At 35.9% G+C, this 56354-nt stretch overlaps 5 protein-coding genes across 15 annotated transcripts in view; 3 read left to right on the top strand and 2 right to left on the bottom strand.

Annotated features, from left to right (window-relative positions):
- Positions 1–1213, bottom strand: part of LOC308700397 (cationic amino acid transporter 2) — a 9135-nt gene extending 7922 nt beyond the window's left edge. Inside the window, 2 exon segments of the mRNA XM_081382016.1 lie at positions 197–263; positions 1147–1213. The gene's annotated coding sequence lies outside the window, so the exon portion shown is untranslated.
- A 3898-nt stretch (positions 1214–5111) lies between these two features.
- anxa6 (annexin A6) lies at positions 5112–18445 on the top strand. 2 transcript variants are annotated; one of them, XM_081382007.1, is made up of 25 exons: positions 5112–5685; positions 6844–6895; positions 8574–8658; positions 8762–8856; positions 8941–9054; positions 9916–10006; positions 10109–10188; positions 10883–10939; positions 11257–11350; positions 11667–11762; positions 11858–11916; positions 12010–12132; positions 12385–12443; positions 13286–13364; positions 13727–13808; positions 13905–13999; positions 14112–14225; positions 14584–14674; positions 14842–14921; positions 15010–15063; positions 15171–15264; positions 15355–15450; positions 16436–16494; positions 17066–17188; positions 18078–18445. In XM_081382007.1, the coding sequence occupies exons 2-25, from the start codon at positions 6887–6889 to the stop codon at positions 18135–18137; spliced, it is 1989 nt and encodes a 662-aa protein (XP_081238133.1). In that variant the 5' UTR covers positions 5112–5685; positions 6844–6886; the 3' UTR covers positions 18138–18445. The 2 variants fall into 2 exon arrangements, with proteins under 2 accessions (XP_081238133.1, XP_081238132.1); XM_081382006.1 differs by having other exon boundaries at positions 17066–17203.
- A 2991-nt stretch (positions 18446–21436) lies between these two features.
- On the top strand, positions 21437–39629 carry tnip1 (TNFAIP3 interacting protein 1). 7 transcript variants are annotated; one of them, XM_081382014.1, is made up of 18 exons: positions 21437–21486; positions 25416–25597; positions 26027–26176; positions 26280–26368; positions 27180–27242; positions 27811–28005; positions 28110–28204; positions 28473–28608; positions 29706–29798; positions 29908–29973; positions 30808–30939; positions 33063–33191; positions 34012–34137; positions 35119–35244; positions 35379–35459; positions 35585–35770; positions 37146–37230; positions 38533–39629. In XM_081382014.1, exons 2-18 carry the CDS (start codon positions 25453–25455, stop codon positions 38592–38594), a joined length of 1959 nt encoding a protein of 652 aa, XP_081238140.1. In that variant the 5' UTR covers positions 21437–21486; positions 25416–25452; the 3' UTR covers positions 38595–39629. The 7 variants fall into 7 exon arrangements, with proteins under 7 accessions (XP_081238140.1, XP_081238139.1, XP_081238137.1 ...); XM_081382013.1 differs by lacking the exon at positions 21437–21486 and adding an exon at positions 23461–23522; XM_081382011.1 differs by lacking the exon at positions 21437–21486 and adding an exon at positions 24279–24398.
- Positions 39630–39768: 139 nt separating this feature from the next.
- On the bottom strand, positions 39769–46319 carry gpx3 (glutathione peroxidase 3). Its single transcript, XM_081382015.1, has 7 exons — positions 46142–46319; positions 45496–45748; positions 44490–44636; positions 43091–43244; positions 42790–42907; positions 41838–41937; positions 39769–40908 (listed from the first exon to the last, which is right to left on the bottom strand). Exons 3-7 carry the CDS (start codon positions 44571–44573, stop codon positions 40702–40704), a joined length of 663 nt encoding a protein of 220 aa, XP_081238141.1. The 5' UTR covers positions 44574–44636; positions 45496–45748; positions 46142–46319; the 3' UTR covers positions 39769–40701.
- Positions 46320–46361: 42 nt separating this feature from the next.
- dctn4 (dynactin 4) lies at positions 46362–56069 on the top strand. 4 transcript variants are annotated; one of them, XM_081382042.1, is made up of 15 exons: positions 46362–46559; positions 47155–47225; positions 47475–47653; positions 48171–48214; positions 48307–48414; positions 49342–49362; positions 49900–49973; positions 51668–51780; positions 52093–52202; positions 52545–52618; positions 53442–53496; positions 53651–53758; positions 54105–54202; positions 55244–55480; positions 55683–56065. In XM_081382042.1, the coding sequence occupies exons 1-14, from the start codon at positions 46425–46427 to the stop codon at positions 55455–55457; spliced, it is 1404 nt and encodes a 467-aa protein (XP_081238168.1). In that variant the 5' UTR covers positions 46362–46424; the 3' UTR covers positions 55458–55480; positions 55683–56065. The 4 variants fall into 4 exon arrangements, with proteins under 4 accessions (XP_081238168.1, XP_081238167.1, XP_081238170.1 ...); XM_081382041.1 differs by having other exon boundaries at positions 55244–56069; XM_081382044.1 differs by lacking the exon at positions 49342–49362 and having other exon boundaries at positions 55683–55797.
- Positions 56070–56354: the final 285 nt, after the last annotated feature.

The raw sequence follows: 56354 nt of genomic DNA, 5'->3' as shown, positions 1-56354 counted from the left end.
AAGATTTTTTCATTTCATTGTATCATCATATCAAATGTCATTTTTTAATATCAATTACATGCTTTTGAGTCATTTGACAACTAATCTGGATTATGCTCAGTAATCACCCTAAAAATAAGTAGTTTTTAATCTTTTGCATGTTGGTCATACATTTGTAATAATAATAATATATACACTAATTGTCCCTTCCATTTACCTTATCACAATGTCTTCATGTTTTCATGAGTGCTGAGATTTTTTCTTTGTTTCTTTCCTTTGAAACCCTGAGAAAAAAAAAAAAGATCTCAAATTAAGAATGAACAGATCACTATTATCTATCACTAATTATCTTGTCAGCCTCAAATGATTATTATTTTTTTAATTATTATTAATTACATTAAAAATAAAAACATTGCAAAGTGGACTCACTTTGAATTATTTAATCATTCATGTACTATGTCATTTTTTAGGCCACTTCATGAACAATATAGGCTATTTATTAAAGTCAAACTGACTGGATCTTTTCTCTGAAGTATTGGTACAACTAATATGATGCCAGGTGTCCTTCACTTTCTACTGCATAACTTATCCTCTTCTGAACTCATTCAGTCTATAGAAGCCTGTTCTGTGAGATAGTTATGAAGAAGGATAGACAAAGCTGCCTTCATGACTTCGCAAGTGGTTGACTGGCACACGTTCTCTTTGTGCAGTGGCTTTCTATAATCTGCCAACAGGAGATTCATGATCCATCCTAATCCTGCAAGGAATCTACTGCTGCATACCATTATTCTATAGCACTGATCACGTGCCATGCCAGCCTGAACATAGAGAAATCAGTATGTCAAAAATGTTTACTATTCACTGTAATCATTTTACTTTTTGTAAATACTTAACGTAAGAAACTATTTAGAAATATGTGCATTATTTTATGTTTTCTAAATGCATGTGAAGCTGTATTTTTAGTATTTTCCTTATTAATTAATTAAATTAATTAATTTAGCATTCATTTACTCCTTGCACTGAAAAAGGTTAAGTGTAATTCAAAAAATATATGCCAAATATAAAATAATGAGTTTTATCTGCAAAATAAGGACTAAAGCATTTTACTCATAAAGATAAAACATTTCTTAATGCATCTAAGTAGTAAATTAATATTTGTTTCTTTACCTTAATTGTGTCCAGAGAAGTGTGCGGTCTGTATCTTTGTAATGACTTTGTCTAAATATAGCTATCCATTTCACACCAATGAAGGCAAATGATTTTTAACAACAATATATACAAGAGTGGACTGTTTGACCCACCCACTCTGTGGCATTAGCAACAAAGTAGCCTTTCTTTCCGCATTTCTCACTGGCCCCATAATGTGCTCATAATTGCAGCCAAGGCACAGAGTGAGTATAAAATTCCATGTTGAAAACCAAAGATTCTTTTGTAACATTTCTGTGAGGTTACGACGGCTTTATATTTCAGCAAATACTTACACAACAAAACAGGACATTGTTTCATGCAAGAAAGAAATAGCACATTCTTATTTATTAAACAGTTTACAAACGTTTTTGAGAAGTCTGCTTCACTTTCTGCACACTAGATGGCAGCACAGCTTTGCCATACCTTGCTGTTTACTGATTACAAAGATATCAGTGCTTAGATGGTGACCTTCATGATTTATAATGCAGAAAGATAACGCATTTTGTGACCCCAGCAATTAATTCATGTTTTACCAATAACTGTAAAAAGGTTTTGGACAATACCTAAATCATTATAAGTCTAATGAAATAAAGTGCTGTATATAATATGGGGTTCCATTTGTGCCAAAAATGAGTCGACTGCTTTGTGCTTTGTGCCATACATTTGTCCTTGTCAACAGTCACTTGCTGGGGAAGTTCATGTAAGTCAAATCTGTGCAGATTTAGTGCAAACACTTGTGAGTCATCATGATATATTAAATACAACGTATTGCACTGAATCTGTGCATATCTGGCTTACTTAACAGCGCACTTGTTTATTTGCACTGAAACAGTAGCGGAGATTAAAAAGCCTTTGGTTAACAGAAAATAAATTGTTATTTTCTGACATACTATTTTTTTTGGTGTTCTTTGTATTGTATTGATCTGTCCACCTAAAACACATTTTTGATGAAAAGGATGAGGAACTTGTGATACATACAGGCCTATATATCTCGTATATATATATATATATATATATATATATATATATAGCTCATACCTATATGATATATGTACTCTGTATTATGTATATATAAGCTGTTTTTTTGTTTGTTTGTTTTTTTGGCTAGGAGAGGTTCTAAATGGCCGCTAACTTAAATATTTTGTAGCCGGTGAGTGAAAAAGTTCATTTCAAACCCTGTGTATGTTATTTGTTTTTGTAGATTTGTTCTGTCGTTCTGTCATCTTGCTTTGTTGTCCTTATTGTTGTTCTGTTCTGTTGTCCTGTTATAATGTCATCATCAGTACTGTCATCCTGTTCTGTCCTCCTAACTGTTATCTTGCTCTGTTGTCCTTACTGACATCTTGTTCTGTCGTCCTGTTCTGTTCCTGTTATCTTGTCGTCATTAATGCCGTCTTAACTGTCTCTTGTTTTGTTCTGTCATCCTTCCTGGAGTTTTGATCTTGCTCTGTTATCCTTACTATCGTTTATGTATACTGTTTCAAATGTGTACAGACGCAGACCTCACACAAAGCTGTCAAAATAAAAGCAAAGTAGGTTTACAAAAAAGCAAGTTTATAAAATAATTCCATTCATGTGCAAAGGTTATGAGAAGCAGAGGGATACTTCTAGCTCTTATAACAAGACGACAGTAAGGATGACGGAACAGGACGACAGTAAGGAAAACAAAGCAAGATGAAGAACAAATTGACATAAACAAAGAACATACACATGAACATATAATCATTTATCTTAACAATTAGGCAATGACTGTTGACATGGACAAATGTACAAAGCACAAAGCAGTCGACAAATTTTTGGCAAAAATGGAACCCCATATATTTAAACAGTTTTCTGTAAATGACTAGTGACCATATCGGCCCCCTCTCCCTCTGTTCTGCTCTATGCTGTTCTGATCTTGAATTCCTCACCCTCTTACCGGAATGACCGAAAGGACTGGACAGAAATAGCCCTGTTACAATCTCACGCCAAGGCAGACATGGTCAGCCACTGGATACTACATGTCGGCAACACTCTGCTTTTCTCTTTAAGTTGATTCATAAAGCCTACTATGTTTGACTTTGTACTTGGCTGCATCTGTTCATTTAAACAGTTTAAAAAACAGCCATATAAACAGTTTAAATATGGGCCATGCAGGCTGCATTTCCAGGCAAATGTTTCCTCAAGAACTGATGTTTCATCTATCTATCTATCTATCTATCTATCTATCTATCTATCTATCTATCTATCTATCTATCTATCTATCTATCTATCTATCTATCTATCTATCTATCTATCTATCTATCTATCTATCTATCTATCTATCTATCTATCTATCTATCTATCTATCTATCTATCTATCTATCTATCTATCTATCTATCTATCTATCTATCTATCTATCTATCTATCTATCTATCTATCTATCGTGGCCCTCCAGAAGCTGGTTTGGACATCCCTGCTTTAGGAGGAGTTTGTATTTACTAGCTAATGATTATCTTCATAACTTTAAAGTTTTAAATAGGCCTACTTCTATTTTAAGTGCAATGTTTTAAACGGTTGGACATTTGGACATCATATGACATCCACATCATATGAAACAGAAGTCTGATCATTACAGTTTTTCTCAGTCGCTTTGGTGCATTTCTCATAACACTATTTACATTTGCACAACAGTTAATGCAGTTCTCAAAACAATTAGTGCAAACTGCAAAACCTAGTTGATAACCTGCAAAAGCGTGTCACTTGCTCAAAATGGATAGCCCATTCCTCAAAAGCAAGTATTTATGTCAATGAAAGTGTCACTGTCATCAAAATAAAAAGTCCTGACACCATCGTTTATGAACAAGATAGTCAAATGGCTTAGTCATGTTTTCATTACGACAGTTTACTCTGTAAACGTTTTCCAATGATAAAAGTCAGATCTTGGTGACACTACCTGAAAATGCTCAATACAGCACTAAATACTATTTGCACAGCCATTTGAAAAGATACAGTAAAGTTAAACATTACTGTATTTATGAGGTAACTGAGTACAAGACACTGAATATGTATGTTTCACATTTTTACTGCATATGCTCTTTGCAATTCTAATTTGTTCACAGCATTGTGCAAAAGAAAAAATACACCATTATTTACAACAAACATAAACTCCCTTTGGGTAGAGCTGTGCACAACTGTACGCAATATTGCAGTAGGCCTATATACTGTATTGGAACTGAACATACAACATACATAGGACTGTAATCATTCATGCACATCCAGACGTTCCTCTCTGTCTGGTCACATAATTTACAGTAATCTACATCACAGCGAATATCATCTCTTGCTCAATTGCAAATTGTTCAATTTAGGAGACTTTTGCAGGATTTTTTTTTTTTTTTTTAAATTACAGATTTTGACAACTAGTTCAAAATTTTTGTATGTAATGACTCAAGCAATGAAATGAGGACTATTAGTTTTATATGGAATGACTATTCAGCATTCACAAGTATAGTTAATTTTGACTGACATGACATAAGCAAATGATAATGTTATAAAACAGCAGAGAGTTGTATGAAAGCAATTGATGCATGTCCAAAAGCATTTGCAATTTGTTGGAAGGAATGAGAAACTGCTACTATGATGTGCACAAATGACTAAATGTTGTGGAGGTTGAACTAACTGTTGTGCAAATGTAAATAGTGATGTGAGAAATGCACCAAAGCGACTGAGAAAAACTGTAATAATGTGGTTTCAGATATTAAAGGTGCACTCAGTAAGTAGCCTATTTGTTTTCTTTTAGCTGCCTCTTATTATTCTATAAGAAACAGTGGTTTTGAGATACTGACAATTATTGGCTCAGCGCTTGATGTCCCAGCAATGTTCTTTTAGCCCATGTTTATTTTTTTTAAAGAGGCCAATTTACTATATGAAGAAAACTATGTACATTGTATGCCACCAATGACCGTGTAATGCCAATATGGCCACTGCCATGAGAGGGCAACCCGCTCCATGTAGCATAAAGATGTTCTCTTTAATCCTGCTTTAATTACATTTTTCAATATCATAGCCTATTAGTTTTTTATGTTTTTTCTCTCTCTCTCTTTTTTTTTACTTGTGTAAAAAAAATACATTATTTAGCAAAAGTTGGTGATTACTGCATCTTTCACCTCACAAATACTGTGAATTTGTTTCTCAAATGTTCATCTTGACTCAGGACTTTACAGGAATCCCCAATGTGCTGCATATGCAGATCGGAACAGGTCAGGAGGTGCACTGCAGATGATAGCCTAGTACTGGCTGAAAAACCAACGGTCGCTCATGTCTTCACCATAGTTATCCTATGCTCCACGTCATTTATGAGAACTGGCTATCACGACACGTCAGCCGTGGACATTACATCATAGCTGGTTATCCTGAGTTAATTTCTCCGTGCCATTTGCGCCGCATGCGTTGCGTCAGAGAAGAACAGCTGATCCTCGCGCGAGCGTTTCTCAGCAAGACCACCGACAAGAGGCATAGGACCACCATCAACTGGAGCTCGACTCCCTGGGATTAAGGTATAATCTTGTTTAGTTGTTATTATTTTTTAACAAATTGTAACGTAATTTATTAACCAATTTCGGTGTTTTGGGGCGCATATTGTTACATTCAAATGCAAGTTTCATAGGCAAATGTTACCACTTTTAGAACTCTAGCGTTCACATAGAGGCGTTCACATTCTTTCCTACCACAGACATTATATAGACATTCAGTTCTATAGAATAATCATACGTTTGGTGATTCAAGTTGTAAAAAGTTGATTATAAACCAAAAGTTTTAGGGTTATGATTGTAGTAATGTTCTTAATATAACATTTTAGAATGGTTTTCATTCATTTTTGATTGATTTAATTATAATTTGTGGTATTGGTTGGGTGGGGCTGTGTGAATGTCTATCTCAGACCTTGGATGTATTCCTGATGTATTCCTGACTCAGACCAAACAGAGAGACATGCCTATTTTTGGACTTCACTGATACACATTTACAGTTTTAAACAGTACTACTAAAAGGTGCCTGCGCTTTTTTAAATTATTTTATGAAAGTTTGCTGAGTCAGAGTGCAAAATCAATAATGACACATGAGAAGAATCTTGATATTTCATGATTTATCATTGTACAGTAACTGCTCCTCCTGATGTTTTGTGCACAAGTTTGACATATAACAGAGAATAAAATTTCCAGTGAGCTGCAGACTGAATGTTTTCCATCACTGAAAGTTCCCTGTTCTTTATTTGCCTGATTATGTAGTGAAAGAGAGCATGGTGTAAGTTCGGAGGGTGGAGCCTTGAGTATCCTGTGGAAAATGCGGCTTTTCCCTTAGCATTTTATCCTATAGGAAGTAGAAATGGTCTGAATTAGGAGGAAATCATTTTTAGAGCGTTCTTATGTGACTAAACAGGTTACAGGTTAACTAAACTTAACTCAAAGTAAACCTATGGAAACATCCATAGACGGTTTGCTTCTGCAGCAATGTATTTTCATTTCAAATGTTATTTACACTGCAAATAGAGGACATTAGATAATTTAAGTTTCCACTGTGGCTTATAATATACATAACTCAGAAACAGAGGATTCTGAAAGAAATAAACATCCAAAAAAGGACATTGCTTTTTTGTCTTTAATTATGCAGAAGCTATAAGGAAAGGCTAACATGTTTCTTCTTAATTCTCTCTTTAGGTTCAAGATTATCATTCCGTTGGCAACTAGCAACTGATCAAACATGGGCAAAGTATGTTTATATTTCTACATCACTGTGTCTTCTTGCTTTATGCAATGCTTACAATCTGATATTTATGTGCAATTTGCATTTTGTCATGTTGCAAGAAAGAATAGCCACAAAGACATGACCTCTGCCTCCTTTCTCATTGTAGTCATTCTCGTTTTCCATCTATTGTCGTTCAGGGAGTGTAGAATGTCAGAGTTTTCTTAATGAAATCTTAGAGGTCAATGAATTGCTCATTAAAAAATTAGATATGCTGAGAACACCACTATACCGCATGTAAACTGTGTTCAGTGATAATTTTTTTCATTTTTTGAAACAATATCTTGTTTAGATATCATTTTAGATACCTTGAAATGTATAATAGCCAATCTATTATTAAAGCACACTAATAATTTATAAAACATTAGTGCATCGCTATTGTTTTTCAAAGGATTAGGGGTTTGAATAAACCTCTAACCCTAACCTTGTTTGTGCTGTGCACATAAATACCTCAAATTATCTTGTCGAGGAAAGGTGAGCTATTTCTTGAGCTATCTCAGAATTTTCAAATCTAGACACCAGAATATGAAAGAGATTTGGGGGTGTTGTTTTATGACCTAATCACCTAGCACCCTAAAAACTGCATAGTAATACCCTAGTAAGCACTAATAACATGCAATCACATTTTCAGAAAATCTATTTTATCTTGTTGTGTTTTATATACATTTATAAGTTATATTTCACTATTTTCTTGTTTGCAATATTTACAAAACTTTCAGTGACATCTTAGATATTTCCTGAAAGAAAGAAACTGGCTTGCCACAACACCGGAGGACTATATGATATTATAATATTTCTTATAATACTGTAAAAGTGTGCCTGGCCGGATGTTTGTCTGTTGAGGGCAGTGTTGCTAGGGGTCTGTTGCTGTAGACGTGGAGGCCCACAGCTGCTGTGTTGAGAGATATCTGCAGGACAGGCCTTGTGCAGAGAAGCATGTGGGGGAGGACACTGGATCTGTGCCCTTTTATACAAGACACGTCAGCAAGACCAGTGTTATGGCGAATAAATGTAGGTAGAGAGTGAGTACAGAGGAGCTTAGTCAGATGTGAGGTCTCGCAGCTTTCTGAAGGGGAACGACATCCTGTAGATTCAATAGGGTTGAAAGTGTAAGGTTACGGACTTTTAAGTCGCATGCAAGCTTTTTGTCTCTCTCTCTGTCACACAAACTGCCCTTTGCTGCTGACCATAACACACAACTGCTGCACTGACAGGTGTCAGCTGTCCGTGCTAAAATCCCGCCTGAGCCTCTTGAGTTTGAGAGGGAGAGTCTGATTGTTGGTGTAATATTTTATTTTTGGATTATATAAACATATGTAAGCTGTCCCACCCAAATTTTTTTTTAGTTCAGTGTAATGCGTGTGACTGTAAATGCTCATGTAAATGCTCTCTAAAAAAATTCTTTCGATATTTTCTTTTGTTTTCAGTAAAAATTTCCAAACATCCTTTAAACAAGACAAAAAAAATGCTTATAATGCTAATAATTAAAAATATATCCTTGAATGACAGCTTGGTCTGTTTACTCTTTCCACTTATTGCATTTTCAGGTTTTGTGATTCATAGGGTTTGAGAAGATTCATCTCTCATTTTGTCCATCACCGTTCATTAAAAAACAACAACTAAAAATCTATATTTTTTGTCTTAGGGATTCAGAGGTACAATTGTAGATCACCCTGACTTTGATGAAGGCAGTGATGCAGAGGCCCTCTATGATGCCATGAAAGGCTTTGGTGAGTGCCAGGACTCCTCATCTATCGATGTGTAATATGTAACTAGTGGCTGCTGGGATATTTCTATAATGAATGAATGAAATGATTCTCTCTTGTGTCACAGGAAGTGACAAGGATGCCATCTTAGACCTGATTACCTCACGAAGCAATGCTCAGAGGCAGGAGATCCGCACTGCCTACAAATCACAATATGGGAAGGTACTGGAAAATCTCCAGCAAGCATTTAATAAATGGATAAATGGCTTATAGATAAAAATGTGCTTTATCAAAATTACATTTCAGGATTTAATTGATGATCTGAAATACGAGCTGACTGGGAAGTTTGAACGTCTGATTGTGGGTTTGATGAGACCTCCTGCTTATCATGATGCCAAAGAAATCAAGGATGCCATTAAGGTATATACGAATCTGTGTAAATTTGAGACCTTCAGCTAAAATGTGCTGTGCATGGCTGATGTAATTGCACTAAAATGTACTATTCAAATGCAGGACTTGCTCAGATAATTGTATTCATATAGATATGTTATGCTGTATTTTTTTCAAGTTGCATTTATATTTTCTGAAAATATTGCTGGTTGCTGATATATGGTCTAGACATCTGCCAATCAGCTAAACAGAACACAATAGACAGTGTTCCCAAACATTCTCTAAGCATCAAGACCTATTACAATATCAGCAATAGTAGTTTCTCTGTGTTATTTACTGCATGTTTTGTCCTGTGAATCTATTTTGCCATGGCTATATAGGATTCGGTAAGTGATTTTCCTTAATTAATTAAATTATGATGGTTAGCTCTTTACTTTGGGAGTGTTAACTATTTCATGATTTTATGGCTGTGAAAAATCACAACTAATTCAGTAATTTGGGACTTTAATAATAGAAAACATTCTACATTGAAAAACAAATAAGAAATGTCTGACTGTCCCTTTGGAAAATAAATAAATTATTTATTAATAGTACATGTATAACCTGCTTAGCGTTGACTCTTAATGGGAAGTTTACACTTATATTGCTGTTTATAATTTTTGCTGCAAATAAGAGACTGCATGATTTGAAAAACCTTTGCAATACTGACACTATATGACAAAATAATAATTCTTCTCTCATTTGTACTGTAATTTCACTGTGTCACTCAAGGAACTGCACTCATTTCCATATGGATAATTATACTAGCTGACTGCCCAATATCCCTTCAAATTAAAGAAACTGAATATGTGATTTGTGTTCAGAAATTGACTTGCTTGTTGTGCTATAAAGGGAGCAGGAACAGATGAGAAATGTTTGATTGAAATCCTCGCTTCAAGAACCAATGAGCAGATTCATAATCTGGTGGCAGCATACAAAGATGGTGAGCTATTTTTATTTTTTTTTTTTTTTTTACACAAGTCAACAAGAAGCCCAATATTCTTCTGAACTGAAGCAAAGCCTGACTATGTGTTTGTGTTCACAGCATATGGTAGAGACATTGAAGAGGGCATTATAGGGGACACATCTGGACATTTTAGGAAGATGCTGGTTGTTTTGCTTCAGGTCAGTGAAATCTTTTATGTTGATTTATGATAATATAGCAAACCTGCAGCCCAATGTTTAGTCAGTTTATGATTGTTTTTCCTTTTTCTAATTTTTCAGGAATGTTTTTTCATACTGAGACATTCAATTTCTCTAGTGAAAAATAAATATACTAAAATGTATTTGAAATACATTTTTAAATGCTAAGTATACTACAAATACATTTACATATTTTATGTACTTAATATTTATACCCTGCATTTTTATTTTAGGTATACTGAATTGGTATACTTGGCTAAATTGGAACTCATTTTGTACTTAATGCACTTTAGTTATCCAGAAGGAGTGCTGAAGTTCAATTAAAGTTATACTTATATTTAATTGTGTTAAAGTGGAACTATTGCAAGTATACTTTAAATACACTTTAAATATCTTGCATTTAAAGACTGATATTATACAGAGATTATTATTATTAAGAAATATGCATTGTGCAATAAAGAAGTACTCCAAATAAAGTTTAATTGTAATTATATCAGTAAGTCTCAAGTGACATGTCAGTAAATATGTTAATGGATTTGTAGTATACTTAGTATGAAATAAATGTATTTTATAAATTTTGGTATTGGTGTTTTTCCACTAGGGTTACAATGAAATAACCTTTATTATGGTCTACTTTTTGTTTCTGTTTAATAATGGTGATTTTCTTGTTTCACAGGGGACCAGAGAGGAAGATGATGTTGTTAGTGAAGATCTCGTGGAGCAAGATGCTCAAGTGAGTGTGACTGATGTTGAATTATACTACAAATCAATATTACATTGATTCTTATTGGTCAGTTGTGGCTTTATGGCCTTCAAATATATTTTCAAAAACGTTGTAAAACGTTGCAGTCTCTTTCTTCTCACGTAAAATAATTAAATCTCAGCTGAATATTCCATGGCAATTTACTTATTTAGTTGACTCTTCATTGCATATGAGCAACAGGAAAACAACTGAGTATACTAGTTTGCTCTTCCATACAACTCAACAAGTGTGTTTTTGACCTCTTGACTTGCATCTTGAAAGAATGTTTGTGTGTAATCTCATCGTAGGACCTGTATGATGCAGGAGAGGCACAGTGGGGCACAGACGAGGCCAAATTCATCATGCTGCTGGGAAACCGTAGTGTGACCCATTTGCAGTTGGGTATGAGAGCCGCAGCCACACACTGGACACAGAGATTTCTGCTGACTAACACCCCTCCTCCACTGTACAATCTCTCTCTGTGTGTCTGTAACACTCCACACTGCACCGCCGATTAGATTTGACCATAAGGTTGCTGCTTTAAATAATATAAAAGAGAGTTTGTAATGCAACAGACAAAACCACTGTGCAATGACCTAAAGCATGAGTGATTATGATTTTTAATACATTTGAATTATTAATGGTTAAGGATTACCCAATGTAACATGGATCAATTCTGTATGACATAACAGAGCAAACTAAAAATTGTGTTTTTCAGTATTTGATGAATACCATAAAATTGCTGAGAAATCCATTGAGGACAGTATTAAAAGCGAGCTCTCCGGAGACTTCGAAAGACTGATGCTGGCTGTTGGTATGCTTTGGCTCCTTGCAATCAATTCCTGAACACTCACAGCTACATTTTCACTTCTTTTTCACTAACTTTTCTATTTTATATATCTTCCACAGTTCAGTGCATCTGGAGTAAGCCTATGTTCTTTGCCAGACGCCTTTACAAATCCATGAAGGTTGTGTTAGCCTTGTTATAATGAATTCTAATGGAGTAAAAGTACAATTCTCAAGGTTTTAGTCAATCCTTTTGTTTGCCCATCTGTCTGTAGGGTCTGGGCACAGCTGACAACACTCTGATCCGTATTATGGTCTCCCGTGCTGAGATTGACATGCTGGACATCAGAGAGTGCTTCAGACTGCGCTATGAGAAGTCTCTGTACAACATGATTCAGGTGCCTAAACACCAACAAAACAGAATCCAGACATTTCTTGATTCTGTCAACACACATTTATTTATTATCATTTGAAATCATTTCCAATTGTGTCGTTGAGGTTTTCCTCTATGATTTACAATTGTCGTTCATTGTGTAGTCATATAGTTTTACAAATAAAATGTGGTTTATTCATGTGCTACACTTGCACACAGTGGACATGTTGTCTGTGTACATAAATAAAAGGTAAATAATATATTGTGAACCCAACAGGATGACACATCTGGGGAGTACAAACGCACCCTGCTGAAACTGTGTGGAGGAGATGATGAGTAAGCATTTTTTAGGTCTTAAAGTGTGTCATTTTTTTTTTTAATGTTACAAAACCCAGCTCTATATGCAGACAACTATAACTAAGTCTTTAGAAGTCTGATTCTCTGCCCAAAAAAACACTTCAACTTTTAACTATGAGGACAGGACTAGGATAAAAGAGCCTCTAAATAAGTTTTGCAGTAACAATTAACAGTCAGTAGAGGGAGACATTAATCCATTATAAAATAGGACAACACACCATTCAAAACTTTGTGGTCAGTAAGATGTTTTTGAAAGAAGTCATGCAGAAGATGCTACATTTATTTGATGAAAAATACATTAAAAACAGTAACACTGTGAAATATTATTACAGTGTATTTGAATATATAAAATGTAATTTATTCCTGTGATGGCAAAGATGAATTTTCAGCATCATTACTCCGGTCTTCAGTGTCATGATGTGTTGATTTGGTGTTTTCACAGTTGAAAACAGCTTCACATTTCTGTGGAAATTGTGATACATTTCTGTCAGGATTTTGATGAATAGAAAGTTCAAAAGAGCAGCGTTTATTTGAAACAGAAGTCTCTTGTGACATTATAAATTAATTTTTTTCTTACTGACCCCAAACTTTAAAAAAGTGGGGTATTTATATACCTCCGTATTTACAAACTATATTATATAATTTAGATGTATTTGCAGATTTCAATGAGCCAGGGCCAGAGATCAAGAACTGAAGCTTGTCAAGCTCTCATTCCCTCATGTGAATTTTGAATGTGAAGAATGTGAAGTTTTTGTCAAGCCCTCAATCCACACATTGTTATTTTGTCAGCACAAAAGTTTAAAGAGCTGTTTGTTTCTCAGTATGGCAGGGGAGTTCTTCCCAGAGGCTGCACAGATTGCCTACAAGATGTGGGAAATCAGCGCCACGACCAAAGTCCAGGTCGGTGTCACCCACGTTTTCTCTCAGCGGCATTCATCATATTACCCTCTGCTCTGGCCAAGCTAGAGTTGATAACTGTGTCATGCACCCTAAGCATACAGTGGAGCTTTTGTCTGTGCACAGATAGCATCCGAATGCTGCTCAATTTGCTAATCAGAGTCTTGATTCACTGCCAGTTCCTGTGACACCTTTCAGTCTGTGTCACTCACACCATCCTACAGATCTCAGTGTGTCCGCATGTGTGTTTATGCTGCTGGAGTGATGTTGCTGTGATCATTTATAAATTACAAGATGAAACAGTGTGTATGTCTTTCTTTTTAATCATGTAATTTTATAATTTTGTCTTTTCTGTCTATCTCTAGTTAAGAGGAACTGTGCGACCATATCAAAATTTTGACCCTGCGAGTGATGCGCAAGCTTTGAGAAAAGCAATGAAGGGTTTTGGTGCGTAGAAACACAGTTTGATAAGGTCGATAGCATGCATTAGCCAAAGATACTAAGACTAGCTAAAATAATGAATGATTTACTTTTATTTTTCAGGCACAGATGAAGAGACAATTATTGACATTGTGGCACATAGGAGCAATGCACAGAGACAGGAGATCAGACAGACTTTCAAATCTCTTTTGGGACGGGTAAGACACTGTCCTGCCCAGTTTTGCAACTGTTCCCAATCGGACAGAGTATTTTACTGTAAATGTGAAAATATTTCGCATTTTCCTGACATATAAAGTTGTTTTCCATTAGGATCTCATGGCTGACCTAAAATCAGAACTGTCCAAAAACCTCCAAAGACTCATTCTTGGTCTCATGATGACCCCAGCAGAGTTTGACGCCAAGATGATGAAGAAAGCCATGGAGGTACACAGAATAATTTGTGACGGCACTATGGAACCAAACCAAAATCTTATTTGAGTCATAGAAAAGGCTGTTTCATCATTTAAGCAGATCGACCTTGTTTTTGTTATTCAACTTCTGTGTTCATTTGTTCACTGGGGGTCAGTGACCTGTCCAAACTAGAGCAGAGGTAATAGTCTTTTCTCTACAAGGACTGTTTGTTTGTGGATGTGTCTTTCATGTTGAGTTTTACTGTGTTGATAAAGAAATGTAGTTTACAGGTATGCAACATGCATATTACTTTAGCTTATTTACTTTAAGCATTTTCCTATGAAATAACTTTGTTTATGCTAAAATGTATGTGTTTTCCATTTTTTAATAGGGCGCCGGGACTGATGAACATGCGTTGATCGAGATCCTGGTCACTAGAGGCAACCAGGAGATTCAGGAGATGTGTTCTGCCTATAAGAATGGTAAATAAAATCCTGGCTGTAGCTTGAGTAATGTGTCCTGCAGGTGGAGCCATTTATCTAGACTAAACACTGACAAAAGGTCTGTGTAATGGGGCATTTATTTACAGACAGGATATACATCGCGTTATGTCTTCCTAACCCATGTATTTTAATTTTCGCCTTCATAGCCTTTAAAAAAAGTTTGGAGGATGCCCTCGAGTCAGATACATCTGGGCATTTCAAAAGGATCCTGATCGCTTTGTCACAGGTACATCTACGCAGTTCTCGCATCCAAACACTGACCCACAGTTCATACTTTTTGCTTTATAAACTCATTTCACTGGTGTGTTTGTCAGGGAGCCCGCGAAGAGGGCCCAGCAGACATGGACAGGGCCTTGGAAGATGCCCAAGTAAGTGTGAAATACTTATAAAACGCTGTCAACTGTTGTTTGCTTACCAACTATAAAGGTAATAGCAGAGTATTGTCATAAGATTGAATGTTTTCATCCCATGTAAGGAATTGGCAGATGCATGCAACGCAGACTCTGGTGACATGGAGGACAAGTTCATGAGTATCCTGTGCACAAGGAGTTTCCCTCATCTGAGGAAAGGTAATGCAAACACATGTTTGCTACTGATACACACATGCTTATACATGTTTTCATGAACGCTTCAGCCAACATTTGCTATATCCCCTCCAGTGTTTCAGGAATTTGTGAGGTGCAGCAACAAAGATATCGAACAGATCATAAAGAAAGAGATGTCAGGAGATGTTAAAAATGCCATGTTTGCTATGGGTAAGAACTTTGTCAGTACAGTGACTGAGCACCAGAAATCACTAATAAATTACATTTTTTTTTTATACTACATGGGTCATGTTATCATCAAATCAGAAATATTTGCCCTTTTAATTCCAATGTACTATCAAAAGTAGCCGATTAATGGATGACGAGGCAGTTAAATTATATTTTATGTTAAATTATATCATTAAATTGAATTATATATCAGTGTTATTTTAGTATTTATTCATATTTTGATTTAGCTTTTGTTTTTATATTTTCAGTTTTCATTTTAGTTTGGGTTTTATTAATTTTGTTTTGTGCTTTTCTCATTTTTAAGTTGTTCTAAAAATATTTCTATTTAGCCTTAATGTATTTTATTTCTGTTTTAGTCATTTTAGTACTTAAACTTAAGCTTACAGTATTTTATTTCACTTAGTTGCCAAGGCAACATTTCTCATTTTTAAGTTTTTCTTCTAATACTTATACCCCAGGTTTCATAGACATGGTTTAAGCCTAGACTAAAATACTGAAAGCACCTTACACTGGCAAATCTTAAAATATGTGAGTGCCATTGTTTTGTCTCAAGATGCACACCAGTAAAAAAGATTACAAGGCACGTCTATAAAAGCTACTTAAATGTCTGAATTGAACTAAGGCCTAATCCTGGCTTTGTCTGAGCCCTGTCTTTGAAACCAGGCCATAGTTTATTTTATTTCAACTAGAAACTATTACAACTAGAAAAGCTGCCGCCATTTGCATGCAGTACATTTCTGCTATTCATCTTATATGTGAAGAGGCCATCTTAAAGTCTTAAAAATAATTAAACAACCTTTAGCACAAAATCTTGACTAACATTATTAGAGGATCTAAAATGAGCCCTATAACAATTACATCAGCAAAAGTCAAATTTATGATCACGTGTTTTACACATTTGACACAAAAGGATCATATGACTCCAGTCATCTGAAAAAAATATCAATTACATGTTTGTATTTTCCAGTGCGAAGTGTGAAGAATCAGCCGTCTTACTTTGCTGACCGATTGTACAAAGCCATGAAGGTAAAAGTGCTTTGTTATGTAATACACTTCCCTCAGCATCACTCTGTGAGCAGGAGGACATATCGCAAACATTTAGGCCAAGAACATGACATCAGTCATCTCAAAGTGCCAATAGAATGGAAAAAGAAATCACAACTGAGGTCTCTTTAATATCTCATCTGAGATTTAAATAGGTTTAAGGCTCCTGCTTCTCAGATACTAGTAATCACACTCCAGGGGTTCAGAAGACATCTCAATAATGTCTGTGCTCAGATTCGATAGGATACAAAAATCTGCAATCAGATACTGAAATAAAGCATAACCGAGTACACGGTGAAATCTCCTGAGCGGATCTCTGAGCAAAAACTTTACTCTGGGTGATGAATAAGAGACGTTGATTAAAAACATGCTCTTCTGAAACATGTTTTATGGTCTTTTTGTGGGCTAAACACACTGATGTAAGGCAACAGTCATGTAGAACTCATCTGTTGACAGTGTTTCTGTGCCAGCAATGGTTCTCAGACTTGATTATGAGTCACAGGACCTGTAATGAGCGTCTGCAGTTTTCTAAGCGCTGTGACTTTCCCTGCAGGGCCTGGGAACAGACGACAGGGCTCTCATCCGTATCATGGTGTCCCGCTCCGAGATCGACCTCTTCAACATCCGCAAAGAGTTCAAGGACATCCATGAAGCCTCTTTGCATGAATTCATCCAGGTAGAGACGTTCGTTGTAAGTTGTGTGCTCCTTGCCAAATATACTGCATGCTTTTGTGCATGACTTGCTGGTGTGATTGGAAGTTAGTGAATTTAAAGAGAGTTGTGTAGACATTGTGTTTTGTATTAATGTAGGCGTTGTACATCCTCTTTTAGTTAAGTTGAGGGGAACAGAGTGCTTGACAGGTTCCTGCGGTGTACTTGCTCGACTCAGCTGTTTAGGAATTTCCCCTGCATGCTTGACTTCCTCTCAGTGTGCTGATTCTGATTGGTGGAGAGAGTGTAGACAGGAAGTGTTCAACAACAGGTCTATACTGGCTCTGTAGTCAAAATTCCCTTCACAGATCAATAACAACACTAATTTATACATTTTATGCATTGTTTTTTGGGCTTATTATGTTACGTTACTTGTGCCAGTATGCAAATAAACTAGGCGTAACAAAGCTAATGCATCAATTTAATGCAAATCATATTTAAAAATGTCAAAAAACCCTGCATAATTTATTTCTAGATGCGTGCAGTGTTAGATAAAGCATGCAGAGAACAAGTCTGTGTGTGTTTTTAAGGTGTGTGTCAAATGATTTCTGGATTAGATTTATTGTTTTGTAGAATTGCATGGTTTCGCTGCACTTTTCATTTGAATTTTCAAACTTTATTTCCATGGAAATGCACTTTAGGTTTGTTCTGTCGATCTCATTGCTCGTATAGTTATTATGAAACTCTTTGTAATTATGTAATGTCATGAATTTCATAATGGCTTAATAGCATTATGCAACACTAAACTTTCAATGATATAATCATGTACGCTCTCCAACTAGGGTGTGTTTTGATGCTTGATTTCCAAAATTGGTCAAATGTTTGGTCTGACCAAATCGTATTATTTTTCTCAGGGCGACACATCAGGAGACTATCGTAAAACCCTTCTGATACTCTGTGGAGGTGAGGACTAGAACATTGTTCGTCGTCCTGGATGTGTCACAGGATATTCACGCCTAGCAAACAGTGCGTTATGTTCCAGTCCGTTGTTTGTGAGATGCTAGTCAACATACAGCCTTTGTGCCCTCTGCTGCTGCCATGCCTCTGCCAAAGCTAGTGACCTATGCAAAAGCCACACCTTGCCCCATTTTCTGCAATCATGCACGAAACCTTTTTTTTTACCGTTAAAAGCGCTTTTTGTGGTTTTACTCTACTAGTGCTTTATTTGTTACCCAACACCCTGTTTAAATTGATCACCTCAGAAATAAAAAATGTGATCGAGTTTTGATGTTGTGTTTTAATACCAAAAGTTGCTTTAAATCTAGTTCAAAATGTGATGTGTTTCTGATTTTTTTTATAGAACTGGATTTCAAATGGTGACCCAATACAGCACCAACATTTTTATCAAATAAAATATTCTATAAAATGAATTACCAGCTAACAGGGAACATTCTGACATGGTTCTTTTTAAAAGTTATGAACAAAAATTCTTCCAGTAATGTTAATGGATTTTGTGTTCAAAGTTATCTGGTCTTTAATAATGTTCAAACATTGAAAAATGTTCTCAAAACGTTAGCACAAGATCATTGAACATTTTCTTTCCCTGAAACGTTGGATGTTCGCCTAACATTTTTGGATTGTTAGTGCATGTCTCAGAAAGTTTAGAAAACATTCACAAGTGACATTCCCATAATGTTTGCAAAATGATTAAAAAAGGAATGTTCCCTTAACATTCGTATAACCAAGAAACAAGCTTTTTAAAACGTAAAAAAACCAGAGTCGTTCAGAGAACATTCAGAAATAATGTGTTAACTTAATGGGAACGTTAGCACAGACGTTTTTAGAACGCTGGTTTATGTTTGCTGGATTTAATGTTGAATTCTGCGGACAAAATCCAGTCATTTCAATACGAATCCACATGATTGTGAATTTTGCGTGAGAGCGAAAGAATTCGCCACACAGATTTCGCAACAGGTTCAAGTTGGTCACTCAAAATCGCTACGTTGACCAACAGACAGTTGCTTAGTTTAAACGTTCAGTGTGAGTTGTGCTTCATACATTATTGCTACACTATTGACAATAGACAATGGACCTTTTTTTGCCCATGGAATTTCACTAATATGACCACACCTTTAGGCCTGGTTTCACAGACAGGGCTTAGATTTAGACAGAATTAGGCTTAGTTCAATAAAGACATTTAAGTAGCTTTTATAAACTCGCCTTAGAAAGAAACATTAGTGTGCATCTTGAGACAAAACAATGGCACTGACATATTTTAAGATATCTCAGTGCAAGTTGCTTTCAGTTAAAAGAGCTCAAACATATATTTTAGACTGGGAAAAGGCTTGAGCCTTGTCTGTGAAACCGCGGGTTAGTATTTTAATGAATTGCATAAGCTCATCAATATGCGCAACATGACATACACTGAATAGGAAAACTGAGAATTTAGAATTAGATCATAATGTTTTCTTGATCTTAGCAGTTAATAATTCACCCATCAAAATAAATTGTGGTCAGCCCAAAATCATGTTTATGCTCACTTCAGGAGAAATCGTATTTTTATCTATTTTGTGTAGTTGTTTTACATTTTTCCTTTTTAAAAAATGTTGCTATCTTTACCTTTGCTCGATTATATAACTTGTTGGATTTTATTATTTGCACTTAGCATTGTTTTTCACCTGCTGTTCTCGACCCTTTTCAAAACCTTGGACCTGTTTTTTGGCTCAAAACTTCGGTTGAAAACCATTGGCCTAAATCATTCAGTATTTCACTCAGCAGAGGACGTTTCTCACGTCCTTATTTTTATGGTCTAGAGCTGATTCACCCAGATCAGTCATTAACTTTATTTACATTGCAGACGCACAAGATAAGGAAATTCCCTCCTGTTTTAATCTGTGTAACTCTGTTCTGAATAGGAAATATCTGGTGATAGATTGCAGATGGCAAATGTGATATTTGATGTTCGGTAGATATTATTTACTCAGAATCAATCATGCATTATGACGTCAAACAAAAAAGCATAATAATGCCATTCTAAAAACTAAGAGAAAATACATAGGACTAGATATGTACCTGGGTCTGCCCTGAACACATTGCTTTTATTGGATTTATCCATGCACAACACACCTTAATTGCATATCCTGTGACCGCCATTTTGGAAAGTGTTTTTTTTTTTTTGAAAATTGAACTTCAACACATTTTCTGTTCTTTTGGGCTTCGCACCAGTTTCGAGAGATGTTTCCCAGTTAGCAGACAGCAACACTATTGTCATTTGCAGATTTCAGGGTGTGAGTAGAAGCACTGACAGATCTTTTTCTGTGCAACAGCCTTCCTCTGTCAAAAAACGAGCCCCCAAATCATCAATTCGTATAGCCTTAATTGTCTGCGTCTATGTGTATGTGTGCGAGCACGCTTGTGTTTGTGTGTGTGCGGACGTGTCTTTGTGTGAGCGCAGCTGTTGTCAGGCCATCTTTAGTTAAAAGAGGAAAGAAGAAAAAAACTTGTGGGGCTAGGAAATCCCCTGCAAGTAGACCAACATCCCAGTCACCATCGATGATGTCTGCAATAGCAATAGCATAGTTAAATTCAGAACAAAACATCAAGTGCATGATCATATTGATATTTTCAACTGTGTGTGAACAGTTGCACATGCAAAAGCAAAGACAAAATGAACTCTCCAGGGTGTTACGAGATGCTTAATGTCAGAGGTGGCAAAAGGTTACTATGCAGACAGTCTTAAACAACGTGAAGAGATAACATTGTGCACTTTCTGTTGACTTTGCAAAAGCTGCATGCAAGTTTTTTAGTTAAGAAAATTAAGGTCATTTTATCAGTGCACTTTCCATTGTAATTGTGACTTTTTTTTGTTTGTGGTTTAAAACAACAAAACTGCAATTCTGCTTGTTTTATGAACTTTGTTCTTTGTTGAGATTTATTTATGGGACACTTTCAAAGCAAATGCATGTAAAATGATGGCGTAGGCTATATTAGAATGTAGTAATTCAATATCAGGCATTAAACTACTGCTGATTAATGAAGCTATTTTACAATAATTTGATCAAATAATCCTTCACTCTTGTTTTACAACTTACTTTTTAAACAGTCAAAATATGCTGTGTTACTATTAAATATATGTGTTGTCTGGTAACTTTTAGCTAAGCAGTCTAAAGTTGGACGCATACCAGGCCCCACTTTTGAGCTGAAAATATCAGGCCATTTCACTATGTGGGAATTCCCCCTTCTGTTTAAAAACACAGCAAACGCTTCCCCCATTGCCACTAGTTTCCTTAAAAAACGCCTCTCGGACACAAGTATAATGTGTAGGTGAGTAATTGAACCATTTTTTCATTGAGCATTTTCTAGCATTAATAGAAAAAAAATGCTGTATCTTAGTTTTTTTAAACTTGGATAATAGAATGGGAAATTATACCAGTAAATCTGTACATTTGCATTTCCATAAAAGCTCTGATGAAAGGGTATTTATTTTTGATGATGTAAAAGTACATTTCAATAGAAAATGTAGGCTATTAAAAGTCACCTATATACAGTATATATGTATTATTTACTAAAAGGTAATAAGGTAATACTTTTTTAATTCATTGTTTTTCAAACTGTCCTTGGTTTTATTTAATTTCAGTGATATTTAATGTGGACTCTCTTTTACTGCACATGCTGCTGTACATTGCAAAGCTTTAAAGTTGAGTGATTGCTGACCACCAATGCTTTAAATAAATCATATTACAAGTTTTCATTTATTTATTTTAAAACGTTACCACTAGACTTCTCAATAAACATTCAGATTGCACGCATATGTGGCAAAACTATGTGTGTGATTTTAATCTTAAATACCACAGTGGTAAATTTCCACAAGATGTCACCATTTATTTTCAGTGCAGGGTGAGATTTACAAATATGTTAATCTTTCTGATTTATGGTGATGGCTAAAAAAATGAGTGATATAAAAGTTCCTCCTAAAATATTATTGTTCTATGGTTTTGATGGGAACTGAATATTCATACTTGGATTACGGGACAAAAAAGTGAAATCTGATAAATCTGGAAATCCCTTTGTTCTGACGTTAACCTCAATGGTCAAAAAAAAAAAAAAAAAAAAAATGCTGAAAATTACAAACCCTGAAAATTATTTAAATTAGCTGGACATAACCCTCTCTTCATAATGGAGTAAAATGTACATTTCTCATAAATTACAACTCCTGACAGTTTTTTTTTTCCTGTCAAAATACTATTTTAAGAACTGTGGAATATTTTTGACAATAAAATTCCTGAAAGCTTATGCCAAGCACTTTTCAAATTGCACCCCTCATCATGACTGTATTTTTTCGAAGCTATTTTCCAATGCATATTTAAATACTCGGTATCATACTGAGTTATTAAAAGGAAAGTTCACCCCAAAATGGAAATTCTGTCATTATTTACTCACCCTCAATTTTTCCAAACCTGTATGAATTTCTTTCTTCTGCTGAACACAAAATAAGATATTTTGAAAAATATGGGTAACCAAACTGTTGATGGACCCCATTGACTTCCATAGTATGGAGGAAAAAAATACTATGGAAGTCAATGGGGCCCATCAACTGTTTGGTTACTGACATTCTTCAAAATATCTTCTGTTGTGTTCAACAGAAGAAAATAATTCATACAGGTTTGAAACAACTTGAGTGTGAGTAAATGATGAAAGAATTTTCATTTTTGAGTGAACTATCCCTTTGACTTGGACATGCCCACCTTATTGTAATGTTTATGTTAAGCATTCTGAAAGTATTTATAAAGGACAAACAAAACAGTCATTTGCTTATAATGTTTAAACTTCCAGAATTGGCCAATAATGACAACTCTTATGTTACCCAATTCAACGTCTCATTATCTGTTTCCTTGTGAATTTCTTGTAGGCCTACTAGTAAACACAGCATTTTATTTTGAACACTCAAATTTAAGAAATAAAATAAGTTGAATAAGTTTTTCTTTTTGATTAACTCTATAGGCTAATGGTGTTGAACAGCTGAAACAGCCATTTTAGTTCCCTGCAGTACTGATTAAAGTTTCCAAGAAAACTTACACCCGTATGATAAGTATGGCAGACACCTGATTAACTATTAGATTGTTTAACCTAACCTGAACACATACATTTACACGTGCAGCCTGTATGCTTCTGCTATATGTGGGTCAGAAATAATGCACCCGGGGTACAAAGATCATGATGCATATTATTTATAACTACTTGTTTTGTCAATGAAAATGAAAAGTGATTTTGTGTTATTGTGCATTTTCCTAACTTCAGCTTGATCCAGGTGGATTGATAAGTAGGCCTATACTGCAAAGCGCTCTGACTAAAAGCATCTAGTAAGCTACTCTTTTATTTTATTTTTTACTAAATATAAATTTGTTGTCTATACTTTACCCACATTTGTAAATCACAGAGACACTAATAGACCTATAAAACATTTTGGTAGGGTAGGGTTTATGTTGACCACGAATGTTTACATGACATTAGGCAGGATAAATAGTGAAAACACGGTATCCAATCATACTATGTGAAAATGAGTCGGTTTTCTATAGTAATCTATATGGGCTCAGACATCAAAATAACCCAGTACAGCCACCAAATCAATAGCCTATTAAACACATTTTCAAATGTGTCAAACTAACGACGTTCGTGAATGAATCATTCTTTTGTTTCGGATCTTTTCCATGAATCAGTTGAATCGGTTCACAACAATGGGTCTGAACAATTCTTTGACCAATTGCACTGAATCGATCCCAGCGGTTCGTAATGAGAATCGATTCGTAATGATCCGCGAACAGAGTGAGTTGGAGTGTCCCGAAGATTTGACTAATTTTGGAGATGTTAGTGGGCTGGAAATATGCTTATGGCGTGATTATGATAGATTTATTAACACACATACTGAAAATATATCTTACTAAAGAGGCTAGCATTTTATTACAATACAATAAACATCCTTATCACTAAAACTAGAAAAAATAGGCCAAAATATGTATTATTTGAACGTTATGGAGCATGAAAAAATGGTGAAAGAGTTGCTGTATTGTGCTTTATCAAATGAACAGTTCGAAAGAACCGAATCGCGGAAATGAGTCGGACTTCCCATCACTAGAGTGAACGCGGCTCTGTTTACATCTGCGGAATTTCCCGGCTCCGCTCGCGCCGCGAACCACTTCCGCAAACCTCCGGCCGATCAAAGACGCATCTCCGTCAAGGTACAGAAAGAGCTCTTCTTTTCATTGAAAACAAAAAACTAACGGTAAAATACAGCTTATTATAATCGTTATCGTGCGACCGCTATGTTTCATTCTGTCCTAGGACATTATCGAGCGTATTTAGGTGCTGTTTGTGGTTTTAGAGAGAGCTAGCGTGAAAGCTTTTGTCTGCTAGCGTGGTAAACACATCACCTGCTGTTAGCAGGGTGCTAAGCTAATAGCATCATGTTTTTGTTTTTATAGTGAGTCATTTATTTAGGCTTCAAAATACGTTGGCTTTGACCTTGTGTGGGTAACGTTAGGGGGTTTCGGCTCATGCTTGATAAAAGCTAAAGCTTTCCGTACTCTATCTCTTTCAAGTCGTATTGTTAAGAGCTTGGAGGGGATTAGAAATAAACATGATCCTCTAGATGAGGTTTCCTCTTATCTAAGAGCGCCTCTCATTCAGCGATGATGTTGACACTACCAGATCTGTTTAAACAGGTCTTATCATGGAAAGGAAAGTGAAAGGGTTTAGCTTTTAAGTCTAGTTTGTTGGATTTGCTGTTTCTGTGAAGGTAGGTGGCTGTGTTTTTGGTGTCCAAGAGGATTATCTTATTAGGATTTCTGAGATATGTCTGGTGGCTCATGATTATTAATTAGTTTGGCTGCTAGTTTGATGCGTCACTTATGTAAAAGTCATTTGCATTGGTTGTAACGTTAAGTTAGTTTGGATCCATGCTGGTCTTTATTGTTTGTCTATTAACTGTTTTCGAAAATCTTTCTGACTGCTGTGACACATTTTAGTTATGATATCAAAGATAGATGTACATACATTCAAATCATTATGTCTTGAAATAGCCAAAGAGAAATCCCCAATATGCCATTATTCAAATGCCACTCTTTGAATTGCAAATTAACAATATTTACGCACTTTCATGCCGTCATTTCATGTTGCATTAGTAATCCGAAAGTTTTGTTTAATTTGTCTGTACAGTACACACACAAATGAATGTCCATCTGATTTCTTTGTTTTAGTACAGGGGAACATGTTTGGTAAGTGACTGGGTGACAGATGGAGGGAAAAGGCCCGTATCGCATCTATGATCCCGGTGGGAGCGATTGCCAGGTCAAAGACGAGGCCAGCAGCCTCAGCTACAGACAGCTGCTAGAGGAAAACACCGTTTTGAGGGAGAGAATGAAAGGTCTGAAGAGTTTAGGTGAGGGATCTGAAACTGCCACCCATTTTTAATGCTTTTGAGAATCAAGAACCTGATTGATCAGGCTAGTATGGTTAATATAAGCCACCTGGGAAGATTTTATAATAATCACCTTATCATTTTCAATTTCAACATCTGTCAATGACTAAGCTGAACACTTGAGGTTACATATAGTTAAATGCCTTACACGTTGCTCATTCAGGACGTCTGAGTCATCAAACCCTTGTAATAAATCACCGGTATTTTGTGTTGCTATTTTGGGCTTATCGCTCTATTGGGGCAAGAACAGAAAAATGAAGTGATTCTAGTTTTTCAACTTTTAGAAGCTGTCAATGTGCCATTTGATGTGCTATTTTGTCAGGAGCAGCCATGCTTTCACTCTGTGCTCATGGCACATAACTCATTGTTTGTTTTTCTCGTGACTGAAAGGAGACCTGTTAGAGGAGTCTCAGACAGAGGCAGCAAAACTTCGGAAGAGGGTGGAGGAGTTGGTGAGGGACAATGAAGTGCTGAAGTCATCTACGACCAGCTTTGCCTCCAGTCTATGCATGGGTGCCCCTGTTCAGACAGACAAACAAGGTACAGTGCTGTCATTATTCTGATGGCGTGAGGTCGGTGAAGGGTTCGACGCCTGAGACACCAGTTTTTAAACCAGATCTTTTGTGATTTTGGCTCCCTTTAGGTCATGGAAAACTTCGCAGTCATCCTACAGCAGAAAGACAAGAATCTCGGGATTGTTTAACTGGAAATAATTTACAACCAGAGGCAACTGTAAGCACTTCTACTGAATCGCTTCTTATAACAAGTTATAAAATACAAATTAGTGATGTTATGCAACGTAGTAATGTAACTTCCAGATTTGCGAATTTCTGTCTATTTGAATCCCATGTGAGCAGTAAAATATCCTTTGAGTTAATATTGTATAAAGCGTATCACGTCACATGCTATAATGTGTGTCATATTACCAATATAGCTTCGATGTTTAGAAACATTATACTATTATTCACGCGTAATGGTGTGAGAATCTTATAATGGGAATAAACAATCGCATAATGTAGATTTGATGTTGAAAAATGAGCTTTATTGTCAAGTATGTTTGGAAGCACAAGGAATTTGTTTTGGTGACTGAAGAAGCTTCCAGTAAACAGAGACAAAATTGAAACGTGAATAAGATACAGATTTATATAGATATATACATTGTGTGTATATATATAAATAAACAAAATTACAAATACTATATCCACTTGTTGCCTAATATTTACGAAATGCGAGCCTACAATGGGAATATAACTTTCAGTTTTGTGATTTGCTGGCTATTTTGGTCCAACTTGAACAGCAAAATATCCCTTGTGACTATAGCAACGCATGTGTTACAATGCGTTATATTCCCTTCAAAGCTGTTACATGTGAATATATTATATTGTTTCACATCATGTTGTGAAAAGCTAATGGGAATGTAACTTGCAGTTTTGTCAATTGCTCATCATTTTCTTCCTTTGGGAACGGTAAAATATTCTTAAATTGATATTGTGTGTAACCGTCGGAACTTGTGTTGTAACACTGTAATTTCATGTGTTTACAGGAAAGTTCATCGGAGTTTGAGGTGGTGAATATGGAAGAGAAGATGCTCTCTGAAACCCAGACGGTGAGTTTTAGGGATGTTAGGAAATCCTGGGCAGCTGCAGTCACTCAACTGCACGTGTATGAACTTGTGTGTATTTTTCTGGATTATTGCTCTGTTTCAAACATTCTGTATTCTGTCATTCTGTGCTGCGGATGTAAGTCATGTGACAGATTCCAGTCAGTGTAGTTGCTCAGCTGTTTCTCTCTGCCCTTCCTTATCAGAGATTTATTCACTGTAATGAATCAACGTATCTGTATGAAGCTGTTCCTTGGATGACTCAGAGGGAAACTCCAGGATTTAGTTAGTAAGCAGATAGACAAACTCATGCGTGTGTGTCAGTTTATGGAATACCTCTTTAGTTAAAGTTACTAAAAAATTTGTTCGCAAATTTGCACAACTGGAAATATTTGTATAAAGGTATTTAAGGATTTTTTTTTACTTTCAGTTTATGGTTTCACAATGCTCTTCTTGTGTATTGGAGAAAGAAATAGGGTAGATATTGACGGTACAGGGGCCACTTGATGCCCAGTGATTGGTGTTATATGTCAGGGATGTTTTTGAAAAGTTTTTCATGTTTTTTCTAAAGCAGGCTGGAGTGACGCACCTGCCACAGGAGAACATGGAGCTGGCGAGTCAACTCCGACGACTGGAGAGTTCTTTCAGTGTATTTGCTGAGGAGTCTAATCCCAACCAGTTGTTGGCTCACCTGGGCCGCATGGCGGTGGAGTTCCACCACTTATCATCCAAGGTCCAGAAGAACGAACAGAGAACATCTCTCCTACAGGTGAGACGGCAGGGCTCATGACACCTTCTGGGCCTCTGTTTTGGCTGTTATGTGAATTAATTAAAGGTTGATTTTCTGAGTATTTAATTCGCTTTTATCTCTAGACGCTCTGCGAACAGCTAAGACAGGAAAACAACGAGCTTAGGAAAAAAATGGAGGAGGATCTCCAGTACCGTAACCGTGATTTGGAACAGCTCAGGTAATTTAGTTCACATTTAAGTTTATTTTCAGAAAGTCGTTCATTCATTTAATCATGGAACAAAAAAAAAAGCCCATTGTGAATCTGTGAGAAGGACTGGTGTGAGTAAGTTGTGAGAATATCACAGCGGGCCAGTATTTCCTGCTGTGCTGGAACTGAGGGGTCTTTCCATCTGATGCTTGCTCTTAAACTCTGAGTGTATCAAATAGAGAATCATTTTTTCCCCTCATTCATTAGTTTTGATTTTGGTTCTGTATTCTCTGGACAGGCAGGAGAACCTAAAACTGAAGGAGCAGGTCAGCGGAGGAGGCCAGGCAGCACCTATTGAGCAACCAAGCCCAAAAAAGGAGCCAGTGAAGGAGGATGCAGCCAAAACCAAGGTGGAAATGACCATGACTCAGCAGGTGTGCACTTTTTTTTTTCTTCTCCATGAACCTTTTTATCTCAGGTGACATCACCACAGAATTCCTGGTGCTGTTCTAAATTTGTGCCGGGTTTTTTTGGTCATTAATTTCCCTTTCAGACCAGTGATGTCGTGGCCTAGTTGCGTTTTTTGTGTGCCTTTTTCAGTCGGAGTTCTTAGAAAAAATACCCAACATGCACATTGTTCTCCGGATTCTAAATTGAAAGGCTTCTTATTGAGTCAGTTTAGTTTTGGGAATACCACCTCAGCTCTGAATATTGCTCTTCCTCAATGGTCTTTCTGGTTAAGTTCCTCATTTGTGGGCTTTTTTTTCACTATGACTAAATAGTGAAGAACAATACATATGGTCTTTGTGTTATGTTCTGACTCAACCTCAAGACTACTCTCCTGTAGTATGATGGGAAAATTCTGGTGTACTTTGGTCGGTTGTCAGCTAATTGCTGTGATTGATTACGTTATTTTATCAGTCAGTTTTCAGTTTAAAGTCTGCTGGGGATATTTTATGACATTTTAAATGGGAAGACAATTCATACTGAGTTTCAGTTATGCTGAAAAGATATAGGATGGATGCAGATTTGGTAATACATTTTTTTTTTTTTGGTCACACACAGAGCAGGGGATTATACTGTATATTGGTTAAAGTCAAGTCATCTTCATTTATATAGCGCTTTTAACAATGCAGATTGTTCCAAAGCAGCTTTACATTGATAATAGAAAATATTATCAGGTTAAATGATTTTAAATTCCACTTTCCCTTCATTAAATATTAAAATAAATAAAACCTTTAAATATAACAATTCAATTAAGTATTTTTCAGTTCATTAAACTTAAGTTTAAGTTTTTCCAGTAATTATAAAAATAAGAACATTTAAGAGCAGTTTCTGATTTTGATTTTTCTGTTAATAAATTTTCTATTCTATTATCGGTTTTTATTCAAGTTCAAAGCCCTTGTTAATCTTTTTTTTATGTTCATTTTATTGTTGACTTGGTACCTAAGTACCCGTATTTGGCTGCAAATGCATAATTGCAATTTTGTATTGCAAAATTGGTTACATTTCTTTCCCAATAAATTTACAGTCTAGTAAAGCTGTGGAAAAAACACCATCTAAGACTTGCGATCCGGAGGTGTACGAGAAGAAGATCAAGCTTCTGGAGAAACAGAGGAAAGATGTAAGAACTTACTGGAGGTCCCCTGCTTTTTCATGCTGACATTACTACTGTCATAGTTTCCCATTCGTTTAATTCTGACGTGTAAACTCTTGCATTTGACCTTTCTTAGGTACTGGAGGTGAACAAACAGTGGGACATTCAGTGGAATTCTATGAAAGCACAGTTTGAGCAGAAGGTACATGACAACATACACACTAGAAGCGCTCTATAAATATGTTCCAATTGGCCTTGTAACCTTTGTGGCTCATCTAATTGCTGGTAAGCATGACATAAAAATATAAAGAAACATGAATCACTATACTAAGAAACAACATTTGCTTAATTAATCCAACAAGCTGGTGTAGCACATATGAATGGAGGTGGGAGATTGTACCATATGAATCATCACATGAAATTCCTGTTGAAAGTGAAGGGTGCTGACAGGCCATGTTACTGCATTTGGGTGGTGGTGGAAATGCTGCTGGGGCAAAGGAATGGAAAGCTGCTCTGTGTGTGTGTCACAGTGTTGCACACCAGACCACAGGCCCCTCCTGTCACACCTTTGGCAGAATTTCCCTCACCTCGGCCGTACCCACTGTCTTCCTGTTGTGGCTCGCCATAGGGGCTGGCCAAGGTTGCAAAGCCGCGTGATCTCACAACTCAGAGATAGTGACGCCTGTTGCATCTCCGCATCTGCTCGGCCTGATAGAAGAGAAAAAAAAGAATAAAAAAACAAACCGGGGCTGTTTCTCTACACACATCCTCTGTCGTCATGGGGGGATTGTGTTAAAATTCAGAGCAGTGGAACAAAAACAACCTTTTGTTTCTTCCTTTTTTGTTTTGTTCTTGATGCTTTGTTTTTCATTATAAAATAGATTACAATCCCTTATTAAACTTTTGATAAAGATACACAAACATTTTTGGCCAGATTAATGCAGCTCTGTAACTGATGGATCTTGGTTTTGTGTTACAGATGTATCCAATGCCAAAAAAACTGATGAGTCTTTAATGACTTTTCTCTCCTTCCTAGATCACAGACCTACGGCAGCGGCTTGCCGACTCCCAGAAGGCAGTGCTTGAGCTCGAAGCAGAACGTGAACAGAGACAAAGAGATTATGATAAAAAACTCCTCCTCGCAAAGTCTAAGATTGACAATGTGCAGGTACACCTTACTCTCAACCGCAGACGGCACACCCACAGACAATCAGAACATATTACTTTTAGGTGCAGAGAAATACTGATTTGAAAGTCCAAAAGTTTTCCTCTATCTATTTAGTGTTTTCTGGCTAATTTGAATATAACATTTTTATGCCAGTCTATTATTGTAGTTTCATTCATTTCAGATAAACCCGCTACTTAAGGGCTTGAAATACAAAACAGCTTTACATGTTTGTCAGACAGTCTCTTCCTGTGTAAGTGGGTGGTTTTTTTTTTGTTTTTGTTTTTTATACTTCATGCTGTTAGCAAGAAAAAAAAGACCATTTAATAAACACTTCTTTATGGTCACGTTCACATAGCAAAAGAATATGGTTGTCAGTCCTGTATTTGAGTTCTTAAAGGGATACTCCACTCTAAAATGAATATTCTGTCATCATTTACTCACCAGACACTTTTTGGTACCATTGACTTCCATAGTAGGAAAAAAATATACTATGGAAGTCAATGGTACCAAAAAGTGTCTGGTTACTGACATTCTTCTAAATATCTTCCTTTCTGTTTAGCAGAAGAAAGAAATTCATACAGGTTTGAAAGTAAATGATGACAGAATTTTCATTTTAGAGTGGAGTATCCCTTTAATATGGTAACGTTCACATACAGTACTGTTGTTTACTGGAGAGACAACCGCATTCCGTAATCGAACCCTCACCCGTAAAATTTTAGATCTCAAAACCACATTCTCGGAAAATCCGTGCTGTGTGACAGGAACCGGACTGGACAACTAGTTGTCTGTCATGTCATACAGTGTTAGAGAGCTGCTCTGTGATGCACAAACACGTGTCTGTCTGTCTTCCATGTGGTGCGGGTTTTCATGTGTGATTTCGGTAATTTACAGCAACAGAGATAAAAGCGTTGCGTCATATGAAGGTTTTAGATCCAGTCACTGTTCTCCACTAGACCTGCTCCCATAAGTTTTGAGTTCTTCCGATCTCCACCCAGATATAAAAGCTGCTGTCGGTTAATGAAGATTTGACGGTTGAACTCACTTCTCAATTGAACTCTTGTCATGTCAAATGTTATACGTTTTTATGGATGTTGCCATCTTTTATATTTCTTCTGTATCACTGTTGCTAATGTTTCTGATAAGAGAAAACATGCTTGACTCCTGTTGCATGTTCATACAGAAAGTATTCGAGATGCTACTGTAAGTTTCTGTTTGAACGGGACATTTTGAGACTCAGACCTGCAAGTAAATGCGGTTGTCAATCCCAAAATTGCCTAATTTTTTATTTTTTTTTAATACTTTTTTTTCTTTTCGGAACATTTTGCTGGTATTTCTACCCCTGTGGAGCTCAATGAGACTCTGGAGGCTTCAAGTAGTCATTCAGTGCTTTCAGTTTTCTGTTGGGAAGCACCAGTCATTCCCTCTAACCGGGCATATGACATTCTTAGAACACAGTGATAGTTTCCCTTCAGTCCCACAGGGGACAGTCAAGCAAGCGACATATAAACTGCCTTATAGTTTTATTGAGTCTCATAGACCATGTCATGTGATGACTGGTTTCATTTTCACATCCACGGCCCACTTATCTATGCATCTCAATGGTCTCATGGTTTTTAGTTTATTTATGAGTTATGGACAGCATTACATAGGTTTTGTCAGCATTACTCGCCCCCACAGCAGACCACAGATGTTCCATAGGTGAGGCCTTGAGGCAGAACCACAGGTCATATTTTGTGTCCGATACCATTGTGTCTCAGACAGTAGTCAGAATTTTTCAAAAATTGCGGAGAATGCAGTTTTTTATATTAGGCGCTTTAAAGGTCATAGTTTCATGTGGGCTGACTGTCGTGTCAGGTGCTTTGACAGATTGCTTGTGCTGTTAAATACGATTAAGATAACTTTTTTTGAGTAATCAATGACATTTATTGATTCAGGTATTAAATTAGTCACTGGCTGCAGACCTACTGTAAATGTGACATTTATAGTAAAATGCTTTAAAGACAATCCCTCTTTTCACTGTCAGTCAATAATACACTACACACAACTGTATAAAGTATAGATGTATAACCAAGTGACTGTTTTGCTCTGGTGGCTAACCAGTGTATTTCTGTATGTTGTAATAGGGTGAGAAGGAGTGCCTCACCTCAGAGACATGTGAGTTGAAACAAAAGGTGCGTTACTTGCAGGACCAGTTGTTGCCACTTACTAAACAAAGAGAATACCAGGAGAAAGAGATCCAACGGCTCAACAGGGTCAGTCACAAAACACACATGCACTACACTTCCTAACTATCTAAATGGGAATTTGCCATTTGACTTATTGTTCTTAAGTTAAGCAGACACTAATCCAACCCCCTTAAAAAAAGTTTTAAATGGAGTTTTTTTTGTATATTTATTTGATAAGGGATATCCCGATCAAGTTTTTTGTGACCCCGATCTGATCAGAGTCATTTAAAATTGAGTATCTTCTGATACTGAGTCCCGATCGGATAATTGTATTTCCTGAGTGCTTGGTGCTCACTTAAAGTGCATATTAAAGTTATTAAGATCAATCCAATTTACACAGGGACATACAGAGAGTTTCTCAGGGACAGGGGCTCAAAATGTAAAAAAGGGGCATCTATCACCAGAGAGTAATTTTAATATAACAATGACTGCAGTGCAGTCCAAAAGTTTGGAATCGGTAAGATTTTTTAATGTTTTTAAAAACAAGTCTCTTATGCTCATCCAGGCTGCATTTATTTAATCAAAAATACAGTAAAAACTGTAATATTGAGAAATATTATTACAATTTTAAATAATTGTTTTCTGTTTGAATATAATTCAGAAATTAATACTTTTATTCAGCAAGGGTGCAAAGCAGAATTTTCAGCATCATTACTCCAGTCTTCAGTGACACATAATCCTTCAGGAATGATTCTAATATGCTGATTTATGCTCAAGATACATTTCTTATTATTATCAATGTTGAAAACGGCTGTACTGCTTAATATATTTGCTTAATATTGTTTTAAAAGCAAACATCAGTTCTGATTGTGATTTTTTTATTTATTTATTTATTTATTTTTTACAGGCATTAGAGGAAGCTTTGAACCTCCACTCTCCCGCTTCCACCCAACCAGGCATGAACCTGGGAGAAGGTGTGGCCAACCTGAGACAGCAGGAGCTGCACACACAGATAGCTGTTTTGAAGGAGCAGGTACAAACACATGGAGACTTCATTTGGATACTTGTTGTCTGATGTTAATTGAACAAGTGGAGACTTCATGCACTGGGAATGACCTGGGACCAGTTTTCAATTTGGGACCAGACTAAATTTATCATCAAATCAAATGCATTAAAAATAATATATTTTGTGTGTCTGATATGACATGGTGCCTTGCTGTGGTCAGATGAGCTCAAATAGTGAATGCGCTCCTTGGGGACACTCGAAGGGATACTTCACCGATTAGCATTAAGCTTTGTATCAGTAGAAACCCGGTAGTATTTTCGAATGACCGTGCTTCCGAGAGATTTCTGTATTGTGTGTCTGGAAAAAACCCTCCGCTGACGCAAAATTCATCGTTTTGCATCATCGGAGGCTTTTTTGGCCAGAGGCGAGAGACTACAGCCAGTAGTAGGAGCTTGTTCCGCATGTTTTCAACCCGCCCATAGGGGGATCTCACGATAAAACGGCGTCTTTTCAGTTTCGAGTCAACTAGTAGCCTAGTCTTATAATTTCTTCCGATACTGCCCTCTGTAACCGGTAGGCGTGGCTTGGGAGTGGCCTGGTAGGGCAGCGAGGCAAGTGCATTGGAGTTGTTGTCTTTCATCCACATGAGCCAAAAATACATTTTCTGGCTTTTCTCAGTCTAGAAGGCGTTAAATAATATTACATTTCTACTACATAAATGACCCAATCTAAATACACATTCAGCTTTCCAGCGGTGAAATATCCCTTCAAGTTTTCTCATTTTGTCAGAGGTTCTCTAGGAGTTGATGTTTCACTCATTGAAACTTTACGTGAATTGATTTCGAGTCTTTGTACCTCATTTATCAAACACGCTTTGAATGTCAAGGTTCCATGGTGAGTCATACAGTTTGCTTGAGGTTTGATAACAGACAGCCGTACAGTCTGCTGAAATGTACCAATGGCTGCAGAGAACTTGATCTCCATTTTTATCACATGCGTTTTTCTCAGGTGAAAATCTTTGAAGAGGACTTCCGGAAGGAGAGGAGTGATCGAGAGAGGATGAACGAAGAGAAAGAAGATCTGAGGCGGCAGGTGGAAAGGCTGCAGGGTCAAATGACCAATCTGACAAATCAGGTCAGAAGCCACACAGACCCTGCATGGAATGTCAGCTCTAACAAATGAAATGACTTCAGAAAAATGTCCAATTAGTTAATAATGAGACATGAAAGAATCTTATGAGTCCTGAATTCAGTGTCTCTGGTTCACAGCTTCATCAAGCACAGAATGAGTGTCAGAGAGAGCGTGCTGAGAGGTGTAAACTGGAGAGACTACAGATGCAACATAAGCAGGTAACTCAAATGTACCACATTAGCACCACCTTGTGGTAGAAACTCTAGTAATGCTGTTAATACAGAATACAGATGTGGCATTACAACTGGAACTCATTTAGATTTGGTTTTTCCATGTTTTGGAGGGACAACAAGAAAGGAGGACGTCCGATCCCACTTCTGGCTCTGCCAATGGCCCGATAAGCCCTCCGTACTGTGGCCCGTTTGTACAGGTGGGCCATCAAGGTCTAGAGGGGTGGCCCATACACTTCCCGCCCAGGATGCCCAACATTAGTACAGCACCTGGCAGGGATTTCCAGCCTGTCAACCCCGTAAGTATACAATAGCAATAGCAGTAAAATAGAATGCAACAGTTGGATTCCGGAAGTAAAAACTCCATTCATTTTCTCCATAGGGAGACAGCCTTTACTGTCTATCAGGTTGTTAATAGATAGTATTTGCTTATAATGAATCTGTTAGCCTGCATTATTTCAACTTAGTTTTAAAATAAACATTTTTAACAGTGGAATTCTTGGTGAAAACATTACCCATGATGCTGTACAGAAAATTCCACCAATCGGTCGAAACAAGCAAAACGCACCAAAAGATCCTCTTTAGCTCCGCCTTCTCCCATGAAGCTCCGCAAATTATGTAATTGAGTCAGTATATATATGTATGTATGTACGTACATATGCATGCATATTTGGGATGGGGGGAAAAATCGATTCTTTGATTCCTATTTTTATTATCAAAAAAAAAATGAAATTGCCTGCCTTGCTTTATTACAGAAGACTGCCAGTCATGTGTGTAATGATTGCAGTCAGCTTTATAATAATATTGGGTTGACTAAAATGGAAAAAAACTAAATCAATTTCAAGGTTCACAATTTTTTTCAGTAGGATTTTTTTGTTCAAGACCAGTCAAATAGGAAAAGTAACACAAAACGGTAAACTAGAATCAAATCAATGCAAATATCAAATCGAAATATGATTCATTTAAATGTTATGATTTACCTCGTAGCTGGTTGGTTTGGTTCATGGCTTATATCAAAGACTTTTTTTGAAATCCTTATTGGAGAAATGAATGGAAAAAATACTTCCGGAACCAACGCCACTGAAAAAGTGGGCGGGCACTGTTGCACTCTATTGATACCACAGTCTTACTTAAATATGAATGAAGAAATTAAATAAAATTAAAACAACCTTGACATACATCTTAATTAATTAAGCATTGCTTTTAAGTTTGTTATTCAAGTAAACAATCAGTATCAAAGAACAAATTAAGCATCACTGCAACATTTATTTTTGATCAAGAAGTGTATTTTGGTATTTGTTTAAATTAACTTAATACTGACGTACAAGTTCACTTCACATGCCTATTGTCCATACACTAATGTCATCACTTTTTTTAGTTCGAACTAACTAACTTAGGTTAGTTCGATTAGTGGTGAATTTTTTTTTCTTTCTGCAATTCCTGCTTTTTGCTGATTTTTTTTCTTCCTTCATATCCTGGAACAGACACAAAAGTGTCATTCCAGCACTTTCAAGTAGTTAACCACATGTGGTGTGAAAAAGACATGTGGCTATAATGATCTGTACAAACAGGGTTTTACGAGAGGTACAGTGTGTCTTCAGTGTGCAGAAGTGGAAAGAGATCTCTACGAGTCTTTGTAACGGTAATTCTTCTTTCGTGTGTGTGTGTGTTCAGGGTTTTCCCTGGCAGTCATCTTTCCCACAACCGCGTGGTTCCAGAGGACAAGCAGACACAGCGAGACCCCCTCCAGAAACTGCAGGTATAAATTATTCATCCTGCGTGTCCTTTCTGCCCTCTTACATTCTTTCTGCGTCACCAGGATCCATTTTGTTTTGCCACACAATATCAGTCTGACCCAGTGATATTTCAAGCATTCTGTCTGAATCAGTGAGCTTCCACTGGAGGCAGTTCAAATGATGACGACAGAAGAAACATGAAATGGCAATAGCTTTAAATTTCATAATGATTGTACAAGGCCTATGAAGTTTAGTTTCAGTTTGGGTTTATCCGATATTTCTATCATCTACTACAGACATGACATTTAAAATGATGCAATCTGCTTTCCATTGTGCATGATTTATCTGTGTAAATTATAGATGAAAATGTTTGTTTACCACATATGTCATTCTCCAACTCTGAAACATCTTTCCTTCTAAATTGATATAGCTATGCAATATTTTATATATGCAGTACCAATTTTTTTATATATTAGTTGTATCATAGCCCAACTTTGACACTTTTATCAAATACAGATGTACTCAAGTCATGTCCTACATTATTTCCTGCTGAATATTCTTTTTTTTTTTAACTCTGAAATGTGTTCAAATGTCCTGAAAATGCATTTCATGTGGTCTTTTAACAATATCATGACCAGGTTCAGAAATAAATTTGTTGTTGATTAGGTGTCAGACATAATAGTAGCCTATATTATTCATTTATTTCAGTGAAATTATTAATCTTTAATGCAAGCTACTGCTCAAAAATTTGGGGTCGTTTGGGCTCATTTGTTTGATCAAAAATACAGTTTAAAAACACAATATGGTGAAATATTATTACAAAATAACAGTTTTCTATTTTAATCCTTTTTAAATGTAATTTATTCCTGTGATGCAAAGCTAATTTTCAGCATCATTGCTCCAGTCTTCAGTGTCACATGATCCTTCAGAAATCATTTAAAAATGTTGATTTGCTGCTCTTTTGAAAATTCTGAATGCTGACCCTAAACTTTTGACAAAAGAATATAAGTGGACCGTTTTTATACTTAATACAATTTAATGCTCATAAAGATTACAGAATGCAAATATAGCCAACACTTATTGCTGTTGTGATTCTGGTGACCTTCTGGCGAGTTCAAGTCATTGCTCTTGGCCCTTTCCGATCACGTCCCCCTCTCAACAAGCCAACCCCCCCCCCCCCCCATTTCATTAATATACATTACATTATTTCCATTTCTGACACTGATTATGACCCATCTTGTTATTTTCTGTAAAAAAAAAAAAAAAATGTTTCAATAATGGTCAATAATGTTTTATAAATGTTTTTGTTTTTTTTTTACTGCCAGAAATGGGAGCAACTGGATTTGGGAAAAGGGAGCGTCAGAACATAGATCCCGGAAAGCACTAAACGCATATTCTCTCCTGGAATGGCTCCCGGCTAGTAGCATGATGCAGTTTATTTTCAGTTGGCATGGTGTGAACTATTGTTTTTTTTTTTTTTTTCCTACTGTGTATATATATATATCTACCACTGATGAAAATGTTGTTTATATACTTAAGTTTTATAATCCTGTTTGTGAAACACTGTTCTGGCAAATTTAGAATATATATACATTTATTATTTTACCTTTTTATGATTGTTGAAGTTTAAATTATCTGCTTTATATAATTCTATGCAGGAATTGAAGTCAGTTATTTAATGGATAATATGATTGAACGATATTTTTATAGCAATCTACCTATAGAGTTAAATCTCCACTGCTTAATTGAATAATAACCACCTGAAAACAGTATATTTAGTGATTCCCTGACATATAAGAATGTGTTTTGGTATTGACGCATCTACAAAAATGTAACTCTATAGGTGAATTGTCTTGAAAATGGCTTACAGTTGAATGTGACTGAACTGATTCATGATTCCTTCATTGGCCGTGGTTGGGACGGTCACACACTGTCTGCGCATGTCACCACAGGGTGGCGTTACTCTCTGACTGGTCATCTGTCCCATTGTTTAAGGAAGCCATATACTGTATAACACCTGTTAAACCTTTCCATCTATTAGATTATGTTCTTCACATGGCTTGTTGATCTTTCAGATACTTACGATTGTAATTGAAATGATAATTGATCAAGGAGGGCCTTCATCTGGTCCTAGTAAATGGTCGCCAGAAGTAACAGTAGTTTCGCTTAATATTGTTCATGATTCAGTGTTCAAAAACATTATTCCCGATGTGCAAATGGAAGTGATAAGTTATTTATATCTATTGTTTTGACAGCTGAGTGTGGTTTAATGTCTTAAGTAATGTTGTCTTTAGTGTATTGTTTTGTGTCTCCCTTTACATATTGTAGCTACTGGAAGACTGTAGGATTTGAGTTTGTGTGTTTGTGCATATGCACAATCACAGAAAGTGGGCCTGAATAAATAAGTTAATGCATCACATTAGTCCAGCCCACTTTTCATTGGTCTCGTTCTTGATCAATCACTGGATGTCTGATTTATAATGGGTCCAATGTTGCACTCAAAAGCATTGTAACATGTTTGGAACAAAACGATCTGGGTAAGAAGAATATCCTTTATCCTTTTACGGTCATCCGCCATCATGAAGGCTGTTTTTTCTGGATGTGTGCAATGTCTCCAACTGCAGAGACCAATGCTTTGAACCAAGATTTGTATGCTCATAATATTCCCAAAGGCGAGCAACTCATTTGCTTCAAAAACGTGTTATATTTGCCATGTAAAAGAAAAACTAGACAGGCATTTATTTTATGAATACGTGGTTGAATTTAATGAACAGAACGAGTTAAGATTAGTGTTTTCAAGTTGAAATGTCTTTGAGCTAGATTGCACTCTGAGATGCTCATTTCCATGATTTACTGGTTGGCGGTTTTGTGCTCTTTGGAATGACTTTTTTTTTTCTCCAGTGGGTGAAAGCAGATCTCATGTGAAACTTTTGTAATTGATTAGTATAATAAATATATTCTAACTGTCTAAACCTCCAAATGTTATTGTGTGATAGTTAAACTACAAGTTTACAAGCCAGTTGAATTCTCATATCCCTGACGTTCATTAACCAGAGGAAAACATTGTTTCTTGCATTACAGTCTTTATTTACGGAGTATAAGCAGAGCAATGCCATGGAGGAGGCAGCAAGTTCAAAGGATAGTTTAGGAGACGAGACATGTTTGAAAGGAACAGCAGAGCAGCCTGAATGCACTAAAGAGCTGTCTGCTGGCCCTCGGCCTCAGGTCAGGCACCACAGTGTGTCTGTTTTCAAGCCTTCCCGTCATCATCATGCCAGTCTCCAAACTGATCCCTTGACAGCTTCTGGAAGGAGCAGTCTGAGAATCCTTTTACTTCCATTTTCTACTCTTCAAATTCTTGTAACAACAATCCAATTCACAAACATTTACATTTTTAAACTGCCACATGTTATCTCGCTGTTAACTAGTTTAACACAGTTAGCTGGAAAAAGAGATAGAGATACGAATGTACAGTTGAATCCACTCTTTCAAATTTAATCAGCCGGAAACTGACGCAAGTGTTTCAAGATGTCTGCCCTAACTTCAGATACGTTCACTCGGGGAAACCACCTCATTACAGGTCTGCCGTTTGGCCCCACCAGAAACTTCTCAAAGTTCCACTTTATGTCGTTGACCTTGAGAGGATCCCAAAACAATTTGTTGGCATTACCGAAACTGTCTCCCACAGGAGGGCAAGCATTCTGAAAGAGAAAGTTCTATGTGAAAGCCTTCCTGCCACAATAAGTATTTCTGTCCCATCCTGTCCCCAAAAGTATGAGTCTTTGGATTGTTTAACAAAATAAAATATAAAAATTAAATGTTACACACTCTGGAAAAAAAAGTTTAAATGGGTTTGTATAAACTCAGGTATTCTAGGCTCAATTTTAAAGAACCATTTATGCCAAAAAGTACGGAATCACTAAAGGGACATGGTGAAGGAACAAAAAAATTGCATTCTCTCAAATTTTTAGTTTTCTCCAAGAACCTGTGTTCGCTTGCAAAACCTTTGCGTTCCCTCAAAACTTTTGCATTCTCCCAAGAAACTTTGCTTTCGCTGGAGAACGCAAAACTTTTGTGAGCGGACGCAAAAGCATTGAAATATTTTTTTTTTCCATCCATCACCATGTCCCTTTAGGGGCACCGTAAAAAAGCTTCTAAGGAGACATGTCTCAAATGATTGCATAATGATTTCATGTTTAATGGGTTATTTGATATTTTTTTCTAGCGATAATGTGTTCATGAGCTGTTTAATTGATTGTGTAATTTAAAATAAAAAATGAAATCCATAAAATGATCCCATGATGGGAACCCCTAAAATGTTCTAATTATGAAGTGCCTGACAGAACCCTTTAAAGTAGAACCTTTATAAATAATATTTATTTTTAAAGACAACACAAGCACACTTATCTATAGCTAAACATTGATAGCCTATAGATATTAAATGAATGCAATGGTACGCAGACAGCTCAAATATCATTTAAGTGCACTATATATTGGTGTTTACATATCAATAATTTTGTTGTACCTGAGATTTTGTTCTTTGAACTTTTGGTCCTAACGGGCTTTTCTTGCGTTGTTGTAAGCAATTTCAGATAGATTTTAAAATATGCTTTATGAAGCAATGACCAACCTTTAAAAATGTGAAAAGGGCCTGTTCATTGTCTCCATTCACATCCCCCTTCTCAAATAACGGGAAGTTTGGAACAAATCCATTGCCTGGACGAACATACCTATGAAGACAAGGAGAAATTTGTTTCATCAAGAGTCTGTACGGAAAACAGATAGGGACTTCAGAGAGCCAAGACCAGAAAAGTGGCTTCAGATATCACTCCAGAAAAAAGCCTTTAGGTTTAAGATATATGATACGTGCAGTAATTTAAAGGGGATGATGGACGAGGAGGAAGCTAATTGCACACTGTCTGATGCTCAGATTGTTGTGACTCAAGAGAGATGACCAGTAACTTCAAGGTTAAAATAATCTTGAGAAATAAGAAAACTATGTCTTCTGATTTAAAACTGAAGAGTAATTTATCTTTTGGATATCTTGCAAGATCATTTAAAAAAAAAACTGCACCATGTCAATATGTGTGTGTTTTATCCAATGTTATTTTAGTATTATTTATATACTAGTGTATTGTAGTATTTATCAATATTTTTATTAAGCTTTTATTTTATATTTTCAGTTTTCATTTTAGTTTAAGTTTTAGTACCGGTAATGCTAGTTTCATCAATGTCTCTGTTTTGACAACATGATTAAAGTCTTTTTTTATCCTCCAGTTTCACAGACAAGGTTTAAGTCTAGTCCCAGACAAATGCATGTTTGAGCTTTTTTAACTGAAAGCAACTTGCATATCTTAAAATATGTGAGTGCCATTGTTTTGTCTCAAGATCCACATCAGTAACGTTTTATAGGCACATCTATAAAAGCTACTTAAATGTCCTAATTGAACTAAACCCTGTCTGTGAAACCAGGCCTATAAGTAAATTCAACTCAATTTTTAAAATCAATTTAATATCATTTCAGTTAATTCCAATTTGATTATTTTGACTTTTGACTTTTGACTTTTTTACAGTGAACTCACTTTAATGCAGGAAGAATTTCATTATTGTCTCCAGGCTCTTGTTTCCCAAATTGGTTGCAAGGGAACCCGAGGATAGTGAATCCAACAAATCGGAACTCCTCTTGAAGTGCATTCAATTCTGATTAGCATGAAACTCACAGTCAATATCCAGTTATCAATAACAGGTTTAGTATTTGCTCTTCAAGTATTTGCTGTCATGAGATGTGTCAAATAAATATTTGTACATATTAATATGCAAACATAATAAATTATGTTTGTATATACTAATATTTGTGTTAAGTGAAATAATTTGCATACTTGCCTACATACTGGAAGGTGAGTCCTCAGTAGGTGGCCACATTGACAATGAGGACATGCTTCCCAGCATAAATGGAGAATGGGATGTACTGGGTCCCGTTTATGGTTTTTGCACCATAGTTGTGTATAGTGTCACCTACCCAACCTGGGTTACAGACCTGAGACAGACAAACATAAATTAACACTGTACCACAATTTTCATTGAGTTCTTAAAATCATTCATGAAAAATATACCTCTATTTTTCTAAAATCATACTTTCATTCATCAAAGATGTATTAAATTGATTAAAAGTGTCAGTAAAGACATTTATGTTATACAATTTTTTTTGAAATAAATGCTTTTCTGTTGAACTTTCTATTCATTAAAGAATTCTGAAAGAATTTCAGTTTCCACAAAAAATATTAAGCAGCACAGCTGTTTTCAACATTGATAATAATCAGAAATGTTTCTTGAGCAGCAAATCAACAAATTAGAATGATTTCTGAAGGATCATGTGACACTTAAGACTGGAGTAATGATGCTGAAAATTCAGCTTTGCAATCACAGAAATAACTTTTATAAAAACATAAATACGTTTATAATGCATAATATGCAGGAATAATATTTTATAAAAAGTATTTTCAATTATAATAATATTTCCCAATAGTACCATTCTTTTTTCATCAAATAGTGACTTTCAAAACGTGTAAAAATATTGAACATGAAATAAAATCATTATTTAAACATTGCAGTGACCTTTGTATTATCACTAAAAACTGTGAAACCCCAGACAATCCCTTAATCATTGAACAGGCTAATTTTCAAGTTGAAAAGAAAACTTAAAAAAAGATCCTAATATTATTTAATCTAATAGTTATATTTTCAGAATAGAAATGTTTTAGGATTACATCACACTGAAGCTGTAGTAGTGGGGTTGCAATGTCCTGGCAAAGTAAATATTAACCATGACTTGACTTTTGCTGTTTGGTATTGATAAGAACTGAACATGATTCTTGAATTTTCTCTTCCCTGTTTCATTATTTATTTATTTTTTTTTTCTCTCAGTTACTGTGGCAACCCGTTCACCTGCTCCTGATGAAAACCGTGCGCACTAAATCACACTGAATTATGGGCTAAAACCTAAACATTCTTACAGCATTTTGTTGAAAACACGTTTTAATAAAGATATTATACTAAAAACTTTCCCCTATATTTACTTTATAAGCTTAAGTCAGTGTAATATGCAAATACTTGGAGGTTGTTGACTTATAGTTTATTGCTTTAATAATTAATGCCTTCTACTTTAATTAAATGAAAATATGTTCCTTAAACTAATGCTCTCTGTTGCTATTTCATCACTTTGAGCAATCCAATGTTACCAAAACTAAAAGCTGTATATTAAGTATGTGTCTGTCTATCTTACCTGGGTATTGGATAGTCCACTGACTTTCTGTAAAAGAGCCACCAGGACCAGAGCAGAGATCCAGATATTCTTCTGGTTCCCCATGGCCTCAGCAGGGTGTCTGTGTGTCGTCTGAATGAAGCGTGGCTGTGCTGGAGATGAAAAGCACTGGAGGAGAGTGACGCAGACAAGCCAATCACATCACCAGCCACATCCCACATATTTACACAGTGAAGACATGCATGAGCACTGTTAATCACAGATCTAACCTGCCTATGATTTTATTGCAATGTAATTTAACATTTGATTAAAATGATTATGTTTCAAACAGTTATTTGCTTGATAGTGGTGGAATGTTGTCAGTTATTTTTGGCAACAGTCTTTCAACAGCTCATCGGCAACACTGATATCACAAAAGGTTCTTCGACTTCAGCTCTGCATTGCCTAAATAACTATTCTTTTTTGAGAGAGACTACAACTTAGTTGTTTGTATTTATTAAATGGACATGCAAGCTTTTAATTTCATTTTATTAAGCTTTGTATGCATTTAATGACATTGTAAAGTGAAGAAACTGAAATCAGAATAAAAAAAACATTAAGTTTGATCATGGTTTTGAATAAAAATTTGAATGCCACACTTAACCTGAAACTTAAATTAAAACTAAAACCACAGCCATAAAACCATGTTGCTTGAAAGAAAATAAACGTTAGTTGGAATTAAAGTTCAATTTGATTCATTTCAGATAGTTGTCAGGGCAATATTTCTCATTTTCATTTAGTTTAACTTGATGTACTAAAACAGCTAAAACTAAAATGAAAACAGAAATTATAAAAATAACTTTCAAAATATTTATAAAAACTCAATTATATTAAAATAGCACTGCATTCAACATATAAGACATCATTCTCCCTTCCAGTATGCCAAAGTGAGGCCTTTTCAAATGCAATATGAAAATATATATATTTTTTTGTTGTTGTTTGTACATGACATATTGTTCATTATAAATAAATAAACCTTATTACTCACCTTGACTCAAGCCTTGATTACTGTATCTCCCTCTTCACATGCATGGCCCATCATGTATTAAAATGAAACAGTATGAAGAAAGACCACTGACAATGAAGTCCCAGTTTTGTCGAGTTTACTCTGGCTCCCTGTGTCTGTTAAAATGTATTTTCTTACAGCTCACAAAGCACTGCATAGCATTGCAGCTTCATGTTACTGTTGCTTTATATTCTGTACTTCATCAGGTGCCCTCAGATCATCTCACGTTGAGCTTCTGAAAGTATCAAAGGTTTTTATGAAAGTAAAAAAGCTCAAGTAAAGCTTTCAGCTATTATATGGCTAAATTATGGAAGCTGACAGAGTATAGTTTTTATTTTATGTTTTTATACATTTAAATACAATTTCATTATTTTTCCTAAGCTATAACTAAAGCAATGGTGCAAAGGATACACAGGGGCAGTGCAAAACCAAGTGCATTAAGTACAGAATAAATATTCTTAATAAAAACTAGATACGAAGCACTTTATAATGGTAAACAATAAGGATCAAAGGATAACAGTGCAGATGCTGTGTTACCCATTATATCCTGTCAACAGAAACAGGTGTCTGACTGCCTGCCTCTCTGTTTGATTAAACTATTATACTGTTTGCAGAACAAATTACTCACTCGGTGGATTAATGGATCTTTTGCATTAACTAACGCAAACTTGACCTTTATCAAGCTGGACCATGCAGCAGCTGGGCTATTTCTTCTAAGCGGACATTTCTTGTGGAAGGAAAAAAAAACGAATAGGCGTATGCATAAAACAGCTAAGACATCTTAACAAAACAGTAATAATAACAGTAAATAATTCATAGAACAGCAGGGGCGCTATTGACACAAAACCGGAAAAGAAAAGATCACGTGTGATGACGTAATCGTTACGTAGGCAGCAGGAACTCAGTCAGAAATGGCGACGCTGCTGCAGCCTGAGAAAGTGGTTTATCTCGTCCGAGGCGAGAAAAAGATTCGAGTTCCCATCTCTCAGCTATATTTTTGCCGATATTGCAGTGAGCTGCGATCTTTGGAATGCGTGTCACATGAAGTAAGTAACGCGGTGTGTGACATTTAGTGAACAACAACAGATGTTAGCCGTGCCAAGAGCGAGCTAACGGGCTATTGATGACAGTGTTGTACCGCCTATCGGTCCAAGTGGAACGAATTTTGGGCCTGTGATTGGCTAGTTTTTCCATCCGTCATAAATTATACTTCAGTTGTCTTATCTAATTGGCTATAGAACCTGTCAGTTAACTTCTGTACGTCCCACTTTTTATGATATTTGACAAGCTAAAAGCTAGTAGGAGAATTCTGAATGAAATTAAAAATCTGCAGTTTGCCTTTATTTACATTATGTGTATATGCAGATTATAAGATCAATAAGGTTCCACAATCAGTGTTTGCAGCACCCATTCGTGTTATTTTGAGGGCATAAACACTACCACACCCCGTAAAGACAGATGAAATAGGTTATTATTATTATTATTATTATTATACTTTAGCTAAAGTAATGTGTGACTTTTTCCATTGGCACCAGATAAGTTCCATTTAGCCTTTCTGTACGTTACAATATAAAAAATAAAAACAACAAATGCAATTACTTGTCTTGTAAATTGTTTTTTGGTGTAATGCCTGTTCTATAGGTCGATTCCCATTTCTGTCCCAGCTGTCTGGAGAACATGCCGTCAGCTGAGGCGAAGCTCAAGAAGAATAGGTAAACCACATCTGTGCTAAATATCTGACAGGCCTGTGAGTGAATAACATCTAACACCATCCGTAATTTAACTTTTATCATTGCCTAGTAACATTCTTGCCATTTTTATAATTTTTGATGCCACTCTTCCCCCTAATTGAGATTTTGAGAATTACGTATATTTAATAAATTGACTAATGATATTAAATTGTCACATGAATCGTCTTTCCTTGTAAAAATGTTGAATTCTGTATGATGCATCGGTTTCAGGTGTGCCAATTGCTTTGACTGTCCATGCTGTATGCACACTCTCTCTACACGGGCCACTAACATCCCAGCACCACTGCCTGATGACCCCACCAAAACCACAATGAAGAAGGCCTACTACCTGGCTTGTGGATTTTGTCGCTGGACCTCAAGAGATGTAGGCATGGCTGACAAATCTGTGGGTGAGTCCTGGCACTTCCTAACCGAGGACATGTGTACCAGTGTCTGTATTGGTTTATCTGTAAAGCAACATGATTTACACTATAATGTATTCCATTTAATCCAAGATTGTTGTTTTGCACTAGTTGAAGTGCTTTAAGATCATTATTATGTTGCCTTTATGTTGGTTAATTTTACACATACTATAGACCTGCATAAACATCTGGTAATGTTCTGACAAGAAGTGATGCAACAGATTTCCTGAATCAAGTAATTTTACTGCCCACACTCCATGTGAAATACTTTGCTAAGGGTCATAATTGTAACTAATCACAGAATATGCTTTTTTTAATAATTGGGATTTTGGGACATTTATATTTTACTCTGGGCTAGAACATAACAGAAATAGATGTGGGAGAAAATGTTGAAATTAGCATAGAAGAGAGAGGACTTTTCACTTGTTGCTTTGTGCCTGGTTAGAACATTTCAGTCTGTATGCACCACATTGTAATACAACTTTGCTCTTTTTATTTTTTTTAGCCAGTGGAGGATGGCAGGAACCTGAAAACCAGCATACCCAAAGGGTTTGTACAAAACCAGCTCTCCTCTTATTACATTAATATTACCTTTTCAATATTACAATGTAGTTGACAAATCAGTTATGATTTCTGTATAGATCAACAAGCTGATTGAGTATTACCAGCAGCTGGCCCAGAGAGAGAAGCTGGAGAGAGACAGGAAGAAGCTGGCACGAAGACGCCCTTTTATGCCTCAGGCGTTCTCGGTACACTTTCACACCACTGTGTCTAGAAACACCCTCCTATCCTAACATTTACTTTCCAGTTAGCAAGAACTAAACGGGTGTGGTCTGTCTTGTCTAGATGCTAAACTTTGGCTAAGTCTATTTGAAAAACAGAAAAAAATATATACAGTATTTTGCTATTTTGTTTTGTGTGCATTATTTCATTGTAAAATGAATTATACATTTTAAATTATAAAACATTTCCTTTAAATATGCATCAATGCTGATTAAGTCAACTAAACCTAGCAGAGTCTGAAATGTGACTACATAATAATTTTTCTAATGTTTGCTGCATATATACATTACCATTTAAAAGTTAAGGGTAAGATTGTTTTTTTTTAATAGATACTATTATTCACCAAGCATACTTTTAATTGATCAGAAGTGTAAGTACATGCTGTTCTTTTGAGCTTTCTATTCTCCAAGGAATCCACAAAATAAATAAAAATAAAGCAGCAAAACCATTTTTAACTTTGGTAATAAGAACATTTTTTACTTGAGCACCAAATCAGCATATTCGGCTTTGCCATAACAGGAATAAATTACATTTTGAAATTATATTAAACTAGAACACAGTTATTTTATATTTGTATAATATTTCACAATATTACTATATTTTGAGCAAATAAATGCAGCATTGGAAAGCATAAGAGACTTCTTTCAAAAAAATCTTACCAACCTTAAGCTTTTGAATGGTAGTTCAAGAAATAATTTAGTTAATTTCTAACCTTGTAATACATGACTGGGTACTTTGAGCTGCATGTCTTGTTTACTAATGCAATCCTTGTTTCCTTGTGCTCGAAAATGCCACTTTAATGTTTGCTTGAATGCATTTGTTTCACTTGATTCTGTCTCTCTTCTTTTCTTTGCTTGTGCACGGTGATATTTTTGGTTTATACCCCTCTCCAGCAACACACTATTCACGTGGTGGTGAGTGGTATTTTTTTCCCCCCACAATTCTTACAGAAACACTAAGAAGGTCTTTCTTTTCCCCCAATCCCTCCATCAGTTTAGCATGTCTAATTTGTTACTAAATGACTTTGCTGATCACATGAGCTTCACTATTGCTACTTGGAATTCTCTGCATAATCGAATCCTTTGTATTTGGCAAGCGATATCTTTAATGGGACAATTGAAGAGTTCTGGTTATGCATCTATTTATGTTTTTAGATTATTAATGATGTTTGAAGTTTAGCTGCAGACCTATTTGATTATAATGATTAGAAAAAGAACAGTATGTCTGTAAATTAAAGAGGCAATCTTATTTCATTCAGAATCAATCAATCAGTTTCTTGGAAAGCAAGCAACATTTGTGCTTAAACTATGTTTACTATTACCACATGTACCATCACAGCAATCACTATGATGCCAACATTCATCTATTAATAATTAGCTTTACCTTGAATTTTTTAACCAAGAAAAAGTAAGGTTAGCATGACTGATGTGGTCTGTGTTTATGTCTAAAAGGAGAAGTATGGACTGGGAACCAGACTACAAAGACAGAGATCTGGAGCCCCAATCAGTGCCCTGTACGGCCTTTCGTAAGTATCACGTTTAAAAAAAGAATCCACTGCTTGGTGGAGTTTGTTATGGCAGGGGTATTATGTGGAGTACTGAGATAATTGATGCATCACATTTTGTCACAAGTGGCCCAATTATGCTTTTTCGAATATAACCTTTCATATAGTGTGTAATTTAGATGTTTGTGAATGTAAAATATCTGCAAAGTTTTAAAGGGATAGTTCAGTTTGAAATAAATTTTTGATATGTTTTAGCTTACCTCAAGGGCATCCAAGATGTAGGTGTCTTTGTTTCCGCAGTAGTTTCAATTTTGATATTTTTAGGTCAAACCGTTCTTGTCTGTCAGTCATATAATGCAGGTCGATGGTCACTGTATCAAAACCCCCAAAAATACCCAAATTGAAACTACTGCGGAAAAAAAGACACCTACATCTTGGATGCCCTTGAGGTAAGCTAAAACATACCAAAATTTATTTTCAAAGTGAACTATCCCTTTAAAGATCAAAGTGCACAACAAATAAATGTATTGTCTCCTAAAAGAAATAATCGATTCTGAACTGCCGAAATGAGTCGTCAGCTATTCCAACTCACTTACTGTTAAACACCTATGTAACAAAGTAACAAATGTGCATAATGGTCTTTATTGGCTTTGACCCACCCTCAAACACTATAGTTGTAGCTGAGGCCTGGAAGAGTTTGGCTCTTGTTGTCAACATGTCCAAGAGAAGCTATTTTCGGGCGCTGTGAATTCACTTTGCATGCACTTAAAAAGTATGAGAACTCGTGCTGGAATTGATACGGAAAAACCACCTCCACCGGAGCTGAAATTCAGAAATGGTAATGGCCAGCTTGTTTCCGACACGCACTTGTAAGTGGTAGACCAATCACAATAGACTGGGCTATCTGACCAATCAGAGCAAAGTAGGCTCGTGGAAAGGTGGGGTTTAGAAAGACTGAATCTCTTCAAGAAATTAGGTGATATGTACGGAAGCGTATTGCATTCACTTGAGGAAAAAAAATTAACGAGTTTTTCTGAATTAACGAGTTAATTATCTCAGAATTACGAGATAATTTTTCATGAATACAATTTTTTTGCTCTGTTTTTCTGAATTAATGACTTAATTATCTCAGAATTATGAGATCATTTTTCATAAAAAAATATTTTGTTCTGTTTTTCTGAATTAACAACTTAATTATCTCAGAATTATGAGATAATTTTTCATTTAAAAAAATTTGCTCTGTTTTTCTGAATTAATGACTTAATTATCTCCGAATTCTGAGATAATTGTCGTTAATTCAGAAAAACAGAACAAAATATTTTTTTATGAAAAATGATCTCATAATTCTGAGATAAGTCATTAATTCAGAAAAACAGCAAATATTTTTATTTCAAGAAAAAATTATCTCAGAATTCTGAGATAATTAAATCATTAATTCAGAAAAACAGAGCAAAAACTTTTTATTCATGAAAAATTATCTCGTAATTCTGAGATAATTAACTCATTAATTCAGAAAAACAGAGTAGATTTTTTTCCTCAAGTGAATGCAATACGCTTCCGTAGATTTGCAATGTATATTAGGAGAAGTGTAAGTGTAAGAGAACCTATTGTATAAGACCTCCAAAACAAAATTAGGAAGAACCTTTAAAAATAGCATAATAGGGACACTTTAAATGATTGTAGACATTGTCTATATGATGCTATATTGTTTTCAGATTAAAAGAAGGAGAGGACCAGAAGGAGATCACTATAGAGTCAGCACAGGCTTTGGATGAAGTGGAGCCCCTGCCTGAAGACTATTACACCCGCCCTGTCAACCTTCCTGAAGGTTGGTCTCATCCCTGCTTCACCCAGTAATACTACTCAATTACTTTCTTAATCCAACCTCTTTCTTAGTGCAGTGATGGCAGGTACAGCCACGTAGATCCATACTCACAGGTGCCATGGGGCATTTTTGGAGTTAGTGTGTTCAGGGTTACTTTTACTTAAGATCAAATGTGTAAAAATGTTAATTTATATAATTGAATCACATTAGTCATTCTAAGGCAAGATACCTAACCTCACCAAAGAAATTTTTGTTTGTGACTAGATCTTTATTGACTTTTGGCATATTTTAAACATGGCTTGTGTTTCAATGCAGTAACGAGTCTTCGCCAGAGGCTGCTACAGCCTGATTTTCAACCTGCAGGAGCTTCACAGCTGCACCCCAGACACAAACACCTGCTAATGAAGCGCTCTCTGCGTTGCAGGGTACGTAAACGCATCCAGCTTCTCTTTCACTGCAAAACAAAGCTTTTATATACATTAGCTTTTCTTTGGATTCTTTGGATTTTTTGATAAATAGCAAGTTCAAATTTATTTGGAATAAAACATTTTTGTAATATTGTAAAAATCTTTATTGTCACTTTTGCATTGCACACAATTTAATGCATCTTTGATGAATAAAAGTATTCATTTATTTCATAAAAACCTTTTGAACAATAGTTTGCATATATCAAAAGTTCCTTCGTTTTCATATTTGTATTTGATTGCCGTGAGCTAAGTTGCAGTTTAAAGTGCTGTTAACTACTGTTTTTCGTTATTTCATTTCAGAAATGTGAGCACAATCTGAGCAAACCAGAGTTTAATCCAACCTCAATAAAGTTCAAAATCCAGCTTGTGGCAGTGTAAGTCCTATGTTTGTGCTCTAAATAATTTTAGTTTGTTGTTCTTTTCTGTTTGCTGTTCTTTAAATTTTTATTTACTAAAGGGTCTTTCCTTGTCAAATCAACAACATTTCTGAAATTTTCCCAGCTTAAATTACATTTTTGTTGTTGCAAAAATTTCTGAAGTAAAAAGACAAACATAATGAAAGCCGAAATATTAAATGTCATGAATGTATATTGATTAATCCACTATTTTGTTTCCACCTGAGATTTGGAGCCAAATTACAATTTCAAAAAGATGGCAGCATCATTATTATATTTTTACACAGAGATTGTTGAAACTTGAATAATTTGTTGTTAAGATATTTCTCTTTAAAAGAAAAAAAGTATCAGCTGTATACAAAGTGACCCACATTTGGTTTTCAATCACTAAAAATGTGTACAATTGACCAATTTTCTCATGGAGCCACGTTAACATGTCCATATCTCTGGGATTGAACCATTGAGGGCCTTTAAAATAAAGATAAAAAAAAAGGTTTATTGAGGACCAGAATCTAAAAGGATATTACAATATCTCTTTAATACTTCTTGAGTTACAGGCATGCAAACCTGGGGCAAAAAACACATGCGCTTTTCCCCATATTTGAGCTGTCACTGTTGGCATACAGTGCAACAAAGATTGCAACAAATATATACATTTATGACATTTAATACTTCGGCTTTCTTCTTCATATATGTATTTCTTTCATCAGAAATAAAGGATCAAAAATTTGAGCCGGGGACCTCTGGATACACGGAATGACCCTAAAATGAATCAATTAACGGTTGTTGTTCTCCTTTATAGGAGCTACATTCCTGAAGTGAGAATCATGTCCATTCCAAACCTGCGTCATATGAAGGCAAGCTTGGTTCATGCTGGAACACTTGAATGAATATATCCTATATATAAAATAAAATAAATAAATTAACACCATTTGTCTGGTTACACTTCTTTGAAAAAGTTCTAGACCTTTTTACTTTTGTAAGTAATTGTTGTATTTTGTTTTAATACAGGAGAGTCAGGTTCTGCTGACCCTGACCAACCCAGTAGAGAACATTACCCATGTGTCTCTGTACACCTGTGAGGAGGAAGACCCAGATGATATTAACAGCAATGCTAAGGTAAAACGCCACAGATGAGCTTCTCTCTAACAGTACAGATGAATTATAGTGATACCGTATAAATGAATCATCAGCAGTGTATTTGTCCAATAATGATAGCTGGTTATTGAATTAGATAATTGTCCTTATCTGGCTTGAGCTGAAACATAACTCTAAAAACAAACACTCAGTTCAGTCTCCAGACAGAAGTTGTTAACCTTGAGTGGGCCACTCCTGAGGAAATGATGCAGTCATTATAGCCTCTCCATCACTGCGCCACAGTGCTTGAATTCACTGGCAGCACCTCATCATTGCCTTGTGTTGTGTCCCCCTATGGTTTGATTTATAAAATATGATTGTTTAATAGGTGCTGGTGCCCTCAAAGGAACTGGTCCTGGCAGGGAAAGATGCCGCCGCTGAGTATGATGAACTGGCAGAACCTCAAGGTTTTCAGGATGACCCAGAGTAAGAACCACCGTTGCTGATGATACTGAGAGCAGATAAACAATTGAGCTCATAAATTATCAAGAAGATGAGATTGCTGTAATACAGAGTCAGGAGGAAAGACTGCGAATAGGTTATTTATTGATTGATAAGTAGGTCTGCATGGAATTTGCTTTTATTACATCCAATTTATTTTGAAAAATGTTGGCTCCTTTGATACTTTTAAGTACCGTTAAGAGTATAATAGTACTTTCAGATCTGTTTAACACATTTAAATTCATTCCATGGAATTCTACAATTGCCTTCCAGTGTAGAAAAGTTGCACAGATTCCACGTGAGCCTATATATCTTAGGTTATATGCAGTTAGATGCAATATTGAATTTAACATGGATGAAAATGAGGCTGTGAGGGATAGACTTAGCGGCACACACTGTGTAAAGGTCCTAGATCACGTAATTTTCACAACTTGTCTACTGAAAGTAGACAAGGCAAATGTCTATTTTAAATATCTATACAACACCCTGGCAAATGTCCATTAAAGATCTATTAACAGTGTTTGTAGCATACCGTTGATTACCACAGAAAACATTTTTTTTTTAAAGCAAACCTAAGGCACTTACAATGGAGAGTAAACTGGGTCAGGATTGAAATGCTTAAATGTAAGAGGTTTGACACAAATATGAGCTTCACATGAATTATTCAGCAAAACTTGGTTCATAATCTGAGCTCTAAAGTTATCTGACCGTTCTTTTTTCAAGTGGGAACACTTTACTAGGTGAATGAACTTCTGTTTATGCACTACAGAATTGATTCCTGTGCAAGTGCTCTATACTTAAAAGCAGCAGGTACACGCCAAAGTGATTATCTGTGGTAATCAATATGATGATTGATTGGTGTTAATGTTGAAGAACTCGCATTAAACATGAACATTTAAGTTTTCAGCTTGAAGTTTTAGGCAGTAGAACCTTGCATTTAAGCCATTACGTCTACTTCAAATCATCTGATATCATTGGTTCCTGTGTTTTTACCCTTCATTAATAACAGTCTGCTCTTTTTTTCAGTGTGGTGGCCTTTAGAAAGTCAAACAAGATCGGCTTCTTCATCAAAGTGATTCCGCAGATAGAGGAGGGGGATGTCACTGTTGCTTTCAAACTCCGACATGACTTCCGGAACCTCGCTGCTCCGATCAGACCCGCTGAGGAGGGAGAAGCCACCAGTGAGGCCATCTGGCTCACACACCACGTGGAGCTTAGCTTGGGCCCCCTGGCAACCTGAAAACACAACACACTCGGACGCAAGTAAAACATCATGTGGCACTAAACTCACTCACAAACTTACACAATCTCTCTCTCTTACTCATGAAGATGTTCATCATCTTGGTGAAGTGAGTGTAAATGTTATCACGCATCACTTACAGGAACACAGTTGCTTAACAGTACACACACTACTCCTACACATGAGCCAGATGCTTTGAGCAGTGATCTCTTTCTCTCTTTCTAGCGCCCCCTGCTGATGTATTTAAATGCATGTGATTACAGTGCCGCCGCCTACTGTTATTTCTCAGCTTCAATTCCAGTTATTCTCAGTGTTAATAAAGACATTTAGATTAATGCTTCATCTAGTTATTGTGTTAATTTAATATTTTGTATTTGCTGTAAAACGAGCAAAATGTTACTTGCAGTTGTGTGGCACTGTTAGAAAGTGAGACAAAGACATTGTTTGTGAAACATGCTAAATTTTGTGGTTATTCAGAGGATGAACATCAGTGCATTCAGCTTTATTTATCTGTCTCATATAGTAGCTGGAAGTCCTGATTTAGTTTCTAATATAACAGCCTTAAAATGTGGTTGAGCAGTCTTATCAAATAAAATATGTCAAAAGTGATGGATCTGGGCGTGTTTTATTATTATTATCATCATCATTATTATTAATGGCAACATAATATTATTAACAATATTAAAATTATTTATTTTCATTAGCATTAATGGTTAAACAGGGCTGTTATTAAGATATGCTGAGTAGAGTAAACTTATAAATACTTTAAAAAAAGATTTTAATTTTTTTTTTTAAACTTTACGATTTAAAACTTTATTTACAGGAACATCCTTTATTTTCAATGTAATAAAATTAGTATTATTAAATTATTATTTATTTACTCATCTACATTGCTTA

The sequence above is a fragment of the Scardinius erythrophthalmus genome (genome assembly GCF_964197995.2).
Source record: "Scardinius erythrophthalmus genome assembly, chromosome: 13".
Classification (NCBI taxonomy): domain Eukaryota; kingdom Metazoa; phylum Chordata; class Actinopteri; order Cypriniformes; family Leuciscidae; genus Scardinius; species Scardinius erythrophthalmus.
This window is presented reverse-complemented; position numbering and strand designations above follow the sequence as displayed.

Excerpts from the sequence above, each read along its gene's own strand:
- anxa6 (XM_081382006.1), top strand. Across the intron at positions 9,055-9,915 it reads AAATCAAGGATGCCATTAAG|GGAGCAGGAACAGATGAGAA; the intron begins GTATATACGAAT and ends TGTGCTATAAAG. Across the intron at positions 10,189-10,882 it reads TGCTGGTTGTTTTGCTTCAG|GGGACCAGAGAGGAAGATGA; the intron begins GTCAGTGAAATC and ends CTTGTTTCACAG.
- dctn4 (XM_081382041.1), top strand. The coding sequence starts at position 46,425 with ATGGCGACGCTGCTGCAGCCTGAGAAAGTGGTTTATCTCGTCCGAGGC. Across the intron at positions 46,560-47,154 it reads TGGAATGCGTGTCACATGAA|GTCGATTCCCATTTCTGTCC; the intron begins GTAAGTAACGCG and ends CCTGTTCTATAG. Across the intron at positions 48,215-48,306 it reads AAAACCAGCATACCCAAAGG|ATCAACAAGCTGATTGAGTA; the intron begins GTTTGTACAAAA and ends ATTTCTGTATAG.
- tnip1 (XM_081382008.1), top strand. The coding sequence starts at position 25,453 with ATGGAGGGAAAAGGCCCGTATCGCATCTATGATCCCGGTGGGAGCGAT. Across the intron at positions 27,243-27,807 it reads TGCTCTCTGAAACCCAGACG|CAGGCTGGAGTGACGCACCT; the intron begins GTGAGTTTTAGG and ends TTTTTTCTAAAG. Across the intron at positions 34,138-35,118 it reads TAGCTGTTTTGAAGGAGCAG|GTGAAAATCTTTGAAGAGGA; the intron begins GTACAAACACAT and ends CGTTTTTCTCAG.